Source organism: Nicotiana tabacum, chromosome 6, assembly GCF_000715075.1.
Source record: "Nicotiana tabacum cultivar K326 chromosome 6, ASM71507v2, whole genome shotgun sequence".
Classification (NCBI taxonomy): domain Eukaryota; kingdom Viridiplantae; phylum Streptophyta; class Magnoliopsida; order Solanales; family Solanaceae; genus Nicotiana; species Nicotiana tabacum.
The window spans coordinates 99056491-99128579 of NC_134085.1; the positions used below are offsets into that span (position 1 = coordinate 99056491).

At 39.6% G+C, this 72089-nt stretch overlaps 2 protein-coding genes across 7 annotated transcripts; both read left to right on the plus strand.

Moving 5' to 3' along the window:
• Positions 1 to 28855: 28855 nt before the first annotated feature.
• On the plus strand, positions 28856 to 48122 carry LOC142181482 (uncharacterized). 6 transcript variants are annotated; one of them, XR_012710140.1, is made up of 6 exons: positions 28856 to 29059; positions 29275 to 29325; positions 31048 to 31129; positions 46097 to 46408; positions 46491 to 46596; positions 47894 to 48122. XR_012710140.1 is itself a non-coding variant. In XM_075254384.1 (6 exons), exons 4-6 carry the CDS (start codon positions 46182 to 46184, stop codon positions 47321 to 47323), a joined length of 663 nt encoding a protein of 220 aa, XP_075110485.1. In that variant the 5' UTR covers positions 28856 to 29059; positions 29275 to 29325; positions 31048 to 31129; positions 46097 to 46181; the 3' UTR covers positions 47324 to 47530. The 6 variants fall into 6 exon arrangements, 1 of the variants encoding a protein (XP_075110485.1); XR_012710141.1 differs by having other exon boundaries at positions 46097 to 46302; XR_012710139.1 differs by lacking the exon at positions 47894 to 48122 and adding an exon at positions 46888 to 47472.
• Positions 48123 to 50593: 2471 nt separating this feature from the next.
• LOC107807410 (SNF2 domain-containing protein CLASSY 1-like) lies at positions 50594 to 58245 on the plus strand. Its single transcript, XM_016631776.2, has 6 exons — positions 50594 to 51318; positions 52286 to 52486; positions 53356 to 53609; positions 53810 to 55276; positions 55494 to 55649; positions 55952 to 58245. Exons 2-6 carry the CDS (start codon positions 52441 to 52443, stop codon positions 57884 to 57886), a joined length of 3858 nt encoding a protein of 1285 aa, XP_016487262.2. The 5' UTR covers positions 50594 to 51318; positions 52286 to 52440; the 3' UTR covers positions 57887 to 58245.
• The last annotated feature ends 13844 nt before the right edge of the window (positions 58246 to 72089 follow it).

Consider the following 72089-nt stretch of genomic DNA (forward strand, 5'->3'; position numbering starts at 1 on the left):
GCGTACTTAGGGCTTAGATAGTATCGAACAACAGTGAGTCTCTCCTCTCTTCTCTGTCATTGTTGCCAGGATTTTCATCTGTACAATTGTTATCGAAGTTTGTGGGGTAAGTTTCTTCATTTGTTCTTCATATTTTGTCTTTATTGTTCTTCATTTCCCTCAATTTATGGGGCTTTTGCTCTGTTTAGGGTTTTTTAGGGGAAGGGCTGGGTTAGAACGTAATTGTTGTTTAATCTCCCTTAATATATGTGGCTTTTGTTGTGTTTTGTTACATGTTAGAGTGAAAACCCTTTTTAATGTAGTGTCATGCATGTAATGACATATTTGGTTATTCCGTTTAGTGTTTTGGATTTTTGTTGTCAAAGCAGAATTTCATTTTAGGTTTATGCATTTTTTGTGAAGTTTGTTGGATATCTTTCTTTTTAGTGGTCCACTTTTTCTTTTTAGTGGTCCACCAGAGTATTTCTGAATATTATAAGGTATTGTGGGGACGAAAAAGGAATCTTGGAAGCTTTTTTACTTAAAAAATCTGTCTCTTTTGTTGGTTTGTTTATGGAGTTGTGTAAAGGTGCAACTTTTGATAACAAATAATCATTGATAACACTGTTTTTTTTGTTACTTTACAGGTATGAAAAGAAAATGGCTTCAAGCCTAGTTAACCTACAAATCCACCACAGTGATAATTTTGTATCGGACCCTGACCTAAGGTATGCAAATGGGTAACTTGTCCTCAATTAGCTACAGTTAATGTTGATGAGCTACATATTATGTTGTTTCACAAGTTTGCTAGTGACTTAGGATTTTTAGAAGTTGATTTGTTTGGATGCAAAGTTAACAAAAGGGGTGGCTATTACATTTTAAAAACAGATACTGATGTGTTAAAGTTTCTTGATACATTAAAAGGTGGTGACTTTGTTGATGTTTGTATTGTCCATAAAATTAGTGAGCCTATTCTTGTTGAGGGCATAACTGAACTAGGCCCTACTATACAAACAGATGGGCATGACAGTGGGTTAAATGCTAGGGCTGATGTGCCACCTCCCAACTATGATATAAATAGGACTGAAAATAACAAATAAGGGTAAGGGGGTATATATAAATGAATAGATAGAAGAATCATATGAAGGTGAAGGTAATAACTTCTCATCCTATCGCCTTTAAACATCAGAATCTGATTTTGATGAGGACCTTGATGATTCTGAAGGGTCTGACTCATTGTTTGATATAGATGAGAATATTGAAGAGTGTAGTGATTTGGAAGATGACTTAGCTGAAATTAGACAGTTTAAACTCAACAAAAAGAAGGATGCCCAAGTATATGTAGATGAGATACTATCTGGTCTAGTTGGTATAGATGTTAGTTTTGAAGATATACATAAGAACAAAAGGGGAAAATATGAAGGGAAACTAGGAGGGGATGACCAGTATTTTGATAGCTCAGATCCAGGTAGTGAGTGGAGTGATAATGAAAGAGAATTTGTTGGCCCTAATGAAGTAAGGGATGCACCAGCTAGGAATCCAAGTAAGAAGGTCTACTTTGACACAACCTTCAAAAAAATATTTTTTGAACTGTATATGATGTTTGAGAATTTTGTACAATTTAGGGAGGCATTGCAGACATATTCTATTCAAAAAGGTGTGAACCTTAAGTTGAAACCTAATGAGAAGAAAAGGGTTAGGGCAAAGTGCACAAAGAAAGGCTGTCCATGGCATATCCTTGGTAGCATAGAAGGTAGCACCAATAATTTTAGGGTGATTACATACTACCCTGTCCATAAATGCTACAAGAAGACAAGGAACAAGATGTGTAACCCACCATGGATTGCAAAGAAATTCAAAGACAGAATAATTAGTGAGCCTCAAATTAAGCTTCATCAGATTCAAGCCTTACTTAGGAGATCATATGGCTTGTATGTGAGTAAAACTTCCTGTAGAAGAGCAAAAATGATAATTATGAAGGAGAATATGGGTGATTACAAGAAATAATTTGCTAGGCTTCATGATTATGCAGAAATGCTAAAGTCTACTAATCCTGGTACTACTATAGTGATAAGGACATCTAAGGATTCAATTCCTAGCAAGGAGGTGTTTATGGGCATTTATGTCTGTCTTGAAGCATTAAAAACTGGATGGTTAGAAGAGTGCAGAAACATAGTTAGCTTTGGTGGTGCATTCCTAAAGGGAACATGTAAAGGTGAACTGTTTTCTTGCATTTCCAAGGATGGAAATAATCAAATGTATCCTGTGGCTTGGGTAGTAGTTGAAAAGGAATAAAAGGATACATGGTCTTGGTTTATGAGATGCCTCAAGCATGATCTAAACTTGACAGAAACTGAAGGAGAAGGGCTGACAGTCATGTCTGATATGCAGAAGGTATGGTTTCTAATACTCTATCTAAAGTGTAACTGTTTTCATTTATGTTTAAGTTATAACAATATAATGTTGTTGATTGTAGGGTCTTCATCTAGCAATAACTCAGTTATTGCCAAATGCTGGGATGAGGTGGTGTGCTAGACATATCTAGGCCAATTGGAAGCAAACTTGGCCCGGTGAGGAAAGAAGGAAAAAATTCTGGCGGTGTGCAAGAGCTACATTTGAAGTTTACTTTAGCAAAAAGTTGGATGAAATGGACTAGCTGGGGGGAGATATTGTTCAAGACTTACTGAAATACAACAAGGAAACATGGTGTAGGGCATACTTCAAAGAACATAGTAAGTGTGATGTAGTGGAGAACAACATGTGTGAGACATTCTTTTAGTTAGATATTGGCAGCTAGGCACAAATATATCATTACTATATTAGAGGAAATTAGAATCAAGCGTATGGAGAGGATGAATAGCATGAGAGAGTTTTCTAAAAATTGGGTAGGTGATATATCACCCATGGCTATGGAAATACTTGGAGAGAATGCTCAAAGGGCAGCCAAATATGAAGCCACATTTAATGGTGAAACAGGGTATGAGATCCAGATGGGCCATATAAACATGTTGTTGACTTAAGGAGGTGTTCCTGTACTTGTAGATCATGACAACTCAAAGGAATTCCATATGCACATGCAATTACAGCAATGCATTATAAGAACTATGAGGTTGATCCATATGTTGACCATTGGTATAGAAAGGATACCTACCTTAAGGCATATAGCAGATTCATTCAACCTTTAACTAATATGAATTTGTGGCCAAAAAGCACACTGCCAACTATTGAGCCACCTATTATAACTGCAATGCTAGGAAGGCCAAAGAAAAAAAAGGAGAAAATATGCCGATAAACCAAAGAAGAAGTTTGAGAAGGGTACAAGGATAGGGAGACAAATAAGATGTTCTTTATGCAAGACTCTTGGACATAACAAGAAAGGATGTCCATCAGCAGTAAGTATTAATGTTTGTTTTGTTACTAATATTGAAAGAATTCAATTACTAGTGATAGTTTTGTTATGTGTAGAGAAACCAAGGGGGAAGGGTTGGAACTAGTTCAGTTGGAGGTGAAACTGCTGAAAATGCTTCATCAATAGCAGCAGGTGGAAGTGCATCAGTACCAGCAGTTGGAAGTGCATCAACAGCAACTGGAAGTGCATCAGTACCATCAGCTGGATCATCAGTAGCAGCTGGGTCAACAGCAGCACCTTCAAATATGGAAAGTGGCACCTTCACTCCACCAATCACTGATCCAAGCACACAACAATCAACTAATATTGCAGGAGGTCCAAAAAGGAAGACAAATGAGCCTAGAAGAGGTGGTGCAAATGCAGGGTCTAAAAGACCAAAGACAGCAGGATATGATATGCTATTTGATTCAAGTGGCACTATTATACAGAGGATAAATATTTCCACTCAATTACAAAATCAACATATAAGGTTTACTATATAATCCCTCACTCACAACCTTTTATTTTTATGCATTCTGGAACTACTAACAGAGTGGTACATTCTACACTCATAAGTTCTGCCCCTACCGACATTTAACTTATGTTCAAATCACCTGGACTAAAATGGAAGGGTCGATCTGCAGTTACACAAAGACAGCTACAAGAATAGAGTAACAGAAGGCAAACTCTGCTACAACCACTCAAGCCACACCAGTTACACAATCCACACCAAGCAGCCAAGCCACAACAGACATTAATTGAAGTGCGCAACTGATATCTACATATTTTGAAGATTAATCATGTATGTTTTTGTTGACTGTGGTAGACAATATTTTGTAAAGCTACTTCATTATGTATGTTTTTGTTGACTGCCTATAATTGGCAATATTTTGTAAACCAACTTCCTTATTTTGGATTTTTTATTAACTGCCTATAACACAGGCCATTATATTAGTACTTGTTGCCATAATGGAGCCTTTGTCAATATATTCCATGAACAAAGTTTTACATCAACACAAAATATGTAGACTAAACCCAGGAAATAAGAAACTACACTATCAATCCTAAACAAATAACATAATATCTAACATTAGAACAACTACAACCGCAATTATAATAGCAGCAACTCTGAACTTCAACCTTCCTTGTCTTCTTTGACAATGGCATCGATCACTCTTCTTAATAAGAGCCGCAAGAAGAGTCTTATAGTGTTCTTCCTCAATCGAAGGATCAACCCATCTGAAAAAGCCACAACCTTCACCAATCTCATATCTTCGGCAGCCCAGGAACCTTCTTCCAGGATTGGTAGGTGTTCGTGACTTTTAAGATCTACAGCAAGTCCACAATAACACAAAGGTTCCTTCTTCATTGTTGAAAGAGAAGAGGCGGACGTACCTTATTTGTTGCAGGAGAAGAAGAAAAAAATCAATTTTCAAAACAAAAGAAGATGACAAAAATTGGATAGAAATTAGCTTCTATAATGTTCAACAATGGAGAATAAGGTAGAAAGAAGAAGATGGATGTTAAATAGGCTAAATTATTACCGTTAGGGCTTTCTCAGCTATCTTCACGCCCCTTACAGGCGTGTGAAGCACTCACTGGAGCCACATATGACACATAGGAGCATCTATATTGGTTAAACGTTTATTATTTACGTTTTGAATGAGTATAAGTGTTCAATTGACAAATATCTAAGTTTGGGGACCGACATGACAAAGTGGTTAAAGTATAGGTTCCATTTAGGCTATTCTGCCTTTAAAAATATCAAAGCTTCATTGTTGTCCTTAGAAAATGTTGAAGAAGATAAAACAAATTTTTCTGATTTGGTGTTATTTGATTAAATTAATGATTGTGGATAGTTTTTGTTGGTATTTGGATATTTTGTTTCAAATTAAATATCACTTGGAGAAGATTTGGGATGATTTGATCAAAATTGAAATTGCAAATGTCACGACCCTAAACCCGGACATGGTCGTGATAGCGCCTCTCGTGAAGACAAGGCCAGCCGACACTTCCCATATCCAATTATTAACTGTTAAACCATAAGAAATAAATCTAAAGCATGATAAGATAATCCAAAGTTAACAGATAATAGCATAATTCGCGAAGAATAACCCAACACAGCCCAATATCGGGGTGTCACTAGTCATGAGCATCTAAGCAATCCAGAATACTCCAAATCAAACTACAGAGTTTAATACAGAAACTAAGAACATGAAGAAGTAAGATAGGGAAGAGCTCCGAGCTGCGAATGCCAACAGCTACCTAGAGACTCCTCGGATCCGCCTGAGCCGGAAATGATTAGCACTCAGGAGCAGGACCAGATACGCCTGAATCTGCACACAGGGTACAGGGAGTAAAGTGATTACTCCAACTCAGTGAGTAATAATCATAAATAAAGGCTGAAAGCAGGAAATCACGTAAGGCACAAAGCATGCTATAATGAAGCAGTAAAACCAGTGAAAGATAGGTAAAAATCCTTTAACTCAAATTTAACTTCATGAAAAACCTTTTTCAACAATTAAGCAGGTAATTGGCAGTCAATTATGAAAAGTAAACACATAAAGGTTTGCTCATCGGGCACAGTATCAACAAATCCGCCCCTCAGGCAACATCTCAGAACAATACCAGCCCCTCGAGTAATCACATAGAATAATACCTGCCCTTCGGGCTCAATCTCACATCACAATGGGTACCCGCGCTCACTGGGGGTGTACAGACTTCTGGAGGGGCCCCTTATGACCCAAACGCAATATCAAGCCACCTCGTGGCATCATCACTAATCCCTCGGCCTCATATCAATCAAGCCACCTCGTAGAATACATATCTCAGGCCCTCGACCACATAATCAGTATCAAATGTTTCCTCATAACATTGACCCTCGGCCTTACTTAGTCAAAATCTTCACAAGCCACTCGGGAAATAGTAAAACATGATTCTCAGCCCAAAAATATCATTTAAAAGATCATGTAAGTATTAAAACAGAGTAAACATGGCTAAGTACAAGAACAGTGAAATATAACATGACTGAGTTCAAGTATAAAGTCAAAACAGTAAGGAAATACCAGTAAAAATCCCCGAAGGGTTCAAATAGTTGGCACAAGGCCCAAATATGGCATTCAGCTCAAATCATGATGATAGCAAATAGATTTCAGTCAAATACACAATAAAATAGTCATTCGGGATGGACTAAGTCAAATCCTTAACAGTGCACGACCCCACGCTCGTCATCAAGCGTGTGCGTCACCTTAATATAGCACCACAATGTGCAATCTGGGGTTTCAAACCCTTAGAACATCATTTAAAATCATTACTCACCTCGAACTGGTAAATCTCTAGCTCGCGGCGCCTTTTCCCCTCGAATTGGCCTCCACTCGCATCGAATCTATTCAAAATCAGAACGAGGACGTCAAAATATGCTAAGGGAACGAAGCCCAAGCAAAAATAATCAAAATATGACACAAATCCCGAAATTACCAAAACCCAACCCTCCGAGCCCATATCTCAGGATTCGATAATTTTTACATCAATAGATTCCTTGTCTCCCCATGAGTTCATACATATCAAAAGTTCTGAAATCCGACCTCAAATGATCCTTCAAATCCTTAATCAATGTCTAAATTTTCAAGCCCTAGTTCTTCAATTTGTGGCTTAATTTCCATGATTATTTAGGTGGAATTCACATTAGAATCGAGTTTTAAGTCCAAGAATCTTACCTTCAAGTGATTCCCCTTGAATCCCTCTTCAATCCCCTTCAAAAAGCTCAAAAAATGACCAACAATGGAAGAAATAAACCCCACATTCGCGGACAAGACGACCTTTTAAACCTTCTGCCCAGGTCTCAATTTCCTTGTTCGCAAACGCGGTCAACACCTCGCGTTCATGAAGCACAAATTGTCTTTGACCAAAAATTTACGCCAACGCGACATGCACATCGCGAATGTGATAGTTCCTCAGCTTGACCCTTCGCGAACGCGCTTTCTCACCCGCGAACGCGATGAACAAAACACCTCAAAACCCAGCTGGCCAATTTCCTCTATGCGACCCCTTCTCGTGAACGCGAAGCACAAACATCCAGCCCTTCACGAATGCGAAGCACAAACATCCATCCCTTCACGAATGCGTAGCCTTCCTCACAAACGCGAAGGCCTAAATCCCAGCCTTCATCAACTGACCCTTCGCGAACGCGAAGGTCTAAATATTCTACAATACACAACAGTTTTCTGCAATTTTAAACATCATGAAATGGTCCGATTGACCACCCGAAACTCACCCGAGGCCCCCAGGACCTCAACCAAACATGCCAACATATCCCACAACCTCATTCAAACTTGTTCCAACCTTCGGAACGCTAAAAACAACATCTAACCACCAAATTCGCATCGGATTCAAGCCTAAGAATTTTAAAATCTTCTAATTTACGCTTTTGATCACAAACCCAACCAAACCACCTCCGAATGACCTGAAAATTTGCACACATGTCCCAAATGACACAACGGAGCTACTATAACTCTCGGAATTCCATTTCAACCATTATATCAAAATCTCGCCTACCAACCAGAAATCGCCAAAACATCAACTTCGCCAATTCAAGCCTAAATCTACTCGAACCTCCAAAACTCATTCTGATCATGCTCCTAAGTCCCTAATTACCTCCCGAAGCTATCTGAACCATCGGAACTCACATCCGAGCCCTCTAACACATAAGTCAACATCAGGTTGATTTTTCTAACATAAGCTTCCTCAAAAGAGACTAAGTGTCTGAAACCTTACCAAAATCATTCCGGATTCGATCCGACCAACCCGATACTACATAACACGGATAAACAATGCATAAAGAAGCAAAAATGGGGAAATGGAGTGGTAACTCATGAGACGACTGGCCGAGTTGTCATATCCTCCCCAACTTAAACAAACGTTCGTCCTCGAACGAGTCAAGAAACATACCTGAAGCCTCAAACATGTGAGAATATCTGCTCTGCATCTCCCGCTCGGTCTCCCAGGTGGCCTCCTCCACGGGCCGACCTCTCCACTGCACTTTCACTAAAGCTATATCCTTTAACCTCAACTTTCGAACCTGACGACCCAAAATAGCTATTGGCTCCACATCATAAGTCAAATCATCATCCAACTGAACCGTGCTGAAATCCAAAACATGAGACAGATCCCCAATATACTTCCGGAGCATAGAAACATGAAATACCGGATGCACACTCGATAAGCTGGGGTGGCAAAGCAAGCTCATAAGCCACCTCCCCAATCCTCCGAAGTACCTCAAAAGGCCCAATGAACCGAGGACTCAATTTCCCTTTCTTCCCAAATCTCATAACACCCTTCATGGGTGAAACCTTCAACAGAACCTTCTCACCAACCATGTAGGACTCATCTTGAACCTTCCTATCAGCATAGCTCTTTTGCCTTGACTGCACTATACATAGCCTCTCCTGAATCACCTTCACCTTTTCTAAGGCATCCTGCACCAAGTCTGTCCCCAATAGCCTAGCCTTACCGGGCTCGAACCAACCAACTGGAGATCTACACCGCCTCCTATACAAAGCCTCATATGGAGCCATCTGAATACTCGATTGGTAGTTGTTGTTATAAGTAAACTCTGCAAGCGGTAGAAACTGATCCCATGACCCTCCGAAATTAATGACACAAGCACGCAACATGTCCTCCAATATCTGAATAGTGCGCTCGGATTGACCGCCCATCTGAGGGTGAAAAGTTGTGCTCAACTCAACCTGAGTACCCAACTCTCACTGCACAAACCTCCAAAACTACGAAGTAAACTGAGTGCCCCTATCTGAAAGGACACCATGCAAACGAACAATCTCCCGAATATAGATCTCTGCCAACTGCTCTGAAGAATAGGTACTACACACAGGAATGAAGTGCGCGGACTTGGTCAGCCGATCCACAATCACCCAAATAGCATCGAACTTCCTCAAAATCCATGGAAGTTGATAACCAGGGATTTTGATACATTTTATACTCATTCTTGCTTATGTTTTGATTAGAAATTTGTACAAAATAGTCCTAAAAGACTCACAAGTTGTGCTTGATTGTAGGTTTGATCAACAAAGTGACAAGATATCAAAGATCATCTCAAAAAGGAGTGAAACTTGCACAAGTACTAAGACAAGACAAAGCTCAGGCAAAACATGCCCAATGCGGCCACACACCATTCTGTGTGATCTGCACAAGTGAGGTTCAGAGAGGTAGATTTCCAGGCCAACGGGCAATGCGGTCGCATGAGATTTAATACGGTCCGCATTGGAGTCACTATGGCCGCACTCGATTTAGTGCAGTCCACAGAACCAAGGATCAGAGAAGTTCCAGTTTGGAGATTAAAGCCAATGTGGTCCGCACTCCATTTCATGCGGACCGCACTAGAAGCCACCGCAGACACACTCTATTCTGTGCGGTCCGCATTGCCTAAGTTCAGAGAGTTAGATTTTCAAGTTCAGAGCCCTAGTGTGGCCGCACGTGATTTTGTGCGGTCCGCACTAGCCCCGCAGGGGTATTTTTGTCCAGATTTTTTAGCTTAGTATAAATAGCTTCTTTTCCCATTTTTAGGTCATCAGATAGATTTTGTACTGAGTTGCGCTCGTGACTTCCATAGTTTTGGCTATTTTGAGCAATTTTAGCTTCATTTCAACATTGAATCTTCTAGTTTATTTTAGCAATTAATTAATATGAGTTTTTCTTCATCTATTTTTTTGTTTTCTTCTTCAATTATAAGTAGCTAGACCCATAAGCTAGAGTTGTGGCTCAACCCTAGTGTGGGTAATTGATGGGTCTTGTGTTTTAGGGCTAGATTGACTATGGGTGTTTGATATTTAGGCCAATTTCATGTTTAATTGCTGAATTGGTGGTTGCAAACACTAGTTTGTGTTTAGTTGACTTTGGCTCTTCTTGAGAAAGAGAGCCCAAGTCTCTAAAATTGGCCCAACAAGGAATTGGGGCGTACTCAAGAGATTGATAGCCCCAATTAAAGGGTTAAACCTAGAGATAGTAATACACGACTTGAACCTTGATTGTTTGTGCAAATTTGCCTACCCAATTGTCTCGAGAAAGTCAATTCGGGCAAAATCACTCGAACTACCGAGAGGTGTAGAGTGGGTAAAATCGTGCAATAGTTATATCATACTTCCCAAATGTGTCAATCATGCCATAGACTCAAGTACCCGTCAATTAACCACCTAGGTGAAAGTCACTACCCTAGTGCCTTTTAACCATTTGAACAACTCGCAATAGTTTACTCTTAGCTTATTCTAGTTTAATTTAGCATTCTAGTTTGATAAAATTAGAAGTAACAAAAAAACCCAAAAATGTTTAGAAGTGTAATTTGGAACACATACACAACTCTCAATTAGATAGAAACTCAAATCCAACTTCTAGCTCCCTGTGGAAATCGATCCCGACCTTAATCGGGTAAAAGCTGCTTCGACCCTCTCTCGCTACTCAATAGTAGTGCAGGGTTGGCCTCGATCAACTTTTTGGTGCCATTGCTGAGGAGCTAACGATTTTGGCTATCTATCTAACTAGTTTTGTGTATTGTTCTTCTTTCCTTCTTTGTTACTAATTTGTGTGTGTCACAACTTCAGGTACCAAATGTCTGCAAACAACGCCAATGACCCTCTTGGAAAAGTGATTGCGGGGGAGGAGGTAGATGACATCGGAGATGATGAGGTGACTCTGGTACCTCAAGGACAATGCAGAGGCCGCCGGGCCAATGCTAAAGCAAATGACAATATTCTAGACCCTCCTCCACCACCTCTAAGAGTGGCTCCTAGAGTGCTTCCGAACCAAGGCTGTGCAAGTGCTATTGTCCCGCGCCGAATCTGGGTAGGCAATTTTCAAATAACTAATGTGATGTTGACCTTACTAGAGCAACGTGGGTATTTCACGGGCGCTGCAAATCAAAATGCTTACAAACATCTCAAGGGGTTCGTGGATACATGTTGGGGGAGTAAGCAAACTAATGTGTCCGAGGATGCTCTCCGGTTGGGACTCTTCCCATTTTCACTTAGAGGGAAAGCACTTGATTGGATTGAGAGACTTCCCAACCATTCCATCACTACTTGGGATGAGTTAGTGGATAAGTTCATTACAAAAATTTTCGCACCGGGCATATGACTACATTGAGAGATGAGATCTTGGCATTCAAGCAAGAGCCCACGGAACCTTTGCATGAGATTTGGGAGCGTTATAGAACAATGGTGAAGGAATGACCCAATAATGATATGACCGAGGCGATGATCCAACAGACTTTCTACCGGGGTATTAACACCACAAACCAATGCATAGTGAACCAAATTGCTGGGGGAAACTTCATGAGGTTGTCTTATGATGAGGCTTGTGACATTCTTGACGAGATGGTTGACACTTCTTCCGCTTGGCAAAGTAGAGCCAATGTGCCCCAGGGTGACCCCACGGTTATTCATTTGCACAAGGAATTACATGATCATGGGCAGGCTATAGTTAAGTTGACAACTACAATAAACCAACTAGCAAAGGCACAGTTGCAACAAGTTCAAAATCCTCGCCAAGTGAATGCCATGGAGGGTTTAACATGCTTGTCAATAAAAGAAGACAAAGAGGTCAATAGAACTAAGGGAATTCAGAGCAATTTGACAATAATTATGGTGGATTTCAAAATGATGGTTATGACGAACAAAGTGAAGAGGTGCAATATGTGAATAATTATCAAGGCCAAAGAGGCAATTCTTCCAACCAACAACAATGGAGACCCCAAGGCAATTAGGGCAATCAACAACAAGGCAATGGTAATTGGGGGAACAACAACCAAAACAGCAACTGGGGCAATCAGAACAACAATCAAAACAACCAAGGAAATTAGAATGGTAATAACAACAATTGGGGTAGTAATAACAATCAAGATGGATGGAACAATAGAAACTAAGGAAACCGGGGGCAAGGCTTTCAAAGGCCCCCAATGTACCAACAACCGAACAATCCACTCCCATTTCTATCTCAAGGTCCTAGTCCTTCTAGAAATAATATGGGTGGAATTGAAATGATGTTCGAACATATGATGAAGAAGAATGCAGATTTGGATGCTCAGTTGGCTTCCCACAATACCTCTATCAGAAACTTGGAGGTGCAGTTAGGCCAAATCTGACAGTCTTTAAATACTCGCCCTAAGGGTGCTCTACCAAGTGATACAGTAGTGAACCGGAAGGGTGGGAACAATCATGTTATGGTGGTAACAACAAGAAGTGGGAGAGGCGGTGATGTGCATGCCTCAAAACAAAAGCAAATTATGGATGATGATGTTGAGTTGCAAGAAGATGAAGTTCCTTTGGTGGTTGAAAATGTGATTGATGAAAATGTGAATGAAGAAGTGAGGATTGATATTCAAGATGTCGAGGTGGAAACTCAAAATTATGTGAACCCGTCTAGGGAACACATAATAGACATGCCGGAGCTGGTTGTGCCTAAAGCCAAGGCCACCTCCGCCTTATCCTCAAAGGCTCGCAAAGCAGAAAAATGAAAATCAGTTTAAAAAGTTCATTGACATGATGAAGAGCTTATCCATCAATGTGCCTTTGGTGGAGGCTCTTGACCAAATGTCGGGCTATGCTAAATTCATGAATGACTTGGTAACAAAGAAGCGGTCTATGAATTGTGAAACTATAAAGATGACTCACCAAGTTAGTGCAATAGTGCATTCAATGGCACCGAAGCTTGAAGATCCCGGTGCTTTCACCATTCCTTGCACCATTAGGAGTGCGAATTTTGTTAAAGCTCTATGTGATTTGGGGCTAGTATCAATTTGATGCCCCTATTCCTTTTTCAAGACTTTGGGTATTGGGCAGTCGAGGCCGACTTCCATGAGATTACAAATGGCAGATAGAACGATGAAGAGACCATTGGGTATTATTGATGATGTGCTTGTCTGGGTGGACAAATTTATCTTTCTAGCTAACTTTGTGATCTTGGATTATGAGGTAGATTATGAAGTTCCTATCATTTTGGGAAGACCTTTCCTTGCTACGGGGAATTCCTTAGTTGATGTGGAAGCAGGGGAACTCACCTTCCGGGTGGGTGACGAGAAAATGGTCTTTCATGTGTGCAAATCAATGGAGCAGCCCAACAGTACCGAGGTGTGCTCATTTGTGGACCTCATCACAACAATGATAATTGATGACACCAGTGCAATGATCAATATGGAGGACCCATTGTAGGCCGTATTATTGAATCTTGATGTCAATGAGGATGCAAGCCGAGTGGAGTGCGTGAATGCTTTACTTGAAATGGGCTCTTACTCTTATGAGCCTAGGAAATTATCTTTGGACCTCGAGAATAGGAAAACTCCACCAACAAAACCTTCAATTGAGGAGCCTCCGGTGTTGGAGTTGAAACCACTACCTCCACACCTCAAGTATGAGTTCTTAGGCTCAAATTCTACTTTGCTAGTTATTCTTTCCTCTTGTCTTACTAACATGCAGGTTGATGCCACTTTGGCGGTGCTTCAAAAGAGGAAAAAGGCAATTGGATGGACTTTAGCTGATATTCAGGGGATAAGGCCCACATTCTATATGCACAAGATTATTCTGGAAGATGATGCAAAACCCTCCTTGGAGCATCAAAGGAGGTTGAATGAGGCAATGCAAGAAGTTGTGAAAAAGGAGGTGATCAAGTGGTTGGATGCTGGGGTTGTGTACCCCATCTCTGATAGCTCGTGGACTTCACCGGTGCAATGTGTAGCGAAGAAGGGTGGCATGACCGTGGTTGCAAATTCACAAAATGAGTTGATTCCTACCAGAACCGTCACCGGTTGGAGGGTATGTATGGATTACCGCAAGTTGAATACCACAAGGGTCACTTTCCGTTGCCTTTTCTTGATCAGATGTTAGACTGACTCGCTGGGCGTGCCTTCTACTGTTTCTTGGATGGGTATTCTGGGTACAACCAAATCTTTATTGCTCCGGAAGATTAGGAGAAGACCACATTCACTTGTCCATATGGCACCTTTGCCTTTTCTAGGATGCCTTTTGGGCTGTGTAATGCACCGACTACATTTCAGTGGTGTATGATGGCCATTTTTACCGATATGGTGGAAGACATTTTGGAGGTATTCATGGACGACTTTAGTGTTATGGGGGACTCATTTGATGAATGCTTGAAGAATCTTGATAGAGTTTTGGCTCGTTGTGAAGAAACTGATCTTGTTCTCAATTGGGAGAAATGCCACTTTATGGTGGAAGAGGTCATAGTTCTTGGGCATAAAATTTCAAAGCATGCTATTGAGGTAGACAAAGCAAAAATTGATGTGATTTCAAGGCTCCCTCCCCCTACATTTGTCAAGGGAGTCCGAAGTTTTCTTGGGCATGCGGGGTCTACTGGAGATTTATCAAAGACTTTTCGAAGGTGGTGAATCCCTTGTGCAAGTTGTTGGAAAAAGATGCTAAGTTCGCGTTTGATAAAAAATGTATGCAAGCCTTTGAACTTCTCAAGCATAAGTTGACCACCACTCCTATCATTACCACACCTAATTTAAGCTTGCCCTTTGAGCTCATGTGTGATGCGAGCGATGTCCCAGTTGGGGCGGTTTTGGGTCAAAGAGTGAACAAAATGTTTCATCCGGTGTACTATGCGAGCAAGACAATGAATGATGCTCAAGTGAACTACACAGTGACCGAGAAAGAACTTTTGGCTATTGTGTTCGCAATGGAAAAATTCCGGCCGTATCTTATGGGAGCTAACATTATTATTCATATCGACCATGCCGCACTCCGGTACTTGATGACGAAGAAGGATTCCAAAGCTAGACTGATGCGATGGGTCTTGTTACTTCAAGAGTTTGATTTGGAGATTGTGGACCGGAAGGGTAGTGAGAACCAAGTGGCGGACCACTTGTCCCACTTGGAGGAGGAGGAGGCCTCGTGATGGCCTAGAGATCAATGATTCATTTCCTAACGAACAACTCCTTTCGGTGTCGATGAATGATATGTAATGGTTTGCCGATATTTCTAATTTCCTTGTGATTGGTATAATCCCATGTGAGCTCTCTTCTAACCAAAGGAAGAAGCTCAAGCGGGATAGTTTGAATTTCTATTGGGATGAGTCGTACTTGTTCCAGATTTGCACGGATGGTGTGATCCGAAGATGTGTCCCGGAGGAAGAGCAATTGAGAATCTTGGAGGCTTGTCATTCCTCTCCCCATGGTAACCATCTTGGCGGGGTGAGGACGGCTTCCAAAGTTCTTAGTTGTGGGTTTTATTGGCCAACTTTGTACAAAGATGCAAGTGAACTTGTGAAGAGGTGTGATGAATGTCAAAGAGCAGGTGGAATTTCGAAGAAAGATGAGATGCCTCTCAATACCATTCTTGAGGTTGATTTTTGTGACGCATTGATTTTATGGGCCCATTTGTTAGATCATGTGGGAACACATACATTCTTGTGGAGGTAGACTATGTTTAAAAGTGGGTTGAAGTCGTGGCTTTGCCCAACAATGATGCTCGGATTGTTGTTGCATTTCTCAAGAAGAGCATTTTTACAAGGTTTGGTACTCCTTGTGCAATCATAAGTGATGGGGGGTCTCATTTTTGTAATAGAGCTTTTAATGCTTGCAAAGTATAGTGTCAATCACAAAGTTTCTACTACCTATCATCCTCAAGAAAGTGGTCAAGTTAAAGTCTCCAACAGGGAAATCAAAAGCATATTGTCAAAGACGATCAATGCAAATAGGATGGACTGATCAAAGAAGTTGGCTGACACTCTATGGGCTTATAGGAATGCTTACAAGACTCTGATTGGTATGTCTCCGTATCGGTTGGTGTTTGGGAAAGCTTTCCATCTACCGGTCGAGTTAGAACACAAGGCCATGTGGGCTTTGAGGAAGCTAAATCTTGAATGGGATGTTGCAGCCAATCTTCGTGTGGAGCAGCTCAATGAACTTGATGAATTCAGATTCCATACCTACTCTAGTTCGTCCTTGTACAAGGACAAGATGAAGTACCTTCATGATAAATATGCTCGTAGCAAGGAGTTCAAAGTAGGTGATTTGGTTCTCTTGTTCAACTCTCAGTTACGTTTGTTTCCGGGAAAGCTTAAGTCTAAATGGAGTGGATCTTTTAAAGTGGTGTGTGTGACCCCGTTTGGTGCACTTGAATTAAAGAACAAAAATGGGGAAGTTTTCAGAGTGAATGGGCATAGGGTCAAGCACTACTTGGGAAAAATTGATGACAACCACGTGGTGACACTTCTTCATCTCAAATGATTTGATAGTAACCTGTATCGTGCCGCAACGTTAAATCAGGCACTTCTTGGGAGGCAACCCATGTGTTTTTATTCTTGTTTTTATTTGATTTTCATTGTAGTATAGGATTTATTTTGGACTAACTGGTTGTGAGATGCTACAGAATTGTGTTGATGCAGTGTAGGACATAGTGGAAAAAGTGTTCAGGTCTCTGAAGTTTTCAATGCAGACGCACTACATTTAGTGCGGACCGCACTGATGAAGGATGAAAAGTCCAGCTCTCTGAAGTTTGCCACCGCGGCCGCATTACATTTTGTGCGATCCGTGGTGGACCACTGCGGCCGTATGACATTTTATGCAGACCGCAGTAGGTTGCCTTCTCAAACTTGAAAAATGCTATGTGGTGCGGACCGCAATCCATTTTGTGTGGTCCGTATTGGGTTGGTAAGCTGGGACCCAGGTCCTTTTCTATAAATAGGGTCTGAGGTCCTCCTTTTACACTTTTCGACTCTTTGCTCTCAGAATTCATAAAAGCACTGTTCATCTTTCCTTTTGCTCGTAATTCACTGCTTGGACTTGTTTACCTTCAGTTCATCTCACATCTGGTACTATTAACTTCTTTTTAATTGTTTAATTTTGTTAATTTCTTTTAATTTTTGTTTTTCTTACTTCCCTTCTGTTCTGTCCGTACTTCTTTGATTTGGTAAAATTAGGTTAGTTAATTTCTTGATTAAAGTAGGATTAAGTAGTTAGAAACACTGGGCAAACACATAGGAACCTTTCTTAGGTTTAAAATTGGACAAAAATCAAAATACATTGAACCCTTAGTTAGTGTTACTTCTGGGAACTCAGTGAGGACCGCAGTCGATTCTGTGCGGTCTGCGGTGCTTTAGTGCGGTGTGTGATGGCATTTTGTGCAGACCGCATTGATGAGTGTCTGTAATATGATCTTCAAGGACTGCGACCGCACTACATTTTGTGCGGTCTGCATTGGTCCTTGTGCGGCCGCACTATATTTTGTGCAGTCCGTATTGCCTGGATACAGAGAGTGGGTAGTCTGAACCCCACCTCTGTACGGACCGCATTGCCATTTTGTGGTCCGCATTGGCCTCTGTGCGGCTGCACTCATTTTGTGTGTTTCGCATTGTATGATTTCTGCAACCGTTTGCAACCTTTTCTGCAACTCTGATCTTACTTACTTGTACTGATACTAACAAGCCTAATGGATGTTGTTTGCAGACAATGGTGAAACAAAGAGGCAAGGGATCTAAACAATCATCAGAGGAGAATCCTCCCGGGGAGGGAAATAGAAAATTATAAGACTAACTCCTCAAGCCCAGCGGAACATTAAAAACATGAGGAAGATGATTAAAGCTGCTGATAGGGCCATTGACATGTCAGGAGTGAGTACGAGCCCTCTCGGGAGATATTTTCAAACTGTGCCAGAATACATCCCTGACTGGCCGGAGAGGAACATGCTAAGAGACACTCATCCACCTTCCCCCGCTGCCCAAGCATGAGTAAATGTATCTTCTGGGTCGTTTGAGGGCTCAGCTGAAGGCAGTGGGGATGAATACTCCACTTCTTCCACAACTTCATTATCCGAAGAGGGTGCAGCAGGAGAAGAAGAGGTAGTAGGAGAAGGGGGTGAGCCCCAGGTTGACAGGGTAGAACAAACTAGAAACCCGGAGGTGTGGCAAAACCAGTTTGTGAGCGAGGTAGCTTATCACAAATTTAGGGAATAATGGCCGGTGAGGAAGTTGATCCCGGAGAGGAGCTTTGTTGATAGAGACTTATTACCTCACAACCCTAATATGAGAAGGCAGTTTAGAGAGATAGTGGGCTGAGAATATTTCTTAAACAACTATGAGGATGCATACGAGCACCTGGTCAAAGAATTCTATACCAATGTTGCCCACATCAAAAAGGGAACAAAAGTGACCAAGGTGCAAAATCTGAAGGTGCTTTTTGATGGGAAAACAATAATTGATTACCTCAGCTTTGATGAGGAGGATGAGACACTATATATGGCAAAGATGAAATTGGGCGAGGAGGTCCATCCCTGGTTGACATAATATCTGGCAATCGCATGTACCACCCCCGATTGGCTAAATGTGGCAGTGAAAATTTTGAGAAGAAGTCTGAATTTCGAAGCCAAGGCGTGGGAAACATTTGTGTGATGCAGATGGGACCCCACCACTCATGCTCTTCATCAGGTAATTTTGGTGGCATCGATCATGGTGGGGGTACCCGATTAATGTCGGAAAGGTAATGTCTCGGGTAATTACACATGTAGTTAGTGAGGGTGACAGAAACTACCCCTTGCCCAGCTTCTTGACCATGTACTTCAGGGATCTCAAAGTTGAAAAGAGGCCGTTTGATATCAAAGTGAAAGCAAAGGCCCCTTTTTCATGGTACAGTATGCAGGGTGATGACAACCCAAAAAGCAAGAACTTCAAGGGAACATCTACTGCTCCAACTGGCCAGTCTGAAGAGCCAGTTGTGGTAGTGGCTCCTACTCAGCCTATTTCCACCACCGCAGACATTCCTCTTGGTCCATCCACTTCAGCAGATCCTGAGATACCCTCTTCCCGAGCCTACCCAGTGACTGCATACCGACTGAGCCAGGCTCTTCTCAGCATCAACAACTGGATACAGACAGCTTCATCCAAGTTGTCTATCCTCACTACTACAGTGGAAGCTCAGTCGGCACCTCCGCCTCTGCAGGTCTCGCAGTCTATCGAGGATGCCTTCAAGGAGATTCTGGCCAACTAGAAGAAAATTCTTGACACCTAGAAAGTGCTCACGGATGTTGTTGATTCACACAGCAAGGCTTTCAAGGAGCTTGCTAAGGATCACAAGAAGTTGAGGAAGACGCGGGCTTCTAAGTAGTCCGTAAAGGAGATGAGGCTTGAGGTTGATAGGATGAAGGCAAATCATCTACCTTTGGACTTATTGCTACAGGACCCAGTACCAGCAACTCATCCTCAGCCTGAGCAGTCCCAGAGGCCTCTCAAGAGGAAGAGGATGATTCCCCGAGCAGACAATGCAGTCATCCAATTGGCAGACCCACCGGAGACCTCCTCCAGTCAGCCACAAGATGCACCTCAGGAGCCTGTCTAGGTCGAGGTCCAGGTCCCAGCAGCAAAGAAGCAGGCCATAGGAAACCAATCTAAGGTTCCCAAGCATATTGAGGACCCAGGGACCACTCAAGAGCCCATGCAGACGGGCCATAGGGAGTCTCTATATCCTTTTTCCCTTTTCTTTTTGGTGCTTATTTGGTTTAGTTGGCATTGGGGACAATACTAGCTTTCATTTGAGGGGGTAGGCCCTACTTTTATAGATTTGGATTATTGTATATATTTGACATTTTTATGCTTTCTTTATTTTTCATCTGTTGTTTGTATATAATTTTAACATTTCGTTACATTTCTCGTACTTTTATTTTACTTTGTGTTTGTATATAAAGTTATGTTACATTGTACATATTCATCACATCTATTGTATATTCGATTAAATCCCTTTTGTAAATATTTATTTTACTTTCCGCATTTTTCCTTTTCGTAGCTCCTTATTTGTGTTCGTACTTTCTTGTTTTGAACGTTTGCAATAAGCCTTTGATTTTCTTAATGCCACGGTTCTTTCCAAAGATGGAGTTTGTCTGAACCGGTTAGCTCTTCCCAATGATGGATGGCATGACAACCTTCTTAAGTATTTGAGTCCGTCTTTCTTTTCGCTTTTAGTAGTTAGTGGTTAAGGGTGCCTTAAGCACAGCTTCACTTGGGCCTAGCACATTTGCCTTTGATCTCATAGTAAAAAACAAATTGTTGTGTTTAGGATGGTGAAAGTCGTGACCTTGAGACTCTTGACCGATAATCATAAAGTGGTTTTTCGGGACCATTGTGTACTCAAATCTTATCTAAGGTCGTTGTGGACCCCCGACTCTATGTCTTTAGTGATACCATAGCTTGTGTGGTGAGAAATCGCATTGCAAGTCCAAGTCCCGAGCCATTGGTCTAAAACTTGCCCTGAATATTTGTTGAGGCAAAATCCTAAGTGAATTTTGACTTGAGACATGATTATAGGCTCTCCTTGGTCCAAATGATAGCTTGAACACTTCCATAACCTACCAATGATAAGATCCCTAGTCAACCCTTTTGAGCCTTAGACCTTTTTTCTTCAAAGAACCATGATACAAGCCTTTACCGTTCTAAAAGATACCCTCTCTTGGCACCCGATCTTTCCTTTAGCACATGGAAAAAGTATAAGTTTGGGGCGGAGAGACAAGGATGGCAACAAAGTGGTAAAAAGGTACAAAATGAAGAAAAGTAAAGGCAACGAAAAAGAAGGAAAAGCAAAAAGACAAAAAGAATGCTCAAAGTAGAATTGAATAAAAAGGGATTCAAGAAAAGCAAAGAATGAAAGGTGTGGAAAGTTGAGAAAGGAGAAAAGATTTGAAATGCATAAGAAAGAGTGACAGTGTTTCTCTTTAAGCCCTTATAAAGAAGTGAAAAGACTAAAAAAGTCAAATGAATTTGAGCCAAAATGAAATAAAAGAAGTGCTTAAGGGAAGATGGAACCTACTTAGACCAAACATTACCTACCCAAAGCCAAAAAGCCTCCACTATGTCTCCACAAAATCTCTATATGATCTTGAGTTGAATGAAACTTACATTAGTGATGACTCACATAAGGGGCAAGCATATGGTACTTAGAGCCGGACTTGTGACTTTTTCTTGAGAGAGATGAGTGAACTTCCATTGACCTCGTTCTGAGTGCCACTATTCTAATGGTGAGGTTTGCTTAGGGAGAGTTGAGGATGTGTAAGTTTGGGTTCCACGATGACAAGTAATAGAAAGAGTTCTTTGATGTGTTGAGTCAACTCTTAATGCTCTTGTGTCGCACTTAATCCATTGTGTTTAAAAGGGTAAATGTTGTTAATGATTCATTTGTATTGAGGGCAATTGTTAGTCCCAATTGATGCTAGATGAGGTCACTTTAGGACAACTGAATTTTCTTGGATTTTCCCTTAAGGGGTGGGTCTTATTTTGTTTGCTTGAGGACAAGCAAAAGATTAAGTTTGGGGGAGTTGATAACCAGGGATTTTGATACATTTTATACTCCTTCTTGCTTATGTTTTGATTAGAAATTTGTACAAAATAGTCCCAAAAGGCTCACAAGTTGTGCTTGATTGCAGGTTTGATCAACAAAGTGACAAGATGTCAAAGATCAGCTCAAAAAGGAATGAAACTTGTACAAGTACCAAGACAAGACAAAGCTCAAGTAAAACAGGCCCAATGTGGCCGCACACCATTCGGTGCGGTCCGCACAAGTGAGGTTCAAAGAGGTTGATTTCCAGGCCAACAGGCAATACGACCGCATGAGATTTAATGTGGTCCACATTGGAGTCACTGCGGCCGCACTCAATTTAGTGTGGTCCGCAGAACCAAGGATCAAAGAAGTGCCAGTTTGGAGATTAAAGCCAATGCGGTCTGCGCTCCATTTCATGTGGACCGCACTAGAAGCCACTGCGGTCGCACTCTATTCTATGTGGTCTGCATTGCCTGAGTTCAGAGAGTTGAATTTTCAAGTTCAGAGCCCTAGTGCGGCCGCACGTGATTTTGTGCGGTCCGCACTAGCCCCGCGAGGTATTTTTGTCCAGATTTTTTAGCTTAGTATAAATAGCTTCTTTTCCCATTTTTAGGTCATCAGATAGATTTTGTACTGAGCTGCGCTCGTGACTTCGATAGTTTTGGCTATTTTGAGCAATTTTAGCTTCATTTCAACATTGAATCTTCTAGTTTATGTTAGTAATTAATTAATATGAGTTTTTCTTCATCTATTTCTTTGTTTTCTTCTTCAATTATGAGTAGTTAGACCCATAAGATAGGGTTGTGGCTCAACCCTAGTATGGGCAATTGATGAGTCTTGTGTTTTAGGGCTAGGTTGACTATTGGTGTTTGATATTTGGGCCAATTTCATGTTTAATTGCTGAATTGGTGGTTGCAAATACTAGTTTGTATTTAGTTGACTTTGGCTCTTCTTGAGAAAGAGAGCCCAAGTCTCTGAAATTGGTCCAACAAGGAATTGGGGCGTATTCAAGAGATTGATAGCCCCAATTAAAGGGTTAAACCTAGAGATAGTAATAGCCGACTTGAACCTTGATTGCTTGTGCAAATTTGCATACCCAATTGTCTTGAGAAAGTCAATTCAGGCAAAATCACTCGAACCACTGAGAGGTGTAGAGTGGGTAAAATTGTGCAACGGTTATATCATACTCCCCAAATATGTCAATCATGCCTTAGACTCAAGTACTCGTCAATTGACCACCTAGGCAAAAGTCACTACCCTAGTGCCTTTTAACTATTTGAACAACTCGCAATAGTTTACTCTTAGCTTATTCTAGTTTAATTTAGCATTGTAGTTTGATAAAATTAGAAGTAAAACAAAAACCCAAAAATGTTTAGAAGTGTAATTTGGAACACATACACAACTCCTAATTAGATAGAAACTCAACTCCAACTTCTAGCTCCCTCTGGAAATCGATCCCGACATTAATCGGGTAAAAGCTGCTTCGACCCTCTCTTGCTACTCAATAGTAGTGCAGGGTTGGCCTCGATCAGAAGTCCAACTACAAAGTTTATAGTGATCCTCTCCCACTTCCACTCGGGAATGTCCATCTGCTGAAGCAAGCCACCGGTCTTTGATGCTCATATTTCACTTGTTGATAATTGAGACACCGAGCTACAAATCCCACAATGTCTTTCTTCATTCTTCTCCACCAATAATACTGCCTCAAATCCTGATACATCTTTGCGACACCTGGATAAATTGAATACCGCAAGCTATGGGCCTCCTCCAAAATCAACTCCCGAAGCCCATCCACATTAGGCACACAAATCCGGCCCTGCATCCTCAATACCCCATCATCACCAATGGTCATATCTCTAACATCATCATGCTGAACTCTATCCTTAAGGACAAGAAAATGCGGATCATCATACTAGCACTCTCTGATGCGATCATGTAAGGAAGACCGAGAAACCACACAAGCCAATACCCTACTGGGCTCTGAAATATCTAACCTCACGAACCGATTGGCCAAGGCCTGAACATCAACTGCAAGAGGTCTCTCCCCAACTGGAATATATGCCAAATTCCCCATACTCACCGCCTTTCGGCTGAAGGCATCGGCCACCATATTGGCCTTTCCCGGATGGTACAATATAGTGATATCATAATCCTTAAGCAACTCCAACCATCTCCGCTACCTCAAATTGAGATCCTTCTATTTGAACAAGTGCTGGAGGCTATGATGATCAGTAAACACCTCACAAGACACACCATATAAGTAATGTCTCCAAATCTTCAACGCGTGAACTATGGCAGCCAACTCTAAATCATGAACGGGATAGTTCTTCCCATGGGGCTTCAACTGACGGGAAGCATAACTAATAACTCTACCCTCCTGCATCAATACACAACCAATACCAACTCTCAAAGCATCACAATACACGGTATATGAACTTGAAGCCGATGGCAGAACTAACATTGGAGCTGTGGTCAAGGCTGTCTTGAGCTTCTGAAAGCTCTCCTCACACTCGTCCGACCATACAAATAAAGCACCCTTATGAGTCAACTTGGTCAAGGGCGATGCAATAGATGAGAATCCCTGAACTAAATGGCGATAATAACCCGCCAAACCAAGAAAGTTGTGAATCTCTATGGCGGAGGACGGTCTAGGCCAACTTTGAACCGTCTCTATCTTTTTCGGATCAACCTGAATACCCTCGTTGGATACCACGTGCCCCAAGAAAGCCACTAAATTGAGCCAAAACTCACACTTGGAGAATTTTGCATAAAACTTCTCCTCTCTCAATCTCTGCAACACAACTCTCAAATGCTTAATGTGTTCCTCATGACTACGCGAATATACCAGAATATCATCAATGAAGACTATGACAAACGAGTCAAGATAAGGCCGAAACACACTATTCATCAAATGCATGAACGCTGCTAGGGCATTGGTCAGCCCAAAAGACATTACCAAGAACTCATAATGACCATATCGGGTCCTGAAAGTTGTCTTAAGAATATCTGAGTCCCTGATCTTCAACTGGTGATAGCCTGAATGGAGATCAATCTTGGAGAACACTCTCGCTCCCTAAAGCTGGTCGAATAAATCATCAATGCGAGGCAAAGGATATTTGTTCTTAATTGTTACCTTGTTCAGTTGCCTATAATCAATGCACATCCTCATAGTGCCATCCTTCTTCTTCACAAATAAAACTGGCGCACCCCAAGGTGACACACTAGGCCGAATGAACCCTTTATCAAGGAGTTCCTGAAGCTGCTCCTTTAATTCCTTCAACTTCGCTGGTGCCATATGATACATCGGAATAGAAATGGGTTGAGTGCCTGACACTAGGTCAATACCAAAATCAATATCCCTATCTGGTGGCATGCCCGACAGGTCTGCACGAAACACATCGGGAAAATCCCTCACAACTGGAACAGAATCAATACTGGGAGTCTCAACACCGACATCCCTCACGAAGGCTAGATACGAAAGACAACCCTTCCCAACCATACACTGGGCTTTCAAGAATGAAATCACTTTACTGGGAACATAATTAGTCACACCTCGCCACTCAATCCATAGCACACCCAGTATAGTTAATGTGACTGTCTTAGCATGACAGTCCAAAATAGCACAACACGGAGATAGCCAATCCATGCCAAAAATGATATCGAAATCCATCATACACAATAATAAAATATCCACATGGGTCATTAGACCTCCAATGGTCACCACACATGACCGGAACACACGGTCTACAATAATAGTATCGCCCACTAGGATAGATACATGAATAGGTGAAGCAAGAAACTCACGGGGGCGTATCCAAATAATGAGCACAGTATGATGACACATATGAAAAGGTGGAACCAGGATCAAATAATACAGAGGCATCTCTGTCGAAGACTGAAACAATACCTGTAATAACAACATTTGAAGCAATAATATCGGGTCTGCTTGGAAGTGCATAGAAACGGGCCTGACCACTACCTGATCGACCTCCCCCTCTGGGGCGAGCCCTAGCTTATTAGGGGTGGTGGTGGTGAAGTAATTGGCGCTAAAGCCGATGACTGATTCACCCCGCACGCCTCAAACTAGAACCAACATAGCACATAACCGTGCAATCGACTAATTAATAGTGGACTCCCCCACTTGGCTCGAAGCCATAGACCAAAACATACACAATAACTCATAACTCATATACTTTATTGCTGCCATAATACCATAGTGAGATTAAACTCAATCCTTCATAAGCTCGTGGAACACAGACCATATGGTACTTTATATCTTCTGCAAATCTTGCATTAACTCTCGTAGTAGTCAAGCCTACTCTCTTGAGCAACCCAAATTTAAATTTTAAAACATATATTTCCCTGGTAACAGAGATCTTCCAATAAATGACGCAAGGGATTACGCAAACTTCAGAACAATCCGCAGGAGATAACCCTACCTACTTTGCCTCAAACTAACATTTTTGTATACCTTCCACCGTCATAAACATTACGCAGTCACATCACACTCATTATGTAACTATCCAGTCGTCACCTCCCTTAATAGGGACACAACAGAACATATGGATCCAGAAATACGTGCTCAAGAAATCAACAGGTCAGGGCTCAAGCTATAGGCAAAAATCTGGTCTCGAGTCCTCCAGACTAGCCCAACATCAACACACAGAGATCACATCTTGCCCCTAGATTAGGGAATCACAATCCATCGATGCATATTCGATATCGAACGCTCATGCGCGCATACGAACGCGTGGAAGAAATTCAAAGAGTTACTTTTCAAGCTAAATCAAGGACGCACGATAAGAATTAAAGAATATGAAGTTTTTCCTAAAGGTTCTGCAGCCTCTCGAGGATAAATGCAGACGTCTCCGCACCGATCCGCGAGACTCTACTAAACCTGCTCATGACTCGTGAGACCAATGTAACCTAGGCTCTGATACCAACTTGTCACGACCCTAAACCCGGACCCGGTCGTGATGGCGCCTCTCGTGAAGACAAGGCCAGCCGACACTTCCCATATCTAATTATTAACAGTTAAACCATAAGAAATAAATTTAAAACATGATAAGATAATCCAAAGATAATAGATAATAACATAATTCGCGACGCCTTTGCCCCTCGAATCAGCCTCCACTCACGTTGAATCTATCTGAAATCAGAACGAGAACGTCAATATATGCTAAGGGTACAAAGCCCAAGCAAAAATAATCAAAATATGACACAAATCCCCAAATTACCAAAACCCGACCGCCGGGCCCACATCTCGAGATTCGATAATTTTACATCAATAGATTCCTTATCTCCCCACGAGTTCATACATATCAAAAGTTCTGAAATCCGACCTCAAATGGTCCTTCAAATCCTCAATCAATGTCTAAATTTCCAAGCCTTAGTTCTTCAATTTTTGTCTTAATTTCCATGATTATTTAGGTGGAATTCATATTAGAATCGAAGTCCAAGAATCTTACCTCCAAGTGATTCCCCTTGAATCCCTCTTCAATCCCCTTCAAAAAGCTCCAAAAACGACCAACAATGGAAGAAATAAACCCCACATTCGCGGACAAGATGACCTTTTAAACCTTCTGCCCAGGTCTTAATTTCCTTCTTCGCGAACGCGGTCAATGCCTCGCGTTCGCGAAGCACAAAATGTCTCTGACCAAAAATCCTCTTACGCGAATGTGACATGCACACGTGATGGTTCCTTAGCTTGACCCTTCGCGAACGCGCTCCCTCACCCGCGAATGCTGAACAAAACACCTCAAAACCCAGCTGGCCAATTTCCTCTATGCGAATGCGGTCCCCTTCTCGCGAACGCGAAGCACAAACACCCAGCCCTTCGCGAACGCGTAGCCTTCCTCGCTAACGCGAAGGCTTAAATTTCATCCTTCATCAACTGACCCTTTGCGAACGCGAGGACCCACTCGCGAACGCGAAGGTCTAAATCTTCTGCAACACACAACAATTTTCTGCAATTTTAAATATCATGAAATGGTCCGATTGACCACCTAAAACTCACCCAAGCTCCCAAGACCACAACCAAACATGCCAACATATCCCATAACCTCATTCAAACTTGTTCCAACCTTCGGAACGCTCAAAATAATATCAAAACACCAAATTCACATCGGATTCATGCTTAAGAATTCCAAAATCTTCTAATTTACGCTTTTGATAAAAAACCCAACCAAACTACCTCCGAATGACCTGAAATTTTGCGCACACATCCCAAATGACACAACGGAGCTATTTCAACTCTCGGAATTCCATTCCGACCCCTATATTAAAATCTCACCTACCAATCGAAAATCGCCAAAATATCAACTTCACCAATTCAAGCCTAAGTCTACTCCGAACCTCCAAAACTCATTCCGATCGCGCTCCTAAGTCTAAAATCACCCCCCGAAGCTATCCGAACCATCGTAATTCACATCCGAGCCCTTTAATATATAAGTCAACATCCGGTTGACTTTTCTAACTTAAGCTTCCTCAAAAGAGACTAAGTGTCTCAAACCTTACCAAAATCATTCCGGATTCAATCCAACCAACCCGATACCACATAACACAGATAAACAATGCATAAAGAAATAGAAATAAAAAAAATGGAGTGGTAACTCATGAGACGACTGGTCGAGTCGTCACATCAAAGTTGAAGACACTTTGTTGAACAATACATACAAATTATGCCAATTAGATAGATTTTGATGAACAATTTAACATATAGGTCGATTGAAAATAACACAACGTCATGCCAATTTAGTAGAGTTTGATGAACAAATGAACGGGCACAAAATCATGTTAATCGGGTAGAGTTTGCGAATAATTTAATAAATAGATCGAATAAAAATAACACAAAGTCATGCCAATATAACGGAATTTGGTGACAAATTGAACAACCATAAATTCATGACAACTAGGGTAAAGTTTATGAACAATTATCCATATAGGTAGTAAATATAGCATAGAATTTACCAATCCGATAGAGAAATTCCTAACAAACAACAAGTGTGTGCGGGCATGTGGCTTATTTTTCAAACACATTAAAAACAAAAATAATATTTAAAGATCAGCCCTTTCACTACAAAAAATGGTCTATTTGCGGCGGTTTTATTACGGGGGTTGTTATTAACCTCCCCAAATTGTATCTAATTAGGGGGGGGGGAATCATGTTAACCTACACACTTAAATTCAGTTTGCAGCGTTTAGAAACCTCCGCTAGACTTAAAAATAAGGCTCTAACAATAGAAATCTCCGCTAGCCTTTATTTTTATCTTTCCCTCTTTTTTTAGAAATTTTCGCTAACAATAGAAATCTCCGCTCTTCACTCTAGCGATTTAGGATTCTCTTTCTAGATTCTTCCTCCTCCTGAAATGGCAAGTTCTCTTTCTCTATTTAATCTTCCATTGTCTTTCACTCTAACGATTTAGGGTTCACTCTAAGTTGCGATTTTAATGTGATATCCGATTGCAAAATATTTGTGCATTGCGAAAATATTTGTGCGAAATAGTCTCTGCATTGCGAAAATAGTTGATATCCGATTTTAATTCCTCTAAGTTTGATATTTGTATGATTTTAATGTGAATTTCAGCAATTACAACTCAAATTGAAGCGTGTTTGTCGTTGAATCTCCTGACAAAAGGTACAACTCGAATTGGAGCTCTCTTCCCTCTCCTTCCTAATCTGTTTACATCCGATTTTAATTCCTCTAGGGTTCTGATTATATTTTCCTAATATTTGAATTTCAGCAGTTTCTGCATGTGATTTGATTTAGGTTTCTCTGCTCCAATTTATCTTCTAAACTAATTCTATGATTGGAAAAGAAAGTATAAAGATTGAATCGTTGTTCTCATATTGTTATTGTTGTGTTTTTGTAGTAACTAGCTAATTGCTATTTATTTATGATTCAAGTTGTTACATATTTCATTTAAATGCAAAGAATATCTGTATTCGAAACTCAGTTCGCTGAACTGTTGACGAGGCCGCATCTGAATTAGTAAGTGAGGTTTTGAGCTGAATTTGTGTACGTCTATACCTCTTGAATAAGTCCAGTAGAGCTAATAGGGCATATTTGGCTCACAATAGATGTTCATATCCAGAGGCGAAACTCGAGGCGTGCTTTTGTGTGTTTGCCCTCTCGCAAATCTGATGTTTAAGACAGAAGTCACCTTTAATGGAAACTAAATCTACGGTTTATTGTAGTTTGAAACTCTGTTTTCATATTAATTTATTAGTTTAAAAGTGTAGGTACTTTGGAAGTTAAGCTTTTAGTCTTATTTGGTGAATTGAGGCGTTGAGACATACTAAGTAAGTTTGGGTATTGGATTATATAAATTGAAGTGGAGGGTGAAGTTTTAGAAAGTGTTTCTGCTACATTTACAAGGACAAAACTTGTGGAATATTTTCTGGGTTGCTTTTGGGTGATTAGTTGATGTGAAGAAATGAAGTGGTACAATGGAGTAGTAGCCTCCATTGTGGCTTTTAAGCTTGAAGAAAATTATGGCATCCACTCAAGGTAGTTGATTGTGAAATAATGACAGTTTAAATAGTAGGATTTGGAGGGCTGTAATAAAAGCTAGAGTACTAACTAGAAGGAAAAATCAGAAAGGGAAAGACATAGGGAAATAAATAATTATGTTTGAAAATCATTTTAAGTGGATAAGGTTATCTGGTGTGCATTTTCATAGATAAGTCACTATGCAATACAGTGGTCCCTCCATACCCTAAAAGGAATTTTTTTAGAGGAACTTCAGGCATTAAAGTTTATTTAGGATCAGGGGGCATGATTTCTTTAGAGGAACTTCAGGCTTTTCAGCCATCACTTGATAAGCTAAAAATGAACCTAAGGGTGTTATAAGTGTCGAAATTTGTTCGCATATGTTCTTTTGTTTGGTTGGATTAGCGAGGTGCTCTAAATTCTAAGCTGTTATACTGGTGCACTTCTATTTTAGAAGTTTACTAGAAAGTGCTATTTGGGGGATTGCATGTTAAATTATGTTTCTGACTGATAAGTTTATGCCTATCTTCATTTCCCCTACTATAGATTGCATATTAAACACTGTTTTCTTGTTGGTCTACTCTAAAAAAAAATTGAAATAAGAATCTTATAAGTTCATGTCTTTGTTCCTTTCCCCTTCTAAAGATTATTTCTTTTTAAAATGAGAGAGGTCATTAGCCAACTGACCTACAGTTGCAGTCTCGTTAGTTTTGAAGCCAGTGCCATTACGTTTAGATCCTGTTATAATCGTGAGATCCACTCCATCACCAATGAATGTAATGTTAGTTTTATGTTTATCAATAAAAACATATTCATTATAGATTCCCTGTTTAATCTTGATGTTGTATCTTGTTTCACTGTCATTAGGAGCTGCTTGTAATGCTTCTATTATGGACTTGAAATCTCCACTTCCATCTATTGCTACTATGGCATCGAAATGAGAAGAAGAGTAACTCTCTAAACCAAAAAATTTAAAATATGAATCTTATAAGTTCATGTCTTTGTTCCTTTCCCCTGCTAAAATTATCAGTTGCATTTATTTTGTCATTTGCTTTTCATAGAACATTATATGAATCCCTCACATCTATTTGACTTCTCCTATAAGTATCAGTATATCTTTGTGAATACACTCATAGGTTCACTATTATCTTTCGAGGAGTTTGGAATGATTATAGTGTAGACGTATGATATTTGGGCTGATTATAGATGTTTGAGCCAGTTTTTTACTTCATACTTAAGCTTAGATTAAAGTATCTTGACATCCTCATATCCTCATTTCGGAAAGACCTAATTTTCACAAAGAACAATTAGAAGATTTATCTAGATTGGTTAGCATAGTAATAGTATAAAACTATTCATACTATACTGATTGTTTGGTTTCTTTAAGACTTATTTCAAAGACTCACAAAACCCGTTCAAAAGGGATTTAACATTTGATTGATAAGAATTCATATCAATATCTGGATTCAACAGTAGGGTCTAGTTGCTGAAACTGGGAACTCTAAGCTTCAAACTAGCATTTCATAATTCCTATGCCAATGACCAAAGGTCATAGCTTCCACATAGCTTCCTATGTCAATAACTAAATTAGACATGACAATCTAGATATAGTTTCTACTTTACAGTAAGACATTAATGTCACGACCCGGATTTTCCACCATCGGGAGTCGTGATGGCGCCTACTATTGGAGCTAGGCCAGCCAAGTATTAAAACATTTCTGATAACATTCACAACAATATAAATAAAACGAGACAATTAAATAAAAGTGGAAGTCTTAATTTATATAGAAACTGAATAGAAATACGGAAAGTTTAACATAATCCTCTACCCAAGATTGGTGTCACAATGCTCACGAACTTCTAAGATTTACTAAATACAATTGCCTGAAAGAAAATTTTAAACTGTTTGTTTCGGTACAAAAGATAACAAACTGATTAAGGAGAGAGAGACTCCGGGCCTGCGGACGTCAGCAAGGCTACCTCGGTGTCTCTGGACTGAAGTCAGCTCCCGATCAAATCCTACTGCTGAGGTCCAAAAGCTGCTCCTAGATCTGTGCAAAAAAGATGCACAGAGTGTAGCATCAGCACAACCGACCCCATGTGCTGGTAAGTGCCTGGCCTAACCCCGGCGAAGTAGTGACGAGGCTAGACAGGACTTACCAAAAACAACTTGTGCAGATATATACAATAAAAGGAAATATACAGAATTTAAACAGCTAAGAGGGGGGGAAGCATGCTATGGAGAGCTAACAATTTCAAATAAAAATCCTCAATAACAGAAAGAGTAACCAAGCCAGAATGGCAACAAGAATCAAATATCAACAATTTGCACGACATCACCATTCGTGCTTTTACTCTCGTTCTCACCAAAACAATACACGGCATCACCCTTCGTGCTTTTACTCTCGTTCTCACCAAAATAATACACGGCATCACCCTTCGTGCTTTACGCTCTTCCTCATCCAAACAACAATCACAAGGCAAACAGGGTAAGGAAATTTATAACCTCGAAGTAAATCAAATAAGAACAAGTAATGAAAGAAACAACATAACTCGGATATCAACAAAGAATTCAGAAAGCAACAAATGCACAGTATCACCCTTCGTGCTTTTACTCTCGTCCTCACCAAAGCAATCATATAAATAAAATATGCACGGCATCACCCTTCGTGCTTTTACTCTCTTTCCTCACCATATAATCAATAAAATCGGCACGGAATGGTACATCGTGCGGCACGACATCACACTTCGTGCTTTACACTCTTTCCTCACAATAGCAAACAATGCACGACATCACCCTTCGTGTTTTATCACTCTTCCTCACCCAAGCAACAATCACAAAGAAGGGGCAAGGGAGTAGACAAATAATGATAGAAATCCCGGCAAGGGAATACAAATAAACAGCTAACACCGGGCAAGGGAGCACAATTTAAGCAGTTAAAACCCGACAAGGGAACAATATCAATAATCTTAGCATCCCGGCAAGGGAGATAGTCAACAAAGCAACAAGCATCCCGGCAAGGGAGCAATTCAATAATTCTTTCTCTTTCTTTCACTTTTACCTCTTATCTCACTTTACCACCTGAGCCAACGCTCCAAAGGGGTTCAATCATTTCATATACTTTCACGCTTTATGATATACTCGAGCCAATGCTCCAAGAATGTACAAATCATAATTCTTCCTCAAACTCTTCACATTATATGAAATTTATCAATTTAACAAGGAAGAGGTATCACAAAATCCGAATAAACACAAATAAGACTCACGGTCATGCTAGACTCCGGTGTATAGATACTCGTCACCATGCCTATACACCGTACTCAACAATTAGCAAATAGCAAACAACACTCTAATCCTATTCCCTCAAGCCAAAGTTAGAACAAACACTTACCTCGGTCCAAAGAATAGCTATCAACCCTCAAATACCGCCTTTCCTTTATAATCCGACTCCGAAACAATGACATCTAGGCATAATTAATTCAATAATATCAATAAAGACTCGATAACGAAATCCCATAGCTTATATATGAAGTTCCTAGCATTCTTCCAAAAATACCAAAATTCGACCCCGGGCCCACATGGTCCAAACACGAGGCTCGGACCAAAACCCGATTACCCATAACCCCACGAGTTCAAATATATAATTTATTTTAAGATCCGACCCCAAATTGAGGTTGAATCACTCAAAATTCCCAAAAACCTAACTCTACCCAAAACCCCTAATTTCTACTCTAAATTACATGTTTTAGGCTTAGGAATTCAATAGACATTGATGGAAAATGAAGAAAACGAGTTGAAATTTACTAACTCAAGAAGTATTGGTGAAAGAAAGCTTCAATAGACGCCTAAGGACCTTGGAGAAGAAAGAGCTCGTGTGTTTTTATGAAAATCCTGTAGCTACTGTTTCTGAAGTTTTAAAAATTTAACTGGGTGAAATTTGCTCTATGCGATCGCGGAAGAGGGAATGCGATCGCATAGAGTAAATGGGGCTGGGATATGCAATCGCAGACAAGGCAATGAGATCGCATAGAGTAAAATAGTGAAGGCTGGGCTAACACACTATGCGATTGCATAGAACAAATTGAACTGCTGAAAATTTACACTATGCGATCGCGGATATAGCTATGCGATCGCATAGAACAAAGAACTAGGCAACAGCAGACAACAGATTCTGCAACATCTCTAAGGCTAAAACCACTCCAAAACACTTCCGAAACACTCTCGAGCCCTCGGGGCTCCTAACCAAACTCACACGCTAACTCAATAACCTCCTACGAACTTAAACATGCGATTAAATCGCCAAAATAACATCATAAACGAGGAATCAAACCTCAAAATCATCACTTTTTCATCAAACTTCATAAACTTTCAAACTTAGAGTTTTAGGTCCGAAACACGTCAAATGACGTCCGATTTCAACCAAATTTCATAAGAAGCGCTTAAACCACATATGAGACCTGTACCGGGCGCCAGAACCAAAATACGGGCCCGATACCAATACTTTCTAATCCATTTTCATTTCAAATTTCCAAATTAATTTCAGAAAAATAATTTCTTTTAAAAATTCATTTCTCGGGCTCGGGACCTCGAATTTTGATTCCGGGCATACGCCCGAGTCCCATATTTTTCTACGGACCCTCCGGGAACGTCAAATCACGGGTCCGGGCCTGTTTACCCAAAATGTTGATTAAAGTGAACTTTACTTATTTTAATACCAAATTTTAGCATTTTTCACAGAATTTCACATATAATCTTTCCGACTACGCGCCCGGACTGCGCACGCAAATCGAGGCAACTTAAAATGAGGTTTTCAAGGCCTCGGAAGCACGAAAAAAGGGAGAAAACAGGTGATGACCCTTTGGGTTGTCACATTCTCCACCTCTAAAACAACCGTTCGTTCTCGAACGGACATAAGGAGGAAGTACCTGAGTCGGGGAAAAGGTGAGGATAACGGTCCCGCATATCGAACTCGGACTCCCAGGTTGATGCCTCAGGAGGCTGACCTCTCCACTAAACACGAACCGAAGGAAAACTCTTCGACCTCAACTGGCGGACCTGCCGGTCTAGAATAGCTACCGGCTCCTCCTCATAAGATAAGTCCTTGTCCAACTGGACAGTGCTGAAATCTAACACGTGGGATGGATCACCGTGATATTTCCGAAGCATGGACACATGAAACACTAGATACACGACTGATAAGCTCGGCGGCAATGCAAGTCTATAAGCCACCTCTCCCACTCGATCCAGAATCTCAAATGGACCAATGAACCTAGGGCTAAGCTTGCCCTTCTTCCCAAATCTCATCATGCCCTTCATAGGCGACACTCGGAGCAATACCTGCTCCCCAACCATGAAAGCCACATCTCGAACCTTTCGATCTGCATGGCTCTTTTGCCTGGACTGAGCTGTACGAAGCCTATCCTGAATGATACTGACCTTGTCCAAAGCCTCCTGAACCAAATCTGTACCCAACAACCGAGCCTCTCCCGGATCAAACCATCCAATCAGAGATCGACATCGCCTACCATACAAAGCCTCATAAGGAGCCATCGGGATACTCGACTAGTAGCTGTTATTGTAGGCAAACTCTACTAAAGGCAAGAACTGATCCCACGAACCTCCAAAGTCAATGACACAAGCTCAGAGCATATCCTCCAATATCTGAATAGTCCGCTCGAACTGCCCGTCCATCTGAGGATGAAATGCTGTACTCAACTCAACCTGGGTGCCTAACTCTCGTTGGACTGCTTTTCAGAAAAGCGGGTAAACTGCGTACCTCGGTCCGAAATGATAGACACGGGCATACCATGCAGATGAACAATCTCCCGGATATAGATCTCGGCTAACCTCTCGGATGAATAGGAGACTGCCACAAGAATGAAATGCGCTGACTTGGTCAGCCTATCAACAATGACCCAAACTACGTCGAAATTCCTCCGAGTCTGCGGGAGCCCAACAACGAAGTCCATAGTGATCCGCTCCCACTTCCACTTGGGAAGCTTAATCCTCTGAAATAAACCACCAGGCCTCTGATGCTCATACTTAACCTGCTGACAATTCAAACACCGGGCCACATATGCAATAATATCCTTCTTCATTCTACGCCACCAATAATGCTGCCACAAATCCTGATACATCTTCGTGGCACCCGAATAAATAGAGTGCCGGGAACTATGGGCCTCCTCTAAAATCAACTCTCGAAGCCCATCCACATTAGGCACACAAACTCGACCCTGCAATCTCAAAACTCCATCAGCATCTAAGGTAACCTGCTTGGCACCTCCACGCTGTACCATGTCCCTAAGGACACACAAATGGGGATCATCAAACTGTCGATCACGGATACGCTCTAATAACGAAGAACGAGCGACCGTGCAAGCTAATACTCTACTAGGCTCAGAAATATCCAACCTCACTAACTGATTGGCCAAGGCATGAACATCCAAAGCAAGCGGTCTCTCGCCGACCGGAATATAAGCAAGACTGCCCATGCTGACTGACTTTCTACTCAAAGCATCGGCCACCACGTTGGCCTTTCCCGGGTGATATAGGATAGTGATGTCATAATCTTTTAACAACTCCAACCACCTCCTCTGCCTCAAATTCAACTCCTTTTGCTTGAACAAATACTGAAGACTCTTATGATTCGTGAATACCTCACACGCCACACCATAGAGATAGTGCCTCCAAATCTTTAATGCGTGAACAATGACTGCCAACTCCAAATCATGCACTGGATAGTTCTTCTCATGAACCTTCAACTGTCTCGAAGCATAGGCAATGACCTTGCCATCCTGCATCAACACTACACCAAGTCCAATACGATATGCATCACAATAGACTGTATAAGGCCCTGTACCTGTGGGCAAAACCAATACTGGTGCCGTAGTTAAAGCTGTCTTGAGCTTCTGAAAGCTCGTCTCACACTCGTCCGACCATCTGAACTGGGCTCCCTTCTGAATCAACTTGGTCATCGGGGCTGCAATAGATGAGAACCCCTCCATGAACCGACGATAGTAACCTGCTAACCCCAAGAAACTTCGAATCTCTGTGGATGATGCTGGTCTAGGCCAGTTCTTGACTGCCTCAATCTTCTTTGGATCAACCTGAATACCCTTTGCTAATACGACATGACCCAGAAATGCAACTGAGCTCAACCAGAACTCGCACTTCGAGAACTTAGCATATAACTAACTATCCCTCAAGGTCTGAAGAACTACTCTAAGATGTTGCTTGTGCTCTTCCCGGCTACGGGAATATATCAAAATATAATCAATGAAGACTATTAGGAACGAGTCCAAATAAGGCCTGAACACTCGGTTCATCAAATCCATAAAGGTTGCTGGGGCATTGGTCAACCCAAATGACATAACCAAGAGCTCATAATGCCCGTACCGAGTGCGGAATGCTGTCTTAGGGACATCAGATGCCCTAATCCTCAACTGATGGTAGCCAGATCTCAAGTCAATCTTTGAAAATACCTTGGCACCCTGAAACTGATCGAACAAATCATCAATCCTTGGCAGTGGATACTTATTTTTAATTGTAACCTTGTTCAATTGCCGGTAATCAATGCACATTCTCATCAAGCCATCCTTTTTCTTTACAAACAGAACGGACGCACCCCAAGGCGATATGCTGGGTCTAATGAAACCCTTCTCAAGCAAATCTTGCAACTGCTCTTTCAACTCTTTCAACTCTGGCGGAGCCATGCGATATATCGGAATAGAAATGGGCTGAGTGCCCGGAGCCAAATCGATGCAAAAAGTCAATATCCCTATTGGGTGGCATCCCTGGCAAGTCTGATGGGAAAACCTCAGGAAACTCACGAACCACGGGCATAAAATCAATAGAGGGAATCTCAGCACTGGAATCACGAACATAAGCCAAGTAGGCCAAACACCCCTTCTCGACCATACGCCGAGCCTTCACATACGAAATAACACTGCGGGTAGAATGACCAGGAGTCCCTCTCCACTCTAAATGGGGCAAATTCGGTAAGGCTAAAGTCACAGTCTTGGCAAGACAATCCAAGATCGCATGATACGGGGACAACCAATCCATCCCTAATATAACGTCGAAATCCACCATATCTAAGAGCAACAAATCAACACGAGTCTCAAGTCTCCTAAATACTACAACACAGGAATGATAAACCCGATCAACCACTATAGAATCACCCACGGGGGTAGATACATACACAGGAATACTCAAGGCCTCACTAGGCATAACCAGGTAGGGTGCAAAATAGGTCGACACATATGAATATGTAGATCCAGGGTCAAATAGCACTGAAGCATCTCTATCACAGACCAAAATAGTACCTGTAATAACAACATCGGATGACTCAGCCTCTGGCTTGGCTGGCAAAGCATAACATCGGGGCTGCCCCACCTCCCTGAATCACATCCCTGGGACGATCGACTGCTGGATGACCCCTACCTCTAGCGGTCTGAGCTCCACCTCTATGACCTCTACCTCCACCTCTATGTCCTATACCCCCGCCTCTAGCTGGCTGGGCAGGCTATAGAGCAATTGGTGCCTGAATCATAGGACAAGGACCTTGCTACTAAGAACTACCCGAAGCTCGAGGGCAAAACCTGGCGATGTGACCCATATCACCAAGAGTGTAACAAGTCCTCGGCTTCTGAGACTGCTGACCCTGTCTCCCTGAATGACCACCTCGGAAACTCTGAAGCGGTGGTGCACTGATGGGAGCTGGTGGTACATTGAAGGCCTGCTGATCCAAATAATGCGTCTGAGAGCCACGGCCACCTGAGAGACCATGTGATACCTGGAGAGCTGACTGAAAGGGCCTAGGAGGATGGCCTCTACCATACGAATCTCTACCTCCAAACGAGGTACCACTGAATCTGCCTGAATGACAGGGCCTCTTATCCGACCCATGGCCACCTCCCTGTGATAGAACCATCTCAACTCTACGGGCCACATTGGCCGCCTCCTGAAATGTGGTCTCGCTCCCGGCCTCCTTGGCCATCTGAAGACGAATCGGTAGAATAAGACAATCAATAAACCTTCTCACCCTCTCTCTCTCGGTGGGAAGTATGATGAGAGAATGGCGAGCTAAATCGATGAACCTGGTCTCACACTGGGTAACAGTCATGGAACCCTGCCGGAGGCGCTCAAACTGCCTACGAAGAGCCTCCCTCTAAGTGACTGGGAGAAACTTCTCCAAAAACAACTCTGCAAACTGGTCCCAAGTCAAAGACGGTGACCCTGCTGGTCTGGCTAAGCAATAGTCCCTCCACCAAGTCTAGGCGGATCCAGATAGACGAAAGGTGGCAAAATCAACTCCATTGGTCTCAACAATACCCATGTTCCGAAGAACCTCGTAGCAGCTATATAAGAAATCCTAGGGATCCTCTGAAGAAGCACCACTGAATGTGGTAGTGAATAGCTTGGTGAATCGATCCAATCTCCAAATAGCATCGGCGGACATAGCCGCACCATCGCCGGTCTGAGCCGCTGTACCTGACTGAACTGCCACTGCTGGCTGAACCACCGGAACCTGAACCTGGGGAACTACCTGCTCTGGAGTACGTGTAGCGGGAGTCTGAACCGCTCCTCCAGCCTGAGAAGTGGCTAGTGCTACTGGAAGCAAACACGCTCGAGAGATGCTCTCTATGAAGCCTACCAATCGAACCAAAGCATCCTGAAGCACTGGAGTGGCTATGAAACTCTCTGGGACCTGAGCTGGGCCCACCGGAGCTGCTGGAGCTGGAACCTCCTCATCATAGTCAACATGAGGCTCCACCTCTGGAACTGCTGCTCGGGGCTGAGCTCTGCCCCTGCCTCGACCTCTGGCACGGCCTCGGCCTCGCCCTCTGCCCCTAATAGGAGCTCCTGCTGGGGGCTCGGGCTGCTGCGCGGTCGATGAGGAAGCGCGTGTCCTCGCCATTTGCGAAAGAACGGAGTAGAAATTCAATCAGTATTGGGGAAACAGAACCGCACGACAAGAAAGAACAAACGCGAAGTTTTCCTAACTCAATAGCCTCTGCGGGCTAAATACAGACGTCTCTGTACCGATCCCTCAGACTCTACCGAGCTTGTCCGTGAGTTGTGAGACCTAAGTAACCTAGTACTCTGATACCAACTTGTCACGACCCGGATTTCCCACCATCGGGAGTCGTGATGGCTCCTACTATTGGAGCTAGGCCAGCCAAGGATTAAAATATTTCTGATAACATTCGCAACAATATAAACAAAACAAGACAATTAAATAAAAGCAGAAGTTTTAACTTATATAGAAACTGAATAGAAATACGGAAAGTTTAACATAATCCTCTACCCAAGATTGGTGTCACAATGCTCACGAACTTCTAAGATTTACTAAATACAATCGCCTGAAAGAAAATTTTAAACTGTTTGTTTTGGTACAAAAGATAACAAACTAATTAAGAAGAGAGAGACTCCGGGCCTGCGGACGTCAGCAAGGCTACCTCGGTGTCTCTGTACTGAAGTCAGCTCCCGATCAAATCCTACTGCTGAGGTCCAAAAGCTGCTCCTGGATCTATGCAAAAAGATGCACAGAGTGTAGCATTAGCACAACTGACCCCATGTGCTGGTACGTGCCTGGCCTAACCCCGGCGAAGTAGTGACGAGGCTAGACAGGACCTACCAAAAATAACCTGTGCAGATATATGCAATAAAAGGAAATATACAGGATTTAAACAGCTAAGAGGGGGGAACATGCTGTGGGGAGCTAACAGTTTCAAATAGAAATCCTCAATAACAGAAAGAAGTAACAAAGCCAGAATGTCAACAAGAATCAAAAGTCAACAATTTGACGGCATCACCCTTCGTGCTTTTACTCTCGTCTTCACCAAAACAATACACGACATCACCCTTCGTGCTTTACGCTCTTCGTCACCCAAACAACAATCACAAGGCAAACAGGGTAAGGAAATCTATAACCTCGAAGTAAATCAAATAAGAACAAGTAATGAAAGAAACAACATAACTCGGATATCAACAAAGAATCAGAAAGCAACAAATACACGACATCACCCTTCGTGCTTTACGCTCTCGTCCTCACCAAAGCAATCATATAAATAAAATATGCACGGCATCACCCTTCGTGTTTTTACTCTCTTTCCTCACCATATAATCAATAAAATCGGCACGGAATGGTACATCGTGCGGCACGACATCACCCTTTGTGCTTTACACTCTTTCCTCACAATAGAAAACAATGCAGGCATCACCCTTCGTGCTTTATCACTCTTTCTCACCCAAGCAACAATCACAAACAAGGGGCAAGGGAGTAGACAAATAATGATAGAAATCCCGGCAAGGGAATACAAATAAACAACTAACTCCCGGCAAGGGAGCACAATTAAGCAGTTAAAAACCCTGCAAGGGAATAATATCAATAATCTCAGCATCCCGGCAAGGGAGATAGTCAACAAAGCAATAAACATCCCGGCAAGGGAGCAATTCAATAATTCTTTCTCTTTCTTTCACTTTTACCTCTTATCTCACTTTACCACCTGAGCTAACGCTCCAAAGAGGTTCAATCATTTCATATACTTTCACGCCTTATGATATACTCGAGCCAATGCTCCAAGAATGTACAAATCATAATTCTTCCTCAAACTCTTCACATTATATGAAATTTATCAATTTAACAAGGAAGAGGTATCACAAAAATCCGAATAAACACAAATAAGACTCACGGTCATGCTAGACTCCGGTGTATAGATACTCGTCATCATGCCTATACACCGTACTCAACAATTAACAAATAGCAAACAACACTCTAATCCTATTCCCTCAAGCCAAAGTTAGAACAAACACTTACCTCGGTCCAAAGAATAGCAATCAACCCTCAAATACCACCTTTCCTTTATAATCCGACTCTGAAACAACGATATCTAGGCATAATTAATTCAATAATATCAATAAAGACTCGATAACAAAATCTCATAGCTTAGATATGAAGTTCCTAGCATTCTTCCAAAAATACCAAAATTCGACCCCCGGGCCCACATGGTCCAAACACGCGGCTCGGACCAAAACCCGATTACCCATAACCCCACGAGTTCAAATATATAATTTATTTTAAGATCCGACCACAAATTGAGGTTGAATCACTCAAAATTCCCCAAAACCTAACTCTACCCAAAACCCCTAATTTCTACTCTAAATTACATGTTTTAGGCTTAGGAATTCAATAGACATTGATGGAAAATGAAGAAAACGAGTTGAAATTTAGTAACCCAAGAAGTATTGGTGAAAGAGAGCTTCAATAGACGCCTAAGGACCTTGGAGAAGAAAGAGCTCGTGTGTTTTTATGAAAATCCCGTAGCTACTGTTTCTGAAGTTTTAAAAATTTAACTGAGCGAAATTTGCTCTATGCAATCGCAAAAGAGGGAATGCGATCGCATAGAGTAAATGGGGCTGGGATATGCGATCGCAGACAAGGCAATGCGATCGCATAGAGTAAAATAGTGAAGGCTGGGCTAACACACTATGCGATCGCGGGAGGCACTATGCGATCGCATAGAACAAATTGAACCCCTGAAAATTTACACTATGCGATCGCGGATATAGCTATGCGATCGCATAGAACAAAGAACTGGGCAACAGCAGACAACAGATTCTACAACATCTCTAAGGCTAAAACCACTCCGAAACACTTCCGAAACACTCTCGAGCCCTCAGGGCTCCTAACCAAACTCACACACTAACTAAACAACCTCCTACGAACTTAACCATGCGATTAAATCGCCAAAATAACATCATAAACGAGGAATCAAACCTCAAAATCATCACTTTTTCATCAAACTTCATAAACTTTCAAACATAGAGTTTTAGGTCCGAAACATGTCAAATGACGTCCGATTTCAACCAAATTTCATAAGAAGCGCTTAAACCATATATGAGACCTGTACCGGGCGCCGGAACCAAAATACGGGCCCGATACCAACGCTTTCTAATCCATTTTCATTTCAAATTTCCAAATAAATTTCAGAAAAACAATTTCTTTTAAAAATTCATTTCTCGAGCTCGGGACCTCGGATTTCGATTCTGGGCATACGCCCGAGTCCCATATTTTTCTACGGACCCTCCGGGTCCGTTAAATCACGGGTCCGGGTTCGTTTACCCAAAATATTGACCAAAGTTAACTTTGCTCATTTTAATACCAAATTTTAGCATTTTTCACAAAATTTCACATATAAGCTTTCCGGCTACGCGCCCAGACTGCGCACGCAAATCGAGGCAACTAAAAATGAGGTTCTCAAGGCCTTGGAAGCACGAAAAAGGGAGAATACAGGTGATGACCCTTTGGGTCGTCACAATTAATACCCAACCCACCTATACCTTTGTTTCTATTTAGCTTATAAAACTTTAAATTATGTCTCTGATCTTATAAAATTGGCATGTTACTAAAATTTTTGTTCCTCATGAAAATTTTGTAGGTTATATCAAATTCTCTTCATTAGAAGAGTCCTTACTAGTATTAGCTTCATTTCTCAAAGGTTACAAATCTTTCCAAATACTTTCCAATGGATAAATCTTGGATTCGATTGTCAAGGAACACAACTGAATATTTGTTTAGTTTGAATCAATTTCTAGATTTTGCATTTAAAAATGAAGCTATAGAAGAGAGAACGAAATGTCCGTGTCCTAAATATGGTTTTGTGAAGTGGTTGACTAGAGATATAGTATTCGATCATTTAATTTGCAAGTCATTCCCTCAAGAATATGTCACTTGGGTTTTCCATGGCGAAATAAATATGTTGCAGAACTTTAGTAACATAGAGGTCACTCAAGATACACTACTTGTTGAAAATCCAGTAAACTTATTGATTAATGAAGCATTTCAGGGCTTAAGACATGAAGTCATTGTTGTAGGTTCATCACAAGTAGGGAGAGAAGAGTAAATGTTAAATGATATGCCTGCTTTAGATAATAAAGACTTCTTTGATTTGCTTAGAGATGGAAGTCAAGAATTGTATGAAGGGTCCAAGTACTCAAAGCTAGAATTTTTGTTAAAGCTATATCATATAAAGAGTTTGTTTGGGATAAGTGACAAGGAAATGACTATGATACTAGATCTATTGAGAGATACATTTAAATTTGCAAGTATCCCTGATTCTTTTTATGAAGTCAAGAAAACCATCAAAAAGCTTTGTCTTGATTATATAAAAATAGATGATTGTCCAAATGACTGCATGTTGTACTGGGGAGATGATGCTAATGAAGAAACATTCAAGTATTGTCACATTTCTAGATGGAAGCCTAATGAGAGGGGCAACAATCATCGCATGCCTGCTACAAGTAAGAAGAACAAAAAAAGCCTGCAAATTTTTTGCATTACTTTCCACTAAAACCAAGGTTACAGAGATTATTCATGTGTTCTAAGACTGCAGAGCATATGAGATGGCATGCGGAGGATAGTAACAAAGATGGAATAATGAGGCATCCTAGAGATGGTGAGGCATGAAAAAGGTTTGATACAATCTTTCCTGAATTTGCTTCTGATCCCCGAAATGTTCGATTAGGCCTAGCTAGTGATAGTTTCAATCCTTTTGGAACGATGAGTGCTAATTATAGTATTTGGCCTATGGTTTTGGTTTCATACAATCTTCCACCTTGGTTGTGCATGAAGCAAGCAAATTTCAACCTCTCAATGATCATTCCAGGTCCACGTACGGCAGGTAATAATATAGATGTATACTTACAACCCCTTATTAAGGAGTTGAATGAGTTGTGGTATGAAGGTGTGGAAACTTGTGATTCATCGAAGAATGAAATGTTCAAAATACGAGCAGCTCTTATGTGAACAGTTAGTGATTTTCCTGGACTTGATATCTTATCTGGTTGGAACACACATACTAGTTTGGCATGCCCCTCTTATAATTTTGACGCAGAACATTGCCGACTTCCTCACAGTAGAAAATGGTGTTTTATTGGTTATCGTCGATTTTTGGAAAGAAATCACAAATTGAGATTGATTAGGCATCGGTTTTTTGGAAATGTGAAGGAGAGGAATCCGCCAAGGAAGTTATCGGGGTCAGACATTTTGCAACAAGTGAAAGAAATCGATGTTACATTCGGAAGGCCAGTAGAGTTGAATGCTAGAAAGAAAAGAAATAGACAAAGAAAATATGGGGAAGGTGAAACCCAACATTGGAGAAAAAAAAGCATATTATTCAATCTTCCATATTGAGAATTCAACTCGTTGCGCCATAATTTGGACGTCATGTACATCGAGAAGAATGTGTTTGACAATATTATATACACTTTGCTAATGGATAAAGACAAATCAAAGGATCATGTTAAGGCTCGAAAAGATCTACAATATATGGGTATAAGGAGTGATCTTTGGCCAGATGAGAAGGAGAATTGTCGCCTTGCTGCATTTGCAATTCCAAAAGAGAAGACAGTCGCCTTCCTTAAAACATTAAAGAATATTTCGGTGCCGGATGGTTACTCAAGTAATATCTCTGATTGTATTGATCTGGATCAGATGAGGATCTTCGGATTAAAAAGTCATGATTGTCACATCATCATGAAACAATTGTTTCCTGTTGCAATTCAAAATGTGCTTCCGAATAAGGTTGTTGCAGTCTTGGTGAAGCTTTCTTCCTTTTTAAGAAATCTTTGTTTGAAAAGTTTGAGCCTGGCTGACCTAGAGAAGCTACAAGATCGGATTGTACTCACACTTTGTCACTTAGAGATTTTGTTCCCTCCATCTTTCTTTACTATTATGGTTCATTTAACTATCCATCTAGTAGATGAAGTGATACAAGGTGGTCCAGTACATTATCGATGGATGTATTTTGTTGAAAGATAAAAATTTATTATTTCATAACATTCTTTAGATCAAACTTTTAATACTAATTCAAACTAAATGCTTGTTCTAATACTATTTCATTTTCGTTATAGATTGTTAGGTCATTTCAAGTCTCTTGTAGGGAACAAAACACAACCAGAAGGTTCCGTTGCTGAAGGTTATATTGTTGAAGAAGCTATGACTCTCTGTTCTCGTTATTTTGAGGGTATCGAGTCAAGGATAAATAGGCCTAAACGTGTAAACAATGAGCTAAATCATAATAAGGCTTCTGAAGTATCATCTTTGTTCCCTCAACAAGGTAAACCTATTGGAGGCTCCACAATATTTCCCTTGTATCCTTTAGAGAAGACTCAAGCTTATCGATATGTGTTACTTAATTGCGCAACAGTGAAACCATTTATTGAGTAAGAAAGTTTATTGTAATTTATTTTTTAGCAAAAGTTTTAAGGTGAAATGGTTAAACTAATATAGGTGATTCCTCTGTAGTGAATTTAGGAACCAAATTAAAAGAAATTCAAGAGGTCGAAGGCCTTCTGCAACAGAGGCAGAGAGAAGAATTAATAAAGAGTTTCCTGATTGATTTCCAAAACAAGTAAGTGAATAATATTGCTAATATATGTTTATGCATAAGTTATAATAATTTAGATTATTTAATAGAAATAATTTTGTTTATTTAGATCATGAATCCAAATATAGCAAACACAATATCTACTGATTTGGAGTTCTTAGCACGAGGTACAATGCCAGATGCAAGAAAGTTTATTGCATATAACATTAATGGATTCAAGTTTCGGACTGTGTCTAGAGAACAAGGATTGAAAACTCAAAATAGTGGAGTTTTTCTTACATCTGACACCTCTTGTATTGCATCTAATGCTGACAGAAATGCAAGACAAGCAGAGTTGCCATATTATGGGAAGTTGGAAGACATAATTGAGCTCAATTATTATGGACGGTTTATGGTTATGCTCTTCAAATGCCAGTGGGCTGACACTACTCGGGATAGAGGGTTCAAAATAGATGTTTGGAAATTTAATTGTGTTAACTTTTCTAGATTCATTCACACGGGTGATCATGAGGACCATGATTCTTATATTGAAGCGTCTCAAGCAAATATGGTCTACTATGTTGATGATGAAACTGATAAAGAATGGAGTGTTATTGTGCATCTAAAGTCAAGAGATTTGTTTGACATGGGAGATGTTGTTGAAGAAGAAATTTACAAGAACGAGCCATACCAACAACAAGAATTGGAACAATTTTTTTATGTTAATTATGAGAATATCAAAGTTGCAATAGATGAGCATATGTCTGACTAGGAATTAGATTATTTTATATGAGTGAGAAAGATAATTTTCTAAGTACTGGATGTTAATTTTCTACATTTGTGGCAAGTATTTTCTTCAAGTTTAAAACTTGTCTTTTTCTGAAGATGAGTATATCTTTTACATTCCTCTATTAATCTCTTAGTTTCTTTAAGTTTATTGTCTAGCTTTCTATTCTTTATTGGTGTATATAGTCTGATGTGTATTTCCATTCTAATGCCTGTTGTATATTACCATCTTTAATATGATTATTAGTAAATATCGATTCTGCCATGCACTAGACTTCACATTTATCTTCTGTTTGCGTGTTTGATGGTTTTTCTTTCTCTAGCAGACAAGTATTTGTGTGCCACTATGAGATTCATTGATTTCTATTGCATTATAGATTATTTGATTCTGTTAATTAGGTACTTCAAAAGTGCTTAATTGCAAATCTCATTGCTCTTTGTAGAGCAACTAACATGTTGATTATATGACTCTTGTACAGAATACTTTGTAATTAGATTGTTCAATCTTTTACCATTCTGGTATGTAGTTTCATGCAGTTTATTTTATTGATTCTAGATATGCCAAGGGCCAAGCGTTATCGGAACTTGCAAAAGTCAGTTCAGCCAGCATCTACTTCACAAGGTGTAGCACAACCTTTATCAATACCTTCACATCTTGATGATGCGCCGCAGTTGATTAAGTATGATACTGTACTTGAATGGTTGAACTAGATATTTTGTGTTTAAGTTTAGTTTTTGAGATTAATAATAATACTATCTGTCAACTGCTTATGATTCTATAATATGTGGATGTTACTTAATATTTATGCATCTTTAGTATTATGTTAATGCCTCTTAAAATTTATTTAATATAATTAAAATATTGTATTAGAAAAACAGGTATCCTCACAATTGCCTTCCAAAAAAAAGGTCTTCATGGAATAGGGGAGGTTACAATTGCCATTAAATAAACAAATTGAGGGGGTTAAAGCTGATGCGAAATAGAATTTGCCATATTTGTAAGATATTGCGTAGGTTGAAACCGCCGCAAAACAATTATTTTGCGGCGGTTTCAACCCCCGTTGAATATTTTTTCCAAGTTGCACATTGATTAAAATTTTAATTTGTGGGGGTTAAACCGCCGAAAAATAACCTCCGTTAAATGGTTACGGCGGGCTGTAAAATACTGCCACAAAATGATAGCGGCGAATCTTACAGCTGGGGTTTTGAAGACCGCCACGATATCAAATAATGGGGTTGCTGACCGCCGCAAAACGTAAAAATACCCTCCATCAAATAAGCTATTTTTTTTGTAGTGTTTATAGTACCATTCGTGTGAGTCACTTGTTTTTAATCTCGTTAAGAAAGTTTTGAAAGAATAATCGCGATTAGTATTAGGTAGTAAAATTCTGATGAATCACCACAATTTTAAATTAACGGGCAAAACTTGCCTTATTACAAAATTATCTGAATTTTTTGTCAAAATCCTAACATATTGATGAATCAAAAGAATGTCTGACCACGAATCCTGACAAATCATCGCTAGAACTGGCAACAAAATTCTGATGGTTATCTTAACTTGCTATATCAAAATTTTACCGGCACGTTTTTGCTTCAAAATTACTCCAAATCAACTCCAAATTTGATATACAACCTTCGAATATCAATCTAGCATTTTTAGTTGTTAGATTCAACCTAAACTTTCAAAAGTTAGTAAACTCATTTAGTCTTCAACAAGTTTTTTCAAGCTCCATAAAATTCAATAATGGTATTTCTCAATTTTTTCCAATCAAACCAATTCAAATCATTAAGAATATACAATATAAACTCAAAAGAATATTGCGCACATAATTTTCAAGACCAGATAAGTAGAGTTTTTAGTTTTCTAAAGCACATATTAGTATTTTTAAATTTTAGCTATGTTCTCATAATTTATTGAGAGAAGGGAGAAAGAGGAATATTGAGGAGAAGAAGATGGACAAAGAGGAAGAAGGGGGAGAAAAAGATGTAGAAGAAGGATGAATTTCTTTGCGAAAGTCTTAAATTGCTAATACTTTATTAACAAAGTCAAAAATTAAATGATTATCTTTTCGGAGCATAAATTCGTAATTGGATAATTTGCAACCAGGGGCATTCATGGTCGTTGGGGTTCGATTTTTACCAAACCAACTAAGCTCGATTTATGCAATTCCCATTCTTTTGAATTTGCAGGTTCTTTTTTGACTTTTTTGTCACATAACATATAAATTTCATCCACTTTGTTATAATTTCGGATAAAATTTTGATGAGTTAATATATGTTTAGTAATAATTAAACAAATTAAACATATAATCCAAGAAATATTATTTTGGAGAAACTTTTTCCACGCATGATAAACATTTTTATCTAACAATTATTCTGCTTTCATAAATATGTCTTCATCCTCAACCAAATTTTACCAATTAAACACAATTATCTAATAAAATGCTCCATTTAGCTTTGAAACTTACCAATAAAATAATATCTCAAAATTGAGGGAATTATATAGTAGTTTGCAAGATCATAACTTATGAAGAATGGAGAATTGAAGAATTTTAGCAATATTTGACAAGAAAACAATCATCGAAGTTAGAATCAAGTATTATTTAAAGTAAATTAAAATAAAATGCACTATAGTAGTTTTAGTAAATATTACTTCTTCTGTTTCTATTTGGATGACACATTTCGCTTATCAAGAGTAAATTTGACTAAATTTTAAAACTAAATTAAATTAGTTCAATTTAGTATTTAAAATTAAAATTTAGATATGCAATAACTACATGAAAAGTACTATAAGTTCTAATTTTTCTCATATCAATATAACAAAATATATTTTAAAATATTGGTTAAACTTCACGCAATTTGACTCTCGATAAACAAATGTGTCATCTAAATTGAAAGGGAGGGATTAGTACATTTATCGCTGGATCACAAATATTAATGTGTATATTATTTTCAAAAAAAAAAAGTCTAAAGTTTTTAAAACATATTAAAAGAAAATAGATTTATACGCCGATTTAGTTGTTATATCTCAACTCAATGCTAAACAAAGTAGTATGTAATTTTTTAAAAAAAGTTGATTTGATTTGTAAAATTTGATTCGATTTTTCTAGAGTATGTGATTTTTGAACCCCGTTAGTTGCAACTACTACTCCTAGGTATTGGCTTTTAATCGCGGTAATCAATGTTCCTACCAACTGCTCCTTTGCGTTTATCTTCTTTCAACACGTTAATTCAGATAAGGACTGAGCCTTCATTTACTCGTGAGGAGGTTTTTTTTTGTCATCTTACTTCTGTCATTTCTTTCTTCCGTCATTTCTTTCTTCCTATAATCTTGTCTTTCCTTTTCTATAAAGTTTTCTTTATACACTTTTTTTTTCTCTCTTTATCGTACTTTCATTATAAAGAAAATTTAATGTGGTCACTTAAATGGAAAAAAAATATTAAAAACAAATTTCCAGAAACCAAAAATGAAACCAGACTCGACAAACTTGGATTTCCAAAGTCAGAGCTGGAAAATATCATATTTTTTTCACTGTTCTCTTTAACTGTGCGATTTACCATTGCGAACTCCAAAGTATTCACCTCAAATTTAACGTAACTCATGCAGAAAAAGGAGACACTACATTAGTAGTCAGCACAAAACCCCATATGTGACGCAGAAAAGCAGACAATAAGCCCAAACCCCGAGAGGAGAATCGCTTTTCTCAGTCAATTTTAACCCACTGGACTTTTCCCTTATTCGCTCTCCACTCACTCATTCACTCATTCACTCAATTTCCGAATTTGCTTTTACAAATGCATTTGCTGCAAAAAAAGGTGCAGAATCAATCTCGCCGGATTATCATAAAACTCGGCCGGACTTGTTCTGCCTCTGGACTTTATAGTTGATATGTAGCTAATTCAATAATTCAACTATCCAACCAACTGGTTCCTAATTGGGAAAAGTTTGCTGGAGGAGACAACATTTCTGTCAGATTCAAGGTATATTTCTGGACTTATTAGGACTTTGGTTCCTCAATTTGGTAAATTAACTCCTCTTTGTCATACTCTGCTTAGGTGTTATTAGTATTTCTACTTGTAGCTCCTTTTTTTGGGGATTCTTTTATGAACCTGCAGCATTTTTTCTGTTTTTATGCCTAGTTGATTCCTGCTCAATAGCAAACTGGCGCAATTTTTATAGCTTCAATTAAACTGCGTTTTGCTACCGTTATTGCATTGGACAATTAACTAATTAGCCAATACATGAATTTCAATCCTCTTTACATTGATCATCGGAAAATAAGTATTAATAGCGCCTTTAAATTCTTCTCCTCCTTTATCTCTGAGCCTATGCTACTAATTTTGAATTGCTCAAGTTTATTAGTGGTTATGGATAATCGAGTACTAATCACGTTTTAAAGTCAATAATTCAACATATGTAGCTAAGTTGCATTATGAGAGTTGTTCTCTTAAGATTTTCATTTTCTTTATGTGTCTTTTTCCTGGAAGGAGAAACTTTTCCACATAAGTTACGCATGATAGAAATTTTCACTTTTTGTTGTAACTCTGTTCGCTTGTCTCTTAGATAAAATAGAGTATATTTTCACCCTTACATACTGAGCTAATAATCTTTAGAAATTAAAAATATTCAGTTTATATCTCTGATTATGTAAAGTCCAGCATGGATATTCAAACTGTGTGGTCGTTCAGGAAATGCATGGAAGGAAACACAGTGAAAAATTGCGCTGATTAATTTTGTGGTGTTATATATATATATATATGAAAAATGAATTTTAAAAAACCAAGAAAACGGAATAAGAAGATTTGGCCCTTCTTTTAAAGAAGAAAAAAAGGAATGAGAAAGAATAACAGTATTCCTATTTATCTCATCTTAAAAGATTGTAGTTTTTTTTTTTCTTTCTTTCTGTTTTGAGTATCCAGGAATTTAAACAGTGGGTTACTTTTGCAGCTACAGATGTGGAGATATTGTACATTGCAAGTTGCTTTAGTGCTGCCTTCAAATCCGGCTTTGTCAGTATTAGTTGCAGCTATTGGGCATAATTAGAGTGATTCTTTTCTTCTGACTGCGTGCTGACAAGGTTGGACTTGAATCTTTAAGTGGTGATGAAGAGGCAATTACATTACAATGCCCATCCGATTGATCCACACCGTAAGCAATGACCTGCGAACTGCTTTCCTTCTCTCTCTCTCTTTTTTTTTTTTTTGGTTAATGCAATCGCCATCATTTGAGAAGCTGTCTGGGAGAATATTGCTGATTTAAGTTGGATCTGGTTTTGAAAGTTAAATCATTCATCCACTATGAATTGTTAAAACAGTTTTTGAAAGTTCTTCATGTAGAACTGATTATAGAAGCAAAAAGTTGATGGAGTGGAATCTTGTGACGCCGTTTATCTTTTAATTGTTGGATGCTATTGGATTGCGAGGAATCAAATCTCATTTAAACAACTTATTTATGTTTCTGAAGGCCTTTTTTTGATGGTCTGCTGATTCGTAAGGCTTATTATTTCCCATAACCAAGTCAACCACATATAGCATAACCTAAGTGTATCCTTTGGGCAAGACTATACTCTTTCTCCTGCTTCATATTGTCATGTAGCAATTCTTTCCTTTTTCGTGCATGACTACATACTTTTGAGCTATAAGCAATTCCAGCTCTAGAAAACAAGTAGAAACTGGTTAGTACAAATTTTTCATACTGCTATTCAGTCACTAAAGTTGTCAAGCGGTTGCAATATTGCTGCCTCTGGTTGAAGCATTGACTATTGTTTTCAGTCTCCTTTCAAAATTTGATTTTAGTCATTTCTTGATACAAATGGATATTTTCATATTAAGCAAACGACTTACTATTCTTTTTTTATGCAAACTATCCTCTTTCCAATGATTGATACGAGAATCAAGACAGAAATGAATATAGATTCACTTCTTTCCTGTGGAAATGAGGCTGTAAATTATACATTCGACATAGGATTACATCTTCATATTGTCTTGCACTTTGATTATTCTTGTATTGTTTGACAGCTTTTGAGGCCTTCTGGTACGGCTCTTGGCATGCTGTGGAGCGCCTAAGGGTAAGTGTAGGGACCATCACTACTCATGTTCTAGTTAATGAGGAGGTGATTGAGGAGAATATTCCGGTAACAGATCTTCGAATAAGGTCTAGAAAAGCTATTTTATCTGATTGTGCCTGCTTTTTACGACCCGGACTTGATGTTTGTGTGCTTTCAATCCCTTACCAAGCAGAAGATTCAGATGATGAGAAAGATGTCAAGCCTGTAAGTTGCAGCCTTGGATAATTTTACAGCCTTCTTTTATCCAAATAATAGAGGATATTTTCAATTGTTGTACCGAAGTTGGGTTCTTCCTGACTTCTGCTGGAGTGGCACATAGCGCTTTCTCCAATTGTTTTCAGAGTTTCTTTCCTGTGAAGCTTAGTAACTGGTTGTGCTTATTTACCTTTGATTCTTCCATGTAGGTATGGATTGATGCAAAAATAAGATCAATAGAGAGGAAGCCTCATGAGCTCACTTGTACTTGTCAATTTTATGTCAGCGTTTATGTCACTCAAGGACCTCCTCCCATTGTTAAGAAAGCCCTAAGTAAAGAGATAAACATGCTGCACATTGATCAGATTGCCATTCTCCAAAGACTTGAACCTAAACCTTGTGAAGACAAACATTATCGCTGGAGTTCTTCTGAGGACTGCAATTCGTTGCAGAATTTTAAACTATTTATTGGAAAATTCTCCTCTGACCTCACATGGTTAGTGGCTGCATCGGTTCTGAAAGAAGCTACATTTGATGTGAGATCGATACACAACCAGATTGTCTATGAGATTGTGGATGATGATCTTGACAAAGAACCAAATCTGGACCTACTTTCTTACTCTGTGAATTTCAAGTTAGAAAACGGAGTTTCAACAACCACTGTTGTTCAATTCAGTAGGGATATCCCTGTCGTAAATTCTACCAGTGACGCAAGTGAAGCTGGGCCTCTGATTCTGTATGACCCTATGGGCCCACGAAGGTCAAAGCGTCGATTTGTGCAGCCAGAGCGTTACAATGGATGTGATGATGATTTGACAGATTTTGATGTTGAGATGACACGGTTAGTTGGGGGTAGGAGAAAAGTAGAGTATGAAGAACTACCACTTGCACTATCTATTCAAGCTGATCATGCTTACAAGAATGGTGAAATTGAAGAAAATATCAGGTCTTATGAGAGAAAGTTGTTTGGAGGAAATATTAGACCTCAAGAGAAGAAGTCCTCTGAAAGTTCAGCTGGATGGAGAAACGCACTCAAATCAGATATAAATAAGCTTGCAGACGAAAAATCAGTTACAGCTGACAGTCAACATCCACTTGCTATTGTTCCCTTGCCTCCTGTGGGAAATGATTTGATTGGCGATGAACATGTTACACTTGATGTCGAAGTTCCTGAAGATGTGTCAGCAGAGATTGGTGAAATAGTTTCCAGATACATTTATTTCAATGGCTCTTCAACATCGCATAATAGGAACACTTCTAGGATGAACTTCACAAAACCAGAAGCAAGACGCTGGGGGCAAGTCAAAATTTCTAAGTTAAAATTCATGGGACTTGATCGTAGACATGGGGGGTTAGGTTCACATAAGAAGTACAAAAGAAATACCTCAAAGAAGGACAGTATTTATGATATAAGATCATTTAAAAAGGGTGCTGTAGCGGCTAACGTGTACAAGGAGTTGATAAGGAGGTGCATGGCAAACATTGATGCCACCCTTAATAAGGAACAACCACCAATAATTGATCAATGGAAAGAGTTTCAGTCAACAAAATCTGGCCATAGAGAGTCCGCTGAGAATGTCTCAGTGAATAAGGAGGAGGAGATTTCAGAAATTGATATGTTATGGAAGGAGATGGAACTAGCCTTGGCGTCATGTTATCTTCTTGATGACAGTGAGGTACGTCTATTGAATAGTTACTGGTGTTGCTAACCTTCATCTTATTGTTCACGGAATGTGCTTTCTGCTACTGGAGAATTATCGGACTGGTCACTGTTTTATGGTTGGGTATTGTCTTGATCAAACGTTGAACGTTATTTTTCTTTCATCTACCACTTTATTTCTGTACTGCTATGTTACCTTATGCTTGACCTTGTACTTATAAATTGCGGCACAGGATTCCCATGTTCAATATGCAAGTGATGTCAGGATAGGAGCTGAAATACGTGGAGAAGTTTGTCGACATGATTATCGACTTAATGAAGAAATCGGAATTATTTGCCGGTTATGTGGATTTGTTAGCACCGAAATAAAGGATGTTCCACCACCCTTTGTAAGTCAAGTCTCGAACTTCTTTCATTGCTCTTATTCTGAAGCACCTGCTTAAGATGTCTTTGAGATTTGCCCTCCACGAAGTGGTGGCACTTCAAAGATGTTTTTGACCAAGAGATGAAGCTTTGTCTTGGACCATCTCATCATTTTATCCTACACGTAATGGGAAGTATATTCGGCATGTAATTCAGGAAGCATGTTGAAGCAGATCTAGACTATCATTCTTGAGGCTTTTATTACTACACTCTTTTTTGTTTATTTCCTTTGCCAGCTTACTAGAATTCCATTTGTTCATATCTACAGATGCCTTCTGCAAACTACAGTTCAAGCAAGGAACAAAGAACTGAAGAAGCTACATATCACAAGCAGGATGAAGATGGCCTTGATAGTTTGTCCATTCCTGCTTCTTCCAATGCACCTTCATCATCGGGAGAAGGGGAAGGCAATGTCTGGGCTTTGATACCTGATCTTAGAAATAAATTACGGGTACACCAAAAGAGAGCCTTTGAATTTCTGTGGAAAAATATTGCTGGATCCGTAGTACCTGCTGAAATGGAACCAGAAAGCAAAAAGAGAGGTGGCTGTGTTATTTCTCATACTCCAGGAGCTGGGAAAACCTTGCTAATTATTGCCTTCCTTGTAAGCTACCTGAAGTTATTTCCTGGGTCACGGCCATTGGTCCTTGCTCCAAAGACAACACTCTACACCTGGTACAAAGAAGTACTTAAGTGGAAAATTCCTGTGCCAGTCTACCAAATTCATGGTGGTCAAACCTATAAGGGAGAGGTTTTGAGGGAAAAGATGAAATTGTGTCCTGGTCTTCCTCGCAACCAGGATGTCATGCATGTCTTGGACTGCCTTGAAAAAATGCAGATGTGGCTTTCACAACCCAGTGTTCTCCTTATGGGCTATACCTCCTTTTTAACACTGACGCGGGAAGATTCACCTTATGCACATAGGAAATATATGGCCCAGGTATTGACGCAGTGTCCAGGGCTCCTAATACTTGATGAAGGGCACAATCCGAGAAGTACAAAATCCAGGTTAAGAAAGGGTCTAATGAAGGTCAATACACGGCTTAGGATTTTGCTTTCTGGTACACTATTCCAGAATAATTTTGGGGAGTATTTCAACACACTTACCTTAGCAAGGCCAATCTTTGTTGATGAGGTCCTGAAGGAGCTGGATCCCAAGTACAAGAAGAAAAACAAAGGTGCATCTCGCTTTTCATTGGAAAATCGAGCGAGAAAGATGTTTATTGATAAAATCTCAAGTGTCATTGATTCAGACATCCCCAAGAAAAGGAAAGAAGGCCTAAACATATTGAAGAAACTAACAGGTGGATTCATAGATGTGTATGACGGTGGATCATCCGATAGACTCCCTGGTTTACAATGCTACACCTTGATGATGAAATCAACCACTCTTCAGCAAGAAATTTTGGTGAAGCTGCAAAATCAAAGGCCCATCTACAAAGGATTTCCACTGGAGTTGGAGCTGTTGATTACCCTTGGCGCAATCCATCCTTGGTTGATCCGAACGACAGCATGTTCTAGCCAGTACTTCAAGGAAGAGGAGCTCGAGGCTCTTCAGCAATTCAAGTTTGACCTGAAGTTGGGTTCGAAAGTCAAATTCGTAATGAGCCTAATACCTCGTTGTCTCCTCAGGAAAGAAAAGGTTTTGATATTCTGCCACAATATTGCTCCGATTAATCTTTTCCTGGAGATATTTGAGAGGTTCTATGGTTGGAGAAAGGGCATCGAAGCACTGGTGCTTCAAGGTGACATTGAGCTTTTCCAAAGAGGAAGGATAATGGATCAGTTTGAGGAGCCAGGAGGACCATCGAAGGTAATGTTGGCATCCATTACAACTTGTGCAGAAGGCATTAGCTTGACAGCGGCATCACGTGTAATATTACTGGATTCAGAGTGGAATCCTTCAAAGAGCAAGCAAGCAATTGCACGGGCTTTTCGGCCTGGTCAGGACAAAGTTGTTTATGTCTACCAGCTCCTAGCCACAGGCACACTGGAAGAGGAGAAATACAAAAGAACTACATGGAAAGAGTGGGTTTCAAGCATGATATTCAGTGAAGACCTTGTGGAGGACCCTTCTCACTGGCAAGCACCCAAAATTGAAGATGAATTGTTGAGAGAGATTGTCGAGGAGGATCGAGCTACATTATTCCATGCCATTATGAAAAATGAGAAGGCTTCTAATATGGGAAGTCTGCAGGAATAAGTCCTTGTACCCAATAAAGGACTGTGGTGAGCCAGATATCGGCTTGGTGTGGAAATAATGTGTTCCAACACATTTGGAGGCGGATTCAGGATTTAAAGTCGTGTGAAATGCTAATGTATTTAGTGCATATTTGTGACAATGTGTAAGGACTCGGTATAAATAAGTGGGCTTTAAGATTTGAATTATATGTGTAACTCGAGCTGAATACAGCTAGAGGCAGAATCGGGATTTTAAGCAAGTAGGCGCTAAATGCTCTACTCTGTTTGTATTATGCTTCTTTGTGGCAATGTGTAAGGACTCAGCATAAATAAGTTGTATTTTTTTAGTTTGAATTATAGTATATCTGTAATTTCAGCTGATTATCCTGTGCTTGCATGCTGTCTTTTTTCGACCTTCTTTTCCAATCTGGAAGGGGCTTACCTAGTCTCAAGATCTTCAAGTTTATAACCGATATTTTTTAAATAGTGCTCAACCGTACAGTTTCTTCGAATTAGTTACTCCTATGAGATTGGTCCACGCAAGAAGTTCTCCTTGTCTCCATCCTCTTTGGAATTTTTAACTTAATTACCAATGATATATAGATTAGTATAAATAAGTTTCCTTTAATATTAGGAATTTAATAGGAAATATCTGTTATAGCGTTGTAGATAATAAATTGCGTCTAGAAAATAAAATCAAGACCGAAAAATATCGCAACAATCGTAGTATTTTATTTCGAATATTTGAGTGTTCAATCTCTATGAATCCTCTGATTCTTCTTTTTAATAGTAAATAAATTCAAGGACTTTTGAGCTTGATCTTGAATATATGTTTGTTGCCACGAACGATGATCTTGTTCTTGAGTCTGGCTTGATTGCTTGAACTTGACCTTGATTTGTTCTTCGTTCTTGAGCTTGAACTTGATTTCTTGAACTTGGACTTAATTGCTTGAAGCTTGAAACTTGTAGAGAAATTTGCGGCGTTTGATCCACGAGCTCTCTATTGCTTCTTGTTATAAGTTTTGGTGTCTTTTCTGAGCTATGAAGATCCCTATTTATAGTTGTGGGAAGGAAGAGTTGTGATAAGAACAAACTCTTTCCCACCAATTAAATTAAAGTGTGACATGACCGCATTTAATTGGCCAAAACATGTCATTTGCACACGTAGCGTAGTTTCATTTGCCTTTTAATTTGGCTTGGCATGCCTTGTCATTTTTGACATGTGGCACGATCCTATTGGCTCTTCCGTTTGACTTGGCGTGCCACGTCATTTGACACGTGGCACCAACCTGAGCTTCTAGGAAGATGACATCTTGGGCCTAATGAAGTGGGCTCATCACTTTGCCCAATTAAATGGGCTAGCCTAATGAGTTAAGACTTATTTATTTAATCTATATATATTGGATTTATATAATTAATCCAATTATATTAGCCCAATAAATTTATTTGAACTAATATATCTTGAATTTAAAATATAGTCCAAATTATTTTATGAATTTAAATTTTAATAAATTTTGCATACCTACAAATGCCCCCTACTTCATAACTTGTCGGATACGTAATTTGAAGACTAGGCTTGAAGTACCACGAAATCCCGCTCGAACTCCATTGGCGAAACTTGCTTGAGAATTTAATTTTAACATTCTCTCTTTTTATGGTGCTTTGGAAGTGATAGGATTTGATTTCATAACAAAACTTAAATAGCAAACTGGCGAAATAGATTCCTATAATATAGCAACCTTTATGCACATTTTACGAGCTTGCAAAGTGATTATAACATTAAGCCTTGGTCATATGATTCCTTAGATACATCCTTAGATTTGAAAAACACGGATCAAACAAATACTTATGCACTAGGACTTGGAGAAGCAAAGGAACCAAATCTTCCTACAATATAATTGTCCAAGTCGAGTTATGCTAAAAATAGGAGAGTGTTGACCGCCTTAATGCTAAAATCCTCTTCCCATATCGGCAAACTTTCTTTATGCCATTCTTTTGACATCTATAAATACGGTATACTCTTCATCCTATTAGTATCACTTTCAGCGTTTGCAAACCACTTTGAGTCTACTTTTGACGATTTGAAAGTATTGATATAAAGATTCTTTTCTTGTGCTTTCTTCTTTGGTCTTTTTTTGTAGGCCAAACAAGAAAGATGTGTTCTTATTTAACGAGATGATCCATGCATGAAGAAGAGTGTTTTAAGGTGTGAAGGGATGAATACTCATCTTGGCTTGAATATCAGAGAGATTACTCTCATGGTCCGACTACCGGAGAGATTACTCTCAATGTGGCCCGACTACCGGAGAGATTACTCTCAATGTGGCCCGACTACCGAAGAGATTACTCTCAATGTGGACCGACTACCGGAGAGATTACTCTCAAAATGACCATTCACAAGGGCAAACCCACGAAGAAGCCAACTTAAGGTGCAAAGGGACTTATATGTCCACCTTAAGATTGAAAAGTTATAAAGCTTCAACTCGAAGACTTCATGTACTTGATGACATCGACTTGAACACTTGGAAAACTTTGAAGATTTGTCGGACTTTGCAGACTTCAACCTGAAGACTGACAAACTTGAAGATTCGGCGGACTTTGACGTTTCAACCTGAAAACCTTGAGGGCTCAAATACTTCCACTTGAAGACCGACGAGTTTGAGGACCTCAACTTGAAGACTTCAACTGGAGGTTTAAATATTTCGATTTTAAGACCGACGAATTTGAAGACTGAAACTTGAAGACGGATGGACTTGGAGATTTCAACTTGGAGACTTCGAGGGTTAAATATTTCATCTTCTCTTTTGCTTTACATTGTCCGTCTTTTATCTTAGTCGCATAATGTTCAACATTATGCGCTTGTAACAAAAGATTCATATTTTGCCGTGGGAGAGTCCAAATAACGAACCGTTTGATATTTCGAAAATTAGACTTCAATATATCCAAAATTTAGAATCAAACACCTTCAGAATCGCCCCAGACAATATTTTGAAACCAACTTTAGATTCCACCACATTGAAAATTTCAGATTTGCGCAGTCTCACCAAAAAAATTATATCTTGGTGTAGAAATATTGAAATTGCAAACCGTTTAATTTCTTGAAACCTAGACTTCAACATCTAAAACATATCCAATATTCTCAATCGAAAACTTCAGAATCGTCCCAGATAATATTTTGAAATCAACTTTATATTACACCACACTATCAATTCTAGATTTGTGCAGTCTCACCAAAAAATTCATATCTCGGCGTAAAAATATCAAAATTGTAAACCGTTTAATTTCAAGAAAACTAGACTTCAAAATCTAGAATATATACAAAATTCTCGATCAAACAACTTCATAATCGTCCCAAATTACATTTAAAATCAACTTTATATTGCACCACGCTATCAATTCTAGATTTGCACGGTCTCAACCAAACAATTCTTATCTTGGAGTAGGAACGTCGAAATAATGAACCGTTTGATCTATTGGAAACTTAACTTCAATATATATAACATATCCAAAATTTAAAATTTAATGCCTTAAGTATAGTTTCAGATAATATTTCGAAATCAATACTAAATTCTGATACACTGACGATTTCAGCTATGCGCGACTTCGCCAAAATTTTTGTATCTTGAAGTAGGGACAACGAAATCATGAACCACTTGATTTCTTGGAAACTAATTTTCAAAATCTAAAACATATCCAACATGTAAAATTTAATGCCTTAAGGATAGTTTCAGATGATAGTTCGAAGTTGACTTCGGTTTCTGATATGCCAATAGTTCCAAATTAGCGTGACCTCACCAAAAGTTTTGTATCTTGGTGTGAAAGCCTCGAGATTATAAGACCTTTTTAATATTCGGAAATTGAAATTCAAGAGCTTCATTCTTTCCAAATATCTTGGGTTCAAGTCTCACTGAATTTGAAACATCATGAAGGTACACCAAAAACTCGAAGGTTTGACGAACATGCAGGCAAAGCGAATCCCCGGACTTCAATGCAAGTATTTGGCAGCCTCCTAAAAGATATTAATTATTTTATTGAAGACTCCAATTTACCATAGTGGTTGCCCCTTTAAATCAAATGGGATCCAAAGTTTAACAGAAAAATGGTATCTCAGCTCGATTTTCAAGTGCTGATTGAATGAATTACACACCATCGTACTTCATTCAGACAATGATTGGGGGATTATGTATCTTTTGAACTTATGCGACTTAACTCATAATGAAACTCTAAGCTTCCTACGTACCTCGGTGAAGAAGATCAAAGTCATACCGTAGTTCATAATGAGTAATTTTTTTACTTCCTAACTTTTGCCTAGGCCGCCTCTTTCGAGGTTTTTACCCTATTGGACTCTTTTTTTTGCGGGCCGTACACAATTTATACTCTTGCGGGCCAGGAGTGTAGGAACATGCATTTTAGGCTCATGCGTCAAGGAGCTTCATGACTTGCAGTTTTGGCTCGTACGTCGAGGAGCGTCGCAATTTCAAGGATAATACTTCTTTAATAATTTTCCATTGATAGGGCCGATTCTTATGCCATCTGCATCAACCAGCTTGTAAGCCCCACTTGAGTAAGCTTTTTGTACGACATATGGCCCATCCCATTTTGAAGTGAACTTCCCTACAGGTTTATGGGAAGTAATTATGGGTCTTCGTACGACAAGGACTTGATCTTCTACTTGAAAGGATCTCGAGAGAACTCTTTTATTGAAGGAGCGAGGCAATCGAGCTTGAATTCAAGACTCTGTTAAGATTCCAACCTTTCTCATCAAGAGCCTCCAACTCATCTAATCGAACGAGCATTTTCTTCATCAGTGATCCCTTCTTGAATAGCTAATCGTAATGAAGGTATTTGACGCTCGAGTGGCAAGACGGATTCAACTCCATAAACGAGTAAATAAGGAGTCACTTGTGTTGGCGTGCGGTGAGTCATCCTATATGCCCATAGAGCTTCTTCCATACAGTCATTCCAATCTCGTTTGGATTTGGAGACGACATTCTTTAACAAGTTGCATAGAGTTTTATTGAATGCCTCAGCTAGACCATTGGCAGCAACATTGTACATCGAAGAATTACGTTGGTTGAAGCCAAAGAGATCACAAATCTTGTTCATCAACCTATTATCGAATGGCTTTCCATTATCCGTTATTATGTAATGAGGAATGCCAAAGAGATAGATAATGTTTACTCGGATGAAACTTGCAAAATTTTCCTTTTTTACTTCCTTAAGAGCAATAGCTTCAACCCATTTTGATAAGTAGTCAGTAGCAGCCAAGATGTATAGGTGCCCCACCAGAGGACTTTGGCAGTGGTCCAACAACATCCAATCCCCAAGAGTCCAATGGCCAGGATGCAACAGTTGGGTGCAACACTTCAAGAGGTTGATGAATAAAATTCGCATGGAATTGACAAGCCTTGCATCTTCGAGCATAGTCCAAGCAATCTTTTACGATAATTGGCCAATAATATCCCATCCTTTTTATATGAAAATGGAGCTTTGGTCCAAACTGGTGTGACCCACATACTCCAGAATGTGCCTCTTGCAAAGCTTGGAGTGCCTCTTCTTCCCCTAAGCATCGCAAGAGTACTCCTTCGAATGACCTTCTGTATAGAGTATCTTTATAGTAAAGGAAGCGAGGTGCACGACGACGAATTTCAGTCCTTCTCCACGGATTTTCTAAAAATATCCCATAGCATAAGTAGTCGATCATGGGTTGTCGCCATTCTTCTTTCTCAACTTCAGAAACTACGACAAGATGCTTGAGTTCATTTTCTTCACCTTCAGCCTCATTTGGCGGTGGTACTACCCATTTTTGGCAGACAGTAACTTGCGCTTGATCAGGCAGGGTTAACGATGAAGCTAGGGCAGCTAAAGCATCAGCCTTCTTATTTTCTTTCCTTGGCACATACTGAATAGTCACATCACCGAGCCAACCTATTAGTTTTTTAGTGTAATCATAATATGGACGTAGTTCAGGCTTCTTGACCTCGTAACTACCTAAAAGCTGATTGACCACTAATTGAGAGTCACCAAAGACTTACAATTGCAACCGCTTCATTTCAACAGCCATTTCGAGCCCAAATGTTAGTGCTTGATACTCAGCAACGTTGTTAGAGCAGAGTTGCATCAACGAAAAAGAGTAGGGCAAAACTTCACCTTGAGAAGTGACAAATACTACACCAACACTAACCCCTCCGGGATGCGCAGCACCATCGAAGTACATCTTTCATGGAGGCTAAACTTCAATGACCATGGCGTCCCCATAAGGTAGTTTGTGAGTTAGCTCCCAATCATCAGGTATAGGGTGATCTGCCAAGAAGTCCACTAACGCTTGTCCTTTTATAGCCTTTTGTGGGATGTACACGATTTCAAATTGTTGAAACTGGAGGTACCACCTTGCCAGCCGATCACTAAGGACAAGTTTTGACATCATGAACTTGATGGGATTCGCTCTAGAAACTAAACGAATGACATGATCTTGAACGTAGTGCTTCAACTTTTGGATTGAGAAGACTAGCGCCAAACATAACTTTTCAATTGGCGAATAATTCAGCTCATTTGGTGTCATCATCCTGCTCAAGTAGTAAAGAGAGTTTTCTTTCCCTTCACTATTTTCTTGGGCCAACAGTGCTCCAACAGACCTTTCTTGTGCTGAAATGTATAGTATCAACGGCTTTCCAAGTATAGGGGTTGCCAAAATCGGAGGCTTCATCAAGTAGGATTTAATGCTCTCAAAGGCATTGCTACATGTTTGGTCCCATTTGAAAGGGACACCTTTCTTCATAAGGCGACTGAATGGTTAGCACCTCCCAGCTAGGCTTGAGATGAATCTCCTAAGGTATGCTAGCTTTCCTTGCAAACTTTTTAATTCATGAATATTGCAGGGCTCGGGCATTTTCAAAATAGCATCTTTGATCCCTCGATGTCGGACAATGAAACCAAGGAACTTTTCAGAAGTAACTCCAAAGGCACATTTCAATGGATTCATTCTAAGTTGGTACCTCTGGAGCAATTCAAATACCATCCTCAAGTATTTCAAGTGGTCGCCCTTCTCTCTTGATTTTACCACCAAGTCGTCAACATAGCATTCGACATTCTTGTGTAGAAGATCGTCGAAATTATTCTGCATAGCCCTTTGGTAAGTAGCACCAACGTTCTTCAAGCCAAAAAGCATTACCTTGTAGCAATAAATACCCTTTGGGGTACGGAATACAGTAAGCTCTTCATCTTTTGGTGCCATGCGTATTTGGTTATAGCCCGATGAACCGTCCATGAAAGACATTGCCTCGTAACCAGTAGTAGCATCGATTATCAACTCTGGAATAGGAAGCGGAAATTCATTTTTCGGACATGCATTGTCGAGATCCCTAAAGTCAACACATACTCGAATCTGGCCATTCTTCTTCCTTACAGGGACAATACTTGAAACCCATGTTGGGTATTTAACTTTACGAATAAAGCCAATTTCGATGAGTTTGTTAACTTCAGTTTCAATCAAGGGAACCAAGTCTGGCCTAAAGCGCTTTTGAGCTTGTTTAATAGGGAGAGCATCATTTTTTACTGCAAGGTGATGGATTGCTACTTTCGGGTCCAAGCCAGGCATCTCTTTGTAACTCCAAGCAAAGACATCCCTGAACTCCTTGAGTAACTCAATATAAGTGCTCTCTTCATCAACTTCTAGTAAAGCACTTAGGCAGGTAGGTCTTGGTTCTTCATCGGTACCAAGGTTAACTTCTTTTAAGGTATCAATTGTTGTCTTCCCTCCTTTTTCAAGTTTAGGTGGAGCATCCTTCTCATCTTCATCTTCTTGAGGGTCCCCGTCGTTGAAGGATATGTGATAACCCGATGAAACATCCTCCAATTCCACATTATCATACATTGAAGATGGAATGCTATTCTCGACTTGTACAGTAACAGGATACGAAGAACCTACACTTTCTTCATCTTCGTCATGTTCCTTAGTGTAGACCATAGAATATGGCTTTACCTTCAGTACTTCTTTACATGAAACCACAAGTTTTGTTTATCGCCTCATTCTAGAAGGAACCAAGCTTTGGAAATCCTTAGAGATCTCCTGAATTTTGGGTGAAGCGGGTGTTCTTATGCTTTGAAAATTTCTCTGGAACTTGTTCCCCTTCTTTAATGGACCCAATCTTTCAAACACGGAGGTCCTCACAGGTGATTTTTCAAGTCGATTAAAGACAGAAGGCTTGTTAGAAGCGGTCGATTCATCTTCTACAATGCTATAATTGCTGCTCGCCCTTCTTATTGAGATGCGTACTAGTGACGGTTGCTTATATCCCAAACCTTCACGTGGTTGCCTCGTTGCAGCTTCTGATGGGAGCTTCCCTAACTTTGATAGCTTATTGGGATTGTATCCAGATTTTGCAAATAGCTTGTAAGCGTTAGGGTAAAAACCTTCATCCATTCGCTTTGTAGGGAGTGCCACATTCTACAAACAATTTTGGGCTACAAACCCTGCAGGCGGCTTCGAGGATAACTTTACTGCCTCAATTCATTTTACCGGAAAAGTTAACTCCTTTAGTGTGTTAGTTTGGAGATTAGATGATTCGCCCTTGTCTTTCTTCCTTTTAGGGACATACTGGAGCGCGGGACTCACTTTCTTACCATAAGACGCAATACCCCCTCTATAAGATTTATTCACATTGGGTTATACCTCCTCGGTGACAACTTTGGATTCACCAGTAGTCACCTCTGCTCTTTTAGTTGTGGGCTCTTCATTCTTGCTTTTGATGTTATCATCAGCTTTTAGCTCCTTCACAATGCGGTTCTTCAAGTAGAACTTTGCATCGGCAAAGTGTGACTCAGCCTCAGTGAATGGTTCATCATCAGCAACTATCTTCTTCTCGACTTCACCCTTGTAGTATTTTAGACATTGATGGTAGGTAGATGAGACTAATTTATTCTCATGTATCAAAGGCCTTCCAAGCAAGATGTTGTATGAAGTCTTTGCATCGATCACATATAGCCATGCACTTGATTGCATATCTTCAATGGTGATTTCTAGCCTGATCGCGCCTATGGCTCTTTTCCCCCTAGTTGAATCCTTGGATCATTACACGACTTTCTAAGAGTTCGTTCATGGGTGCGGATTGGAAAAATATTCACTGAGGATCCCCCATCAACCAAAATTCGATTTATTCTTTCATCGCGCATATAGCCAACCAGGTATAATGGGCGATTGTGAAGAGTATCACCCAGTAGAAGATCGTTGTTTGTGAACGTAACCTTTTCCTCGCACGCATTAGCTTCTTGAGGAATAGACTCGATGAGCTTTTCTGAAGATGGTGCTAACGGTAGGTCGTCACTCTTTTCTTCCCCTTTATTAGCATTGCAACAAGAGGCTTCAATACCATCACGAGAAATCTTCATGCCGAACCAACATGGCAAGGAATCCTCCAAGGTCACTGGATGTCGTGGCTTTTGAGGGTAGTGCACCTCCACTTTTGCTTTCTTTACGTGCTTAACTGGATTCCATCTCCTCGGTCTTTTAACCATTATTTTCCTTGTTGGTCGTTCCATTGATCCTTTTCATGGGCTCCTTTTGTGGCGCCTACGACGAGTCACTAATGTCCAACTTTCATCATCCTCAGGTTGATTGGCTTCATCTTTGTCATTCTCCAGTAATTCATCTTTACTTTCTTTATTACCGCATAATTCATCCAGACTAGATGATCCAAAGGTGATAGAGACTTGGTTTGTGCTTGCTTTCTCATCTTCAAGCACGATTTTCTTTTCGCGAGCCAAGTCCATAACTTTGTCCTTAAAGACAAAGCACTTCTCCAGAGGGTGGCTCACAAGTCAATGGTATTTGCAGTAATTTGGATCATTTGTTTTCCTAGCTTCATTTGGTCTCTTCATCTCTGGAAGCTCAATGAGATTTAACTCAAGGAGTTCTTCAAAAATAGCTGGCACATCAGAATCCAGAAATTGGTACTCTTTCTCTTGTATTTCTTTTAAAGTCAACTTTCCACTTGGCTTATCTTGAAAAGAAGTGGATTTCATACTCTGCTTCTTGCTCAACTTCGTTGTGAACTTCACAGGTGATGTGTTGACATTCATAGATTCTTTGCTTTTAGACTTGGGTGTGAACTTGCCCCACTTCCTGACTTCTTACTTGTCATTCCCTTTGCGAGGTTCATAGATGGGCAATCTTTCATTTCTAGCGGAGGCTATGCTCAATTCCATATCATGGGCACGAGTTGCAAGTTCTTCAAATGTGTCAAGCTTGATACCTTTCAAGATGTAGCACAATCCCCAATGCATGCCTTGGATGCACATCTCTATGCCTGAAGCTTCACTAAGCCTGTCTTTGTAGTTGAGGCTTGCATTCCTCCAACGATTGATAAAGTCGATAACTGGTTCCCCGTTTCGTTGATGAGTATTTGTAAGTTCTATCATACTCACAGTACGTCTCATACTATAAAAGCGATTGAGGAACTCTTGCTCTAATTGATACCAACTATAGATAGATCCAGCCTCGAGGTCTGTGTATTGGTCAAAAGCATTTTCTTTTAGCGAGCGGACAAACTGTTTGATGAGGTAATATCCATAAGTCCTAGCATTGTTGCACGTCTCCAAGAAGTGAGCCACATGTTGCTTTGGGTTACCTTTACCATCAAACTGTTAAAACTTTGGAGGTTGATAGCCAGCAGGCATTTTCAACATATCGACCCTTGTAGTGTACGACTTTGCATACGTAAGGGAGGATTTGGCAGCAACCTCATATTGTTCTTAATGGTTCCTTCAATGAACTCCTTCAGTTAATCGATTTGAATCATCCCTTCAGATGAGACAGGGATAGCCATAGTGGACGCTACTTGTCTTGGGGAAGAGTCACTCTCTAAAACTTCTGGGAGCTTGCCTGGTGCATGGATGGATTCTTCTTCCATAAAGATTCCCACCCTGTATGTTAGCTTGTCGATTCTAGCCTCTTGATTTTGCATGTATTTGGTCAAGCCATTGGTTGCTTCCGTCAAGTTTGCCAACTGCTCATCCACAGATGAAGTATTTGTCACCATGGCTTGCATGATTGTCGTGGACGACGGAGAGTAGCATGGATTTTCACACAGAATAATCCTTAATTGGCTCACGCTATGTGGTGTAAGTGGGGAGGATCTATCACTTGAAGCATCATCATCTTCCTTCACAGCAGAGTGCTTGGATCCGGAGAGGTCAAGCAGGCAAGAGTTTTCTTGATCTTTTCAATAACATCGCTTCCTCCTTTAGATGCGTTTGTGGAAGATCTTGCTCCTTTTAAGGATGAAGATCCGAAAACAGGGGTTGATGCGGACGACACTTGGGGTGCTAGTTGTCCTAAAGAGCTTGCTTTGCTCCTCTTAGCAGCCTCGGTCCGAAGCTTCCAAAGGTAACATCAAGGATGCTTTCCACATCAGCATAGAGCCTGGAGTTAGCAGCCTAGGTGGAAGTTGAACCGGAGTTAATTTTCTTTGAAGCCATTTCAATGTTCTTGGACTTTGGTGATTGAAAAGTTGAGATGAGAGGTAGAGATTGTTCCACTGGGCGTGCCAGAATTCGTAGCCAATAAATTGCGTCGAGAAAATAAAATCAAGACCGAAAATATCGCAACAATCATAATATTTTTATTTCGAATATTTGAGTGTTTAATCTTTATGAATCCTCTGATTCTTCTTTTCAATAGTAAATAAATTCAAGGGCCTTTGAGCTTGATCTTGAATCTATGTTTGTTGCCACGAACGATGATCTTGTTCTTGAGCTTGGCTTGATTGCTTGAATTTAACCTTGATTTGTTCTTTGTTCTTGTGCTTGAACTAGGTTTCTTGAACTTGGACTTGATCGCTTGAAGCTTGAAACTTGTAGAGAAATTTGCGGCGTTTGATCCACGAGCTCTCTCTTGCTTCTTGTTATAACTTCTAGTGTCTTTTCTGAGTTATGAAGACCCCTATTTATAGTTGTGGAAGGGAAGAGTTATGATAAGAACAAACTCTTTCCGACCAATTAAATTAAAGTGTGACATGGCAGCATTTGATTGGCCAAAACATGTCACTTGCACACGTGGCGCAGTTTCATTGACCTTTTAATTTGGCTTGGCATGCTTTGTCATTTTGACATGTGGCACGATCCTATTGGCTCTTCCGTTTGACTTGGCGCATCACGTCATTTGACACGTGGCACCACCCTGGGCTTCTAGGAAGATGACATCTTGGGCCTAATGAAGTGGGCTCATCACTTTAGCCCAATTAAATGGGCAAGCCCAATGCGTTAAGACTTATTGATTTAATCCATATATATTGGATTTATATAATTAATCTAATTATATTATCCCAATATATTTATTTGAACTAATATATCTTGAATTTAAAATATAGTCCAAATTATTTTATGGATTTAAATCCAATAAATTTTGCATGCCTACAAGCGTATCCAGTTTTTCCTTCTCTCTCTCTCTCTCTCTCTCTTCATTTTTGTTTTTTTCTCAGTCCTATTTTTCTTCCTTCGATTACGCCTCTCCCTCTTTTCTCATCTCCTTTCTCTTTTTTTTTTTGTTCAAGAAATTTACCAATGGATTTAAATCATTTGACTATGAAGTTTTAACTTAGCAATTTCCTTTCATATTACAAAGTTGGTGTTTGAATTGAAATTATCAATAAATAAATTTTGAAGGTGTTTGATTCTCTACTACTGACAGCCACTAAAAAGCTTCAAAGCTTTGAATTCGAAATAAGGTTTACTAAAAATATTATTTGTTTGGATTAGATGTTGCTGCAAATGATTGAGGATATTTTTTGGAGTTTATATCTTAACTTTGAGGGTGTTTGGTAAAAATTATAGTTGATTGCGGCAGAATTTTCAGATTGAAACTCGAAAAAGATGAAGACACATGACATACAATGTACATACAAAATTGTTGTGAAATTTGTAAGAAAATTATGTTTAAGTTGTATACTGTTGTAGTTGCATTTTTTTTTTTTTGAGTGTTATATGAAAGTTAAAAACAAGTTGTATACTATGTGAATTGTCATAAGAAATTTTTATTTAAGTTATAAAGACTCTCTTTATACATAAAATTGTTGATATGTATTAAAATTGTATTACAGTTGTATAAAAAGTGTGTTTTTGTTGTATTCTATTGTAATTATATTAGTTTTGTATGAAAGTTATAAATATGTAGGGGCGTACATAGGTCAGGTTGACCCTAGTTTTTCAATTATCAAACCAAACCAATTATATTGGGGTTTAAAATCTATATACCAAACCAAACGAAATCAATAAAAGTTAATTTTTCAATTTCGATTTTCCTCGAATTTTTTTATTTTCTCGGGTTTTGGATTTTTTTGGTAAAATCTTCATAGCATAAAATATATAACTTGTTCTTCAAATATTTCGTTGATCCTAGTAAAATATACTACATAGGATGTCACCCGAGAAAATATTACAAAAAGTGAGATGAGTGATGACATTTTACTAAAATATTCAACAAGAAGCTAACGAAATCACATAAAATAAATATTCCTAATTAATAAGCCATATTAAAAATGAACATAACCTAAAATTACTAAGTCATGATAAAACAAAATACGACTAATAAGTACTAAGTATTAATCACAGACTAAACAATAAAAAATAAGTATGCATTTTAACTATCTAAACCAGTGCAAAAACTAAACAAAAATAGATATCCAACAGTATTATCATTCCAAGTATTGAATTAAATTACTATTGTTAGCATTGACATTGATTCGATTTTGCTTTGAGCTTTATTTTAGTTACTAACTTTTATGGGTTTTATAAAATTTATTTGAGGGTACTATTATTTTTAGCCCGTGCCAAAAAATATTTATATTTGGTAGCCGAAAAAATGTATAAAACTTATATAATTTTGTATATAACATACATAATGTGTGTGTGTGTGTGTATACGCACAAAATTTTTTACAAAGTTTATACATTTTTCGGCTATTATCTTTGTAGCGACTATACAGTGTCATTTTTCAAATTTATTGGACCATTCAAAATTCTAAGTCCAAGTTTGAAATAACATGTTGAAAGAGAACTATAAAAATATTTAAGAAATATTTATAAATTATATTATAAAATTTTTTAAGTATAAAATATTTTTAAAACTTGTATACATGTAATATCGGGTTGGTTTGATTTCGTTTTGACTTTTTAAGTTAAAACCAAACCAAATCAATTACCAACCAAATCAAACCAAACCATAGTCGGATT

Excerpts from the sequence above, each read along its gene's own strand:
- LOC142181482 (XM_075254384.1), top strand. The coding sequence starts at position 46,182 with ATGACTCTCTGTTCTCGTTATTTTGAGGGTATCGAGTCAAGGATAAAT. Across the intron at positions 46,303-46,490 it reads ATCTTTGTTCCCTCAACAAG|TGAATTTAGGAACCAAATTA; the intron begins GTAAACCTATTG and ends ATTCCTCTGTAG. Across the intron at positions 46,597-46,887 it reads CTGATTGATTTCCAAAACAA|AAATGCAAGACAAGCAGAGT; the intron begins GTAAGTGAATAA and ends TAATGCTGACAG.
- LOC107807410 (XM_016631776.2), top strand. The coding sequence starts at position 52,441 with ATGAAGAGGCAATTACATTACAATGCCCATCCGATTGATCCACACC. Across the intron at positions 53,610-53,809 it reads ATGAGAAAGATGTCAAGCCT|GTATGGATTGATGCAAAAAT; the intron begins GTAAGTTGCAGC and ends TCTTCCATGTAG. Across the intron at positions 55,650-55,951 it reads AGGATGTTCCACCACCCTTT|ATGCCTTCTGCAAACTACAG; the intron begins GTAAGTCAAGTC and ends TCATATCTACAG.